This window comes from Glycine max, chromosome 6 (genome assembly GCF_000004515.6).
Source record: "Glycine max cultivar Williams 82 chromosome 6, Glycine_max_v4.0, whole genome shotgun sequence".
Lineage (NCBI taxonomy): Eukaryota > Viridiplantae > Streptophyta > Magnoliopsida > Fabales > Fabaceae > Glycine > Glycine max.
The window spans coordinates 29,807,158-29,879,246 of NC_038242.2; positions in this window are offsets into that span (position 1 = coordinate 29,807,158).

Here is a 72,089-nt window from a genome sequence, read left to right on the forward strand (position 1 = left end):
AGTCCAACCCTAATTTAATTTACTAAGCGAAAATCAACTTAGGGTTGTCAATATGTGATTAAGCAACACATACACCAATTAATCCGTCATTCATTAAGCACGAATGTAACTTAAGCACAGAGGCAATTAATCGAACATGAAGCGTGCATAGCTTAACAACAACGAATGTGGGTTGATTGGTGAAGGGAAAACGGATAAGAGAGCAACATAAAAAACAGAACCTCAAAGAGAGTTATGCTTCATCCTCAGAAGGAAACAACACTAGAAATTTAGCCTTCCATGAATTCAACGAAAGCAGAAAACGTAAATAAAGCTAAAAGCAGAAACGTAAATGAAGCTAAAGGAAGAAAACATAAATGAAGCTAAAGGTAGAAAATGTAAATGAAGCTAAAGGCAGAAGAAGGAACAAAAACGAAATTGCAATTAGAAGCAGAAAATGGAAAAAAATGCATTCACGTGAACAATAATACAAAGCTACAAACGTAAAACCCTAAAACTCCATGCACTCAGCTTAGGTATTCTCCTGAATAATAGAATAGCCCCCGACGAATCCCAAGGTTGTGCTATTTATAAGGGTCACTCAAAGTCACTAGGCCTGATTACATTATTTTGGCCTAAAACAAAATAAAAACTAAACTCAATAAAATGAAATTAGACGAAATCTAATAAAATTGTCTTCTCTCTTCAAGTCCAATATGGCTCATCCCAATTGCTTATAATTATCCTGAAATTGAATTAAAAACACCAAATTAGTCAAGTGGGCCCAATTGATAAAACTAAATAATAAATTTAACAATTAGAGTAAATCAGTAATTAAATTGGTGACAAAAAGGGTTAAGAAATAGGAGAAAATAATGACACATCAAAATCCCCCACACTTAGCTTTTTGCACTCCTGGGCAAAATTATAAACAGAGCAAAGAAAAAATCCAGAGACATTAAAGATAGATAAACAAACACCAAAGCAATTACATATTTCTCACTGACTCTCTGGGAATGAAAGGAATAGGTAATATCCAATGTGTAATGAGTTAAAGAATCAACACAGTCATGAAAATCATCCAAGCATCTCAAACATGGTCAGGTAGTCAATCAGCACAAATATAAGTGATATAGCCTCACAAGATATGCACTCTATCTCTCAAGTGTCTAGGCTACTGTTTACTCTCAAGGCACCCATGAAAACAAACACCACATAGACTTGGCAAAATTCTAAAATTGACAAACAACTTGACAAACACATGCACATGAGGATCAAAAAGTCTTTAAAGGTTGTAATGGGGCCAAGGACAAGGTAGAGAGAAGTATGGGTTAAGTAGCTAAAACCCTAAATGAATAGAGGAGCGATGGGGAATAAGTGGAAATTAAGCAAAATTAATAAACCAAAAACCTCTAATATCAATAAAATCAACCAAGGCTTCAAACCAAATCAAGTCCTCAGAACAAGACCTCATTTATTCAACTTCACTTCTCTTTTTTTTTTAGAGAAAGTACGAATTTGTAGCAGTTGAAAGTATTTTGAATTTTTGAAGATTAAAGCAAGAACTAGGCAATATATGTATACATCAAGCATGGCCAAAATAAAACATTAAGCATGGCCAAAAATCATATCTTCCAATGAACATACCCCCCCACACTTATTCCCAAAACAATTCCAAAGCTCCAAAATTCCTTAAGGGTACGGTGATATCATGGTTTTTCACTTAAGGCTTGTAGTGAGCTTCAAAACAAGGAAAGGGAAACATAGGCTCAAAAGGGCTATCGAAGGAATTAATTCAAGGTAGGCTCATTTGGCTAGAGGCTTATAAGAATAAAATGCCTAAATCATCTCCCAACATGCATGTGAAGCAAGAAGTATCAACAAGAGTCAAGCCAAGGCTATTGTGCAAGCAATCAATGGGGCAAAGCACACTGAATAAAATAAACAATGATGGCTCAAAATCTTACCAATGGTAAATTTATCACTTTCAATTCGACCTTTCATAACTAACTTGACATGTAGAGAAGGCAAGGATTTCAATTCACAAAATGCCAAGAAAATCCTATTTCAAAAACAATTACCCATTTCCTGTGCATAACCCAAAATTCAAAGAGAAACATGCAATGTTGTACACAAAACATAAAACCAACACAACAAATTTAACCTAGAAAAACCCAAACAAAGAACAGTCTCCCCCCCCACTTAAACAACACATTGTCCTCAATGTGGCACTATCACAAGATTCAAAGCAATCAAATCAGTCAATAAAATTGGACAAGTGCGTTAAAAGTAAAGAAGGAGACAGAAAAAGAAAACTCCCTAAGTCATGGCGGAAGAGAAGTCAGGTGGAGTAAGGAGGTCTCTTCCACTACGACATCCACTAAAGAAGGATTTGTGAGGAATGGTTTCAGCTGGTGTCCATTGACCTTGAAGCTCTTATATGTGGATTCACTTTTGATCTCAACTGTACCATAAGGAAAAACGTTAGTTACCACAAAAGGACCAATCCACTTTGACCTCAACTTACCACTCATGAGTCCGAGCCTAGAGTTATACAATAAAACCTTCTGCCCAACCATGAAGTCTCTCTTAGCTATCATGTTGTCATGGAACTTCTTGGTCTTTTCCTTGTAGAACTTGGAATTCTCGTAGGCTTCTAAGCAGATCTCATCTAGCTCACTTAGTTGCAACTTTCTTTCCTACCAGCCTGATCAAAAGAGAAGTTGCATGTCTTCACAGCCCAATAGGCTTTGTGCTCTATCTCTACGGGAAGATGACATGCCTTGCCAAAGACAACCCGATAAGGGGACATCCCTATGGGTGCCTTGTAGGCAGTCCTATGCGCCCAAAGAGCATCATCCAGCCTGGTGCTCCAATCCTTTCTGTTAGGCTGCACTATCTTCTCCAAGATCCTTTTTATCTCCCTGTTTGAAATGTCAGCCTGCCCATTGGTTTGAGGGTGGTAAGGTGTGGAAATTCTATGAACGATCCCATACTTTTTGAGCAAGGCATACATTGATCTGTTGCAAAAGTGTGTGCCTTGATCACTAAGAATGGCTTTAGGGATTCCAAACCTGTAAAACAGATTAGATCTAACAAAATCCATAACAACCTTAGCATCGCTTGTTCTGGTGGCTTTGGCTTCCACCCATTTTGAAACATAATCAACAACAAGGAGAATATAAACAAAACCAAATGAGACAAGGAAAGGTCCCATAAAATCTATACCCCATACATCAAACACCTCACAGAACAACATAGGTTGTTGAGGGATTTGCTTTTTCCAAGAAAGTGAACCACCTGCTCTCTGACAAGGCTCACAAGTACTACAAATTCTCCATGCATCCTTGAAAATGGTGGGCCAATAGAAACCACAGTCAAGCACCCTGTGAGCTATCCTCTGTATACCAAGATGGGCGCCTGGTGCGGAAGAATGACAAAAATTCAGGACCGAGTCAATCTTATGGTCTGGAATGCATCTCCTAATAACTTGGTCGCTGCACATCTTCCACAAATACAGGTCATCCCAAATGTAATGCTTAGCATCGCTTTTAATCTTATCAGTTTGAGCTTTAGATGCTGAAGGAGGAAAAATAGAAGCAACCAAATAATTCACTATATTAGCAAACCAAGGAGTGGGGAAGGAATCAGAAATACTATACAAAATGTACAAATGGTCATCCGGAAAATCATCTCGAATGGGTGAGTCCTCTAGCGCATGCTTAATCCTACTCAGGTGGTCAGCCACTAAGTTCTGTGCACCGCTCCGATCACGGATCTCTAAATCAAACTCTTGGAGCCAAAGCATCCACCTGATCAATCGAGGCTTTGATTCAGCCTTTTTCAACAAGTACTTTAGAGCTGCATGGTCAGTGTAAACAATAACATGAGAACCAAGCAAATATGAACGAAATTATTCAAGAGCAAAAACTATCGCTAGTAGCTCTTTTTCTGTGGTAGTGTAATTTGCTTGGGCAACATCCAAAGTTCTGGAAGCGTAGCAAATCACCCGAGGCAGCTTGTCAATCTTTTGGGCAAGGACAACCCCCAATGTATAATTTGATGCATCACACATCAGCTCGAACGGGGCTGCCCAATCTGGTGCTTGAATGATAGGGGTGGTAGTCAACGCACGCTTGAGGCGATCAAAGGCCTCTTCGCACTTGTCATCAAAATCGAACTCCACCTCCTTTTGCAGCAAATTGGAAAGTGGAAGGGCCACCTTGCTAAAATCCCTGATAAAATGTCCATAAAACCCTGCATGACCAAGAAAAGAACGAACCTCTCACACATAAGAGGGGTAAGGCAATTGTGAAATAACAGCTATTTTTGCATGGTCTACCTCTATGCCTTTATTTGAAATGATATGCCCTAAAACTATACCTTGTTCTACCATGAAGTGACATTTTTCAAAATTCAGCACAAGATTAGTTTCAATGCATCTGTTAAGAACTCTATCCAGACTATTCAAACAAGCATCAAAAGAGGATCCATAAACGGTAAAATCATCCATAAACACCTCTATGCAACTCTCTAGAAAATCACTGAAAATGCTAAGCATACGCCGCTAGAAAGTACTAGGGGCGTTGCATAGGCCAAATGGCATTCTCCTATAGGCAAAAGTACCAAAGGGGCAGGTGAATATGGTTTTTTCTTGATCCTTAGGAGCAATATGAATTTGCAAATACCCAGAAAAACCATTAAGGAAGCAATAATGGGACATACCTGCCAAGCGCTCAAGCATCTGGTCAATGAATGGCAGGGGAAAATGATCTTTCCTAGTTGCATGGTTCAGCCTCCTATAGTCAATGTAGACTCTCCAGCTGTTCTGCACTCTTGTGGGAATAAGCTCACCCCTCTCATTTTTTATTACTATGAGGCCTGTCTCCTTAGGAACCACTTGAACTGGACTCACCCACAGGCTGTCAAAAATGGGATAAATGATTTTGGCTTGTAAGAGCTTGGTCACTTCCTTTTTTACCACGTCTAGGATGATGGGGTTGAGTCACCGCTGTGGTTGCCTTACTGGCTTAACTCCATCCTCTGAAAGTATTCATGCATGCAGGTAGAGGGGCTAATACCAGGAATGCCGGCTAAAGTCCATCCAATGGCTTTCTTGTGCTTCTTGAGCATTAGCAGCAACTTGTCCTCTTGCTCAGCAGTAAGGGAAGTAGAGATGATTACTAGAAATTTTTCGTTGTCTTCTAAATAGGCATACTTGAGGTTTTTTGGTAAGGGCTTAAGCTCTGGTGTGGGTGATGGCTGAATAGTGGGAGGAGAAGAGGAAGTTTCTTCAGCCTGCATCTCATAAAGCAAATCAAAAGCATGTGTATTTCCTGCAACAGGGTTAGTGCATCTTGATTCTACAAAATCAACATCAAAAGGTACAACACCCAACAAATCAGAACCAGGCTCAAATTTAACATTACTGTCAGCATAAAGATCAGATTCAGGATCCAATTCAACCTCAGATTCAACGCATGAAAGATGACAATTATGTAGATCAGACTCAAATGGATGTTTGTTACCATGCATAGAAAGAACATCAAACATATATTCATCAACAAGTTGATCAAGTATCTCAGCATGGTGATGTGCCATTATTTTCTCCTATTTCTTAATCCTTTTTGCACCATTTTAAGTACTGGTTAATTTTAATTGTCAAATTAATTAGGTAGCTTTATTATTTGGGCCCATTCAGCTAATTTGATGTTTTTAATCTAATTTAAGAAATTAATGAAGCATTGGGCTTGAATCCAGAATTGGGCTTGGATTTGAAGAGGACAAACTAATTTATTCTACAAAATTAGATCTTATCTTCTCTAGATATTATTTAGATTTGATCTCATCTAGATATTATTTCATCTAGATCTTATCTTATCTTATCTAGATTTGATTTGATTTTATTTATGGGCTTGGATTTAAAACAGATTTGTAAGCTTTGGGGCTGGAAAACTATATAGTAGCACCAAGGTTCTAGTTTAGGCCCTCTCTCCTCTCTCTTCTCTCTCCCCTATTTTTGTTTTTTAGTTTTAGGCTTTTCTTTGAGACATTTTTTTTCGTTTTGCAATTCCAGTAGCAATAAAATTTTGTTCTTCAATTTATAAGTTCGTTCTCTATTGATTAATGGAAGGCTAAGTTTCCAGCGTTGTTTTCTCTTGAGGATCAAGCACAGTTCTCTTTGAGGTTCTATTATTACTGTTAAATTTTGTTCAATTTTTCCTCTTTACTAATTAATCTGAATTTGTTGCTATTGATTCATGCATGCTTAGTGCTTGATTAATTGTCTCTGTACTTAATTTACGTTCATGCTTAATGATCGTTTGTGAGTAATTGGTGCATGTGATACTTAATCACATAATGAATGCCTTATGTTGAATTTCGCTTAGTAATTTAATTTAGGGTTGGATTAAGTGGTTGAACTGAATAAGGATAAATTCTCGCAACCTAGGATAAGAGACTGCTTGTGAATCATGGGGAAGCAACGTATTTTAATTCTGATATTTTCTAATTAAATTTTACTCGCTGTTTAATTTACAAAAGCAAACAACCCCCCCCCCCCAATTTGTTACTATTTCCTACTATCTGTTATGAACATTTGGTTTATCATTGCTCGTTGGGAAACGACCTAGGATCACTTCCTAGTTACTACATTTTAATATTTATTTGATTCGGGTACAGCCTCGATCAAATTTGATGCCGTTGCCGGGGAGTAATGTCCAAAGGTTCATTATAACTAGTGTCGTGTTAGTGTTTAATTCTTGTGTTCGTGTTTAATTCTTGTGTTAGTGTTAGTGTCGTGTTAGTGTGTGTGTTAGTTAGTGTTGTTTAGTATCTTGGTATTTTGTTTAGTGTGTGTTCTGTTTTAGTTTTTCTGTTAAGCGCTTCCCCTATTTCAGTTTTGGGTGTTTTGCTGTGAATAGTGTTTTGCGACGGATTTTGCGACCACTTTTGCTTGTGGCAAAACAGAATAGTAGTGGAAATGAGGTAGCGACGGATTTTAGCGACCACCCTTGCTGAATTAATTAGGAGTTTTTGTTTTGGTAGCTAGAGTTGTTATTTTTGGCTGAATTTTTTTGTGGTGACTTCTTTTGATCCATATTTTGTGGGAAAAATAGCTGGAGCCCTTAGTTTGGTCAGATTTGAAAGTTCCAAAAAAGTAGCAAATTTGATTTATGTCAAAACTTCAAATGGCCATAACTTTTGCTCCGGGTATCAGAATGACTATTATTATATATGTATTTGGGGTATAAAAAATTTCCCATGCTGTGGCAGCCTGCTGTAGGCTGGCTGAGGTCTCCTTCTTCCAAAAATTTCGATTCTGTCAAAAGTTTTTTATTTTCCAAGTATTATTCTCTTATTTTTCTTAACTTATCATTTTTAGCTTATATAGTTAGACTTTGAATTCTCATTTGAAATTTTTTGTGCTATCTTATCATCATTTTATAAGGTTGCTCACAAAATTTCAAGTCATTTGGATATCATTTAATGGTAGCTGTAGTTCAAATCTACATTGTTACTTGCATAAGAAGGCAACTAATTGTGCATGCTGAATTTAGTGTATGACTAGAGACAATCCATCTGACTTACAACCCTTTGATCCTGAGATAGATAGGACATTTCATAGATTAGTTAGACATCATTTAGTACCTTTCGAGCATCCTGAGCATTCTGTTATTGGTGGTTTTGAGCATTATAGTTTTGAACATTCTGATTTTGTACATTCTAAGAACATGGCACAACCTCCACCTCGTGAGAGGACTCTAAGGGAAATGGCTGCACCTGATTTCACCTACGAAAGCTTATGCATCCAATACCCTGATGAGGATGTCCCATATGTTCTTAAAACTGGACTGATACACTTGTTGCCCAAGTTTCATGGTCTTGCAGGTGAAGACCCTCATAAACATCTGAAAGAATTCCATATTGTCTGCTCCACCATGGAACCACCAGATGTCCAAGAAGACCACATCTTTCTGAAGGCCTTTCCTCATTCTTTTGGGGTCTTCAGCTTTATTTTTCCCCCTGGAGAAGCATCTAGTAGTTGCTTGGTTTGTGGTCTCAACCCATCTATGAACATATTCAATTGGATTGGCTCTGAAAACCCATGGGTGGGAGTTCTTCTCAATAAACCTCTGAACCTCTCCAATGCTTCACTCAGAGATTCATCAGGGAACTGATGAAATGAAGAGATTGTAGCTTTCCCTTCCGCAGTCTTAGACTCTGGGAAGTATTTCTTTAGGAACTTTTCAACAACCTCTTCCCAGGTTTTCAGACTGTTACCCTTAAACGAGTGAAGCCACCTCTTGGCCTCTCCTGCCAATGAGAATGAGAATAGCCTGAGTCTAATAGCTTCATCTGGCACACCGGCAATCTTAATAGTGTTGCATATTTCAATGAACGTTGCCAAATGTGCATAGGGGTCTTCATTAGGTAATCCTTGGAATAAATTCCCCTGTATTAAATGAACTAAAGAATGCGGGTAGTTGATGTTGTGAGCTTGCACTTTAGGACATGCAATGCTAGTAAAGAATAGCGGTACTGAGCTACTTGAATAATCCTCAAGGGTGATCCTCTGGTGTTGCTCGTCTGCCATGATAGCGGCTTCAGGCAATTGAGTAGCGGATTCCCTTGATGATGGTGAATCAAGTGATAATGAATCAGAAAAGTGAGTTTCTTTCTCAAGAATGGATGCAATTGTTCTGTATTGCAGAAGTTTCCTTCCCCTCTCGGCCCTGTTCCTTCTCAATGTAGCTTCAATTTCTAAGTCCAGAGGAACTAAATTGCCTATGGGAGATCTATGCATATAAAATACTAACATACACAGCGGTTATCCAAATCAATAAGAGAAGACAAAAATGAATTGAGAACAAATATTCACAGATAATAAAAGAATAACGAATAAAGAATCGACACCTAAAAATGATCTAACTTTCCAAATAAAAAGAAGTTCCCCAACAACGGCGCCAAACCCTTGTTCGCTTCTGGCAAGTGCACCGGATCGTGCAAGTAGTATAAAACGGTAAGAACCGAGTATCGAACTCTCAGGGAACTTGTGTTACATGGTAAAGCTATTTCAGTAAACACGTGTCTAGTGTGAAAAGAGATGTATTTATATGAACAGATGTGTAAACAAACTATTAAAAAGGAAAAATCACGTGAGAAATGATGCGTGAAGACAAGAAGGTGACATGTTGGTCTTCCTAGTAGGTGCTTGATGCTCAAAGGATATTCTCTATTTAACAATGCTTATGTGTTCTATGGAGTCTCCTAAAATGCTAAACCCCGATTCCTCATGATAGTCTAGCCTAATCCTGATCAAGCATCGTCCGCAGATTCCTATTGTTGGACTAAACTCAACCATGACTACATTAAGACAAACATACAACAACTAGATTACTGTACCCCGATTCCTCGTGAAAATACAACAATCTTGCCCTGTCCTATCAAGTTCTAAGAATCAAACCAGTTTCCACTGTTGAATGATCCTAAAAACACATGCCTCTATGTGATCAAGGCAAAAGCATGGTAGAATGAAGTTCTGATAGCATAGTGAACACACAAAACATCATTAAACAGATAAAAGGATATTTACATCAAGTACCTACAAGGAAGATCCAACAGAGGATTTAGCTTTCCATATCTGGGAAGCTTCCTTTACAACGAAGAGAAGAGAAAGATTAAAGATTGCAGAAATACAAGTAGTAGGGATGTCTCCTCCACCTCTAGGACCTCACAATCACTCACAAACTCATCTCAAGCTCTCAGGACGGCTTCCTCTTCAAGCTCTGGTCTCTGCAAATCTTCACACAACAAAATCTCTCAAACTCTTTGGAACTTGGACCTTTCTCTCTCTAGAACTAAAGACATGCAAGAGCTCCTCAAGAAAAATGGCCAAACTCCATCTCTAAATCTGATTTTAGGCTTAAATAGGTGGCTTTGATTGTGCTCATGCGCTTAGTGCAACTCTGATCCACTCAGCACACATTAGTGAATATTGGCTTAGCGCGTGCTTTTCTCGCTCAACAGATGGACTAAAGTGGTGCGCTTAGTGGGATGACCCTTTGCTCAGCGAACATGCATAGCTCATCCATCTTCCAGATTCTTCCTCGCGCTTAGCCGAAGAATGTTGCGCTCAGCGGATGACTCGCTAAGCCAGCAGATTGGCTTAGCAAGCGTGTGAAAATCAGCACTTCACCAACTTGCCTAATTAACCTGAAGTTGAGAGAAAATGATTATTAAACATAGAAAACAGAATTACTAAGTATTTATTACCTATCTTTAACTAAAAGAACTTATAACACTACAAAATAACCATAAATTGGAGGAGTTTGATACAATTAACACAAGTTTTATACACAAAAGTTAGTCATATTTATCGACTAACAGTATCCTCAATTGTGATGAGTAACTCAGGCCTACGTTGTTCTTTAGAAAGCAAGAAAGTTATGCGGGGTGTTGATTTTAGACTTTTAAATGGTTTGCTTTAACCGATAAAAGTAAAAAGGGGACCGTCAAGGCGTTGGACCTTGAAACAGTTTCAAATGACCTTTTTGCGGGCAAAAGCTTGATTTGTGAGTTGATTTTAGCCTTAGTCTCACTTGGTTATTTCTTAACTCAATTAAAGAGAACTTTCAAAGTAAATATTTGGTTAAAACTTTCCCTTTTGATGATTAACCGAGGTTACAACATATACGATCGGTTGAATTTTATTTTAAATGTTATTATATGAGATTACAACGCAAACAATTGGTTGAAATTCATTTTCACATTGATTAAGTGAAGTTACGGCTTAAACGATCGGTCGAAACTCATTTAAAATGAAGAAAAAGAATACCAAAAGTAGACGAGATGAAGATGAAAATGTACAAAGCGAGAATGAACCCCTAAGGGTGTATAGAATGAATTGAAAGCTTTGAAATCGAAAACTAACCGGTCAAAGATCGACAAACGATGAAGAACGAACGAAGAACGGCGAAGAACGTTAGCGGAATTGATCATGAAAACATCATGGAAGTGTTACAGAAGCGCCTCGATTTGGATTTTCTCCTTCTTTCTTCTTCTCCTCACTAATTTTAAGTGAAATCTGGTTGTCAAAGGGGCTGAACCCTTTCCCCTCAACCTCCAATGCCATTTTATAGGAAAAATAGAGGAGGAGCTTGTTGCCCAGCTCGCCCAGGCGAACTAGTGGCTTAAGCTTGAAGCAACATGCTCGCCCAGGCGAGCTGGTTGCTTCCTCCAAAAGATTCCTGATGGGCCCAGATAGGCCCAGGGCTGAAGAACACTCCCCAAATTGATCAGTTCACCCCTATTTTGAGTTTTTTTTGGCTTATTTCCTTCCAAAACATTGCGAAACCTTACAGATCGCACGACAATTGGCTTTAAGCAGCTCAATGTTACCGGAAAAAATCTGCATGTCGACAAATAATTATACCCGGATGAAGTTAGGGTATGACAGTTGTGTAACACCCTGATATATATCTATATATTATTAGTAATTATGTTTGATGTTTGATTATATTTGTTGCGTTATTTTTATCCATAATTATTTTCAAGGAGGTTAATTTAGTTAATAAAGGGGTGTGGGTAGATAAGGATCTAGCTTCTCAAAGAAGCCTCTTGAGAAAACTTCTCAAAGAAGCCACGAGGAAGCTTCTTGAGGAAGCCTCTTAATGAAGCTTCTTGAGGAAGCTACATGATCTGCCTCGGTAAAAGTGCTTCCCAGCCTTCGTTAACCGTTGGATCTTCTCGAAATTTGGTCTTCAACTTCCCAAGGAACCTGTCCACGGTCTGACCATTGGGATCTTTGAGATGATGTCTAGAGTGTGCACGACGTTTCCGTGTCCGAGACTATTTCTCACTTGAGCGTTTTCAGCCTTTGCTTTCGTGTAGCTTACGAAAAACACCATTTCTTCTTCTTTCTTTCTTCCAAAACCATTTTTAACGTCCCAAACACTTTCTCCATCACCCACAGCCACCATTAGACACCACAAACCGCCATTGTTCTCCGTTGAAACCCCACACCGAGAGGAACCCTTCAACCGAAGCGAAATTTTCAAACTTGCCTTGCGGTTTTGGTAGAGAACGAAATCCTAATCTGACCCTTCGTTTTGGCATGGTAGAGGCTTGCGTGGAATCGATATGCATGCTGGTTTTTCTGGAGAAATTATGTTTTGACGAATGGGATGCGATATATATATATATATATATATATATATATATATATATATATATCTGTGTGTGTGTGTGTGTGTGTGTGTGTGCGTGTGTGTGTGTGTGTGCGAAATGTGATTTGTTGTTGATGTTGCTATTGAGGATTTTAATTGATATGTGATGATAATGATAATTATGATGATATTGATTTGAGATGACATTGTTAATAAAGACCATGTCAACATGAATTGTTATTATTGATAAATATGTGAATATAAAATGAGGTTACTGTTGTTGTTGATAACGTCATTGAGATGAGATGATATTTATGTTGAGAATGACATGGAAAGGGAATGTTGATTGATGTTGGAAATGCATTGGCATGTGCATGTTGTGTATGTTCGTGGGGGGCACTATGCACTGACCTTCTAGGGTCTTTGGCACTAGCTCTTGGCCACGATCATACGTCGTATGGAGTGTATGTCATGGGGGGTACAGTGCACTGACCTTGTCGGATGGCCCAGACATGGGTAACTAGCGTGGTTAGAGAATCTAAGCATTTATGAGGGGATGCTTAGGCGCTTTAATTGGTCCATGGTCTTTGGCACTTACTTTTGGCCGTGATCATAGCTCATACGACACAGGAAATAGAGTAATTGTGGCCAAGTGTACTTTGTACTAGGGGGCTTGTCACCTGGTAGGGAACACCTTTGGGCTCCCAGGCTGATCACCTATGGGAGGGGGGCTGTTACGTGTGTCATACCCTAATTTCGTCCGGGGACTATTGCTTGATGGCATGCAACCTTTGATTGACCGCTTCGAAGTACTTAGCACCCTTTGTTGCACAATATGTGAAGTCCCGAGACGCGCCGAAAATCAAAAGGAAGCATGGTTACGCGATACGTGAAATTCCGTAATTTGACGGAAACCAAAAGGAAGTATTGTTACGCAATCCGTGAGGTTCCGTAACCTTACAGAAATAAAATAAGTATCGTTACGAAATTCGTAAAGTTTCGTAACGTTACGGAAAAAGAATCACCAAAAAAAAGCAAAAGGGGTGTATTTAGTTAAAAAAGGGGTGCAAATAGTAATCAGGCCTGCTTGGGCCTTCCAGATTCTTCCTCCAGAAGGCGGTTGCTTCTGGAGGAAGCAACCTGGCTCGCTTGGGCGAGCTAGGTGGCAAGCTCCTCCCCTATTTTGCTATAAATAGGGGGAGGAATGAAGAAGGAAGAGGTTCTGCCTTCTTGGCACTTTGTATTCTCTTGAAATTGCTGAGGAAAATTGTTTCCGTGAAGAAAATCCAAGCCGAGGCGCTTCCGTAACGTTTTCGTAACGTTTCCATGGGTAATTACGCGAAGATTTTCAACCGTTCTTCGACATTCATCGTTCATTCTTTGTTTTTCTTCGGTCTTCAACCGGTAAGTACCCCAAACCGAGCTTTTCAATTCATTCTATGTACCCGTGGTGGTCCCCATTTGTTTTGTGTACTTTTATTCTCGTTTTCATTTACTTTCCGTACCCCCTTTTGACGTGCTTCAGTCATTTATTTTAGTCATTTCTCACCTAATCCAAAAATAAAATAAATTTCCACCGTTCATTTGATTTGTAATACCCGTTAATTTCTGTTAAAATGAAATTCGACCGTTGGGTCATGCCGTAACCACGTTGGAAATAAAAAAAAAGAGGTAAAATAATAAAAAAATACCTTTTAGTAAAATAAAGCGGAAAAATCAATCGGACGTTTCTCTTTGGGATTTCTCGTTCTTAATTGAATTGACTAAATAACTAAAGTGAAATTAAGGCTAAAATCAACCCGCAAAGTCAAAGCTCGTCCACAAAAAAGTCATTAAAAAAGGATTTGAAAAGTTCAATATCTCAGTTTTTTACCAAGTAAATGGATCATTTTTAAGGTCTAACGCCTTAAAATGACCACCTTCCAAGTAAAAAGAATCGCTTGATTCACCCTTAAATAGAACTACGTAGGTTTGATTTCCTCTTCGATGGAGGGTACGTAGGAGCAAGAACCCCGCTTTTGTCGACCTCAAAAATAAAAAAGAAATAAAAGTTAGGGTAACACAATTTCACACAATTCTAAAAATAAGGCTGTTGTCCTTTGAGACAAACGTGAGAGGTGCTAATACCTTCCTCATACGTAAATACAACTCCCGAACTTGGAATATTCTTTTTGACCGGTTTTTGGACCAGACAATATATGAACAATACAGAATTGTCACCAAGTAAACAAGAAAAAGGAAACCACGACCTAAAGTGGTCCTCTCGCTTTGATTGCCGACAAAATCCAATGCGCTAGCGAGTTTCTCGCCACGCACTAAACAAAAACAGAAGAGGAAAAGGCACTCAAAGCCAAATTCCCCACCTAAAAACCATTCCCAAAATAAGTCCTATTGATCCATGATCATGCATGTAATCTTTGATTTGATAGGAAATGATTTGCAAAATCAAGTCATGACATATCTATGGTTCGGAATTAGGATAAAACACTTACCTGTGTGAGATTGATACACTTTGAGTGATTTTCTCCTATTTTTGTTGGACCCAGTGTTTCCTCTAAATGGTCGTTTAGAAACGAAATGCTAAATCTCATTTATGGTTATGAGAAAATTTCATCAGCATACTCTCCTTCCCCGATAGACACATCAACTTTCATAAAAAAAAAAAGCATATGCTGCTCTGATCAGTTGGAAGTTTTGTCTCTTTACTAAAGCATGTTCGCATTTTAGTGAAGAAAACACCAAGACTATTTTTAGTCTCACAGTTATCAAAAACTATGTAGGTCTGAGTTCCTCATCACAAATTGAGGATACGTAGGAGCAAAAGCTCTGCTTTTGTCGACCACCCCACTTTTTGTTACCGTGACCCAAGAGTCCGGTGGCATGCGGAGCCACATGATCGTGGGATCCCCAGATTCATGTTCTTTTTATGTTTCATCCTTTATTATTTACATGTTATTTTATTTATATGACTTGAGGGACTAACATTTGTTTTTTGTTGCTGCGATTGTGATTTGTTTTGTGCATATACTTTGTTTGGACTATTGTGTTAGTGCTTACTTCATTGTTGTCAATAGTGTTTGTTGAAATTCTGAAACCGTGTAGAGTTTTTCATTTAGGAACGTCGTCCTAAAAATAAAATGAACAAAAAGTCATGATAGCGCCAAAAATAAAGCGTTGTGAATGAATGTCGTGTCTATGTATACAAAGAAAAGAAAAGAGTTTTTTTTATATATAAAAGAAAATGTGTATAGAAGGATTTTGTGTGTGTAAATAATGTGTGAAAAGAAATTCTTGTGTGTGTGAGCGACGAGTGTATATAAAGAAACTTTTGTGATCCGTGATCATACGTTGATCTTTGATTTGATAGGAAATCGTGTGCAAAATAAAGTCATGGTGCAGTTATGGTTTGGGGTTAGGGTAAAACACTTGCCTGTGTGAGTTTTTATACACTATGAGTGATTTATTCCCAGTTTCAGCTTAACCCGATGTTTCCCCTGAATGTTCATTTACAAGCTAAATGTTGACGTCCTGCCCTTCATTTTCGGTTACAAGGAAGATTACCCTTGGCATGGGTATATTGCTTCTCTAAGATATGGTGCTCTCGCGAATGATTTATTTTTCTTTGCAAAAAGCATGTTTTCCTTTTTTAGGTGGAAAAAAAAACCGGTGGACCATTCGGTCCTGCCAACAAATCTTGTTCGGAGACCCATGAATTGATTGCCTAGCACTGTTCATGTGTCCTCCACCAATGAGTCTGGAGCCCCGCGAATTGATTGCCTAGCGCTGTTCGCCAATTCTCCATTCTCCACTTTTATTCGGAGCCCCATGAATTGATTGTCATTCATGCATCCTCCACCAACGAGTCTGGAGCCCCGCGAATTGATTGCCAAGCGCTGTTCGTCAATTCTCCATTCTCCACTTTTATTCGGAGCCCCATGAATTGATTGTCATTCATGCATCCTCCACCAACGAGTCTGGAGCCCCTTCAATTGATTGCCTATCGCTGTTTACTTATCCTCCACCCTCGAAATCTTGTTTGGAGACCCATGATGTCCTGCCCTTCATTTTCGGTTACAAGGAAGATTACCCTTGGCATCGGTATATTGCTTCTCTAAGATAAGGTGCTCTCGCGAATGATTTATTTTTCTTTGCAAAAAGCATGTTTGCCTTGTTTAGGTGGGAAAAAAAAACCGGTGGACCATTCAGTCCTGCCAACAAATCATGTTCGGAGACCCATGAATTGATTGCCTAGCGTTGTTCATGTGTCCTCCACCAACGAGTCTGGAGCCCCGCGAATTGATCCCTTATCGTTGTTCGCCAATTCTCCATTCTCCACTTTTATTCGAAGCCCCATGAATTGATTGTCATTCATGCATCCTCCACCAACGAGTCTAGAGCCCCGCGAATTGATTGACTAGCGCTGTTCGCCAATTCTTCAGTCTCCACTTTTATTTAGAGCCCCATGAATTGATTGTCATTCATGCATCCTCCACCAACGAGTCTGGAGCCCCGCGAATTGATTGCCGAGCGCTGTTCGCCAATTCTCAATTCTCCACTTTTATTCGGAGCCCCATGAATTGATTGTCATTCATGCATCCTCCACCAACGAGTCTGGAGCAACGCGAATTGATTGCCTAGCGCTGTTCGCCAATTCTCCATTCTCCACTTTTATTCGGAGCCCCATGAATTGATTGTCATTCATACATCCTCCACCAACGAGTCTAGAGCCCCGCGAATTGATTGCCTAGCACTGTTCGCCAATTCTCCATTCTCCACTTTTATTCGGAGCCCCATGAATTGATTGTTATTCATGCATCCTCCACCAACGAGTCTGGAGCCCCGCGAATTGATTGCCTAGCGCTTTTCGCCAATTCTTCATTCTCCACTTTTATTCGGAGCCCCATGAATTGATTGTCATGCATGCATCCTCCACCAATGAGTCTGGAGCCCTGTGAATTGATTGCCTAGCGTTGTTCGCCAACTCTCAATTCTCCACTTTTATTCGGAGCCCCATGAATTGATTGTCAATCATGCATCCTCCACCAACGAGTCTGGAGCCCCGTGAATTGATTGCCTAGCGCTGTTCGCCAACTCTCCATTCTCCACTTTTATTCGGAGCCCCATGAATTGATTGTTATTCATGCATCCTCCACCAATGAGTTTGGAGCCTCGCGAATTGATTGCCTAGCGCTGTTCGCCAATTCTCCATTCTCCTCTTTTATTCGGAGCCCCATAAATTGATTGTCATTCATGCATCCTCCACCAACGAGTCTGGAGCCCCGCGAATTGATTGCCTAGCGCTGTTCGCCTATCCTCCATTCTCCACTTTTATTCGGAGCCCCATGAATTGATTGTCATTCATGCATCCTCCACCATCGAGTATGAAGCCCCTCAAATTGATTGCCTAGCGCTGTTTACTTATCCTCCACCCTCGAAATCTTGTTCGGAGACCCATGAATTGATTGCCTAGCCCTGTTCATGCGTCCTCCACCATCAGGTGCGGAGCCTCCGGTGACTGGAAAATGTGGTTTTTGTTATTTTCCCGATCGGTTCCTTCGCCAAACATGTGTATATATGTATATTATGTTATCAGTGTTTTTGTTGTTTGTGTTTTGTTTTGTGTTGTGCAGAAAAAAGAAGAAGGAGAGACGGGAGTTGTCATAGACTAATCACGGAAAGGGTAAAGACGGACGAAATCAGTGTTTTTATCTTTGCTTTCCTCTTATCTCTGATAAAAGGTAAGTAAAAAGGGGCAACTGTCATACCCTAATTTCGTTCGGGGACTATTGCTTGATGGCATGCAACCTTTGATTGACCGCTTCGATGTACTTAGCACCCTTTGTTGCACAATATGTGAAGTCCCAAGACGCGCCGGAAATCAAAAGGAAGCATGGTTACGCGATCCGTGAAATTCCGTAATGTGACGGAAACCAAAAGAAAGTATTGTTACGCAATCCGTGAGTTTCCGTAACTTCTTCGAAAGCTAAAAAAGAGTAAATACATGATCTGTAAGGTTCTGTAACCTTACAGAAAGAAAATAAGTATCGTTACGAAATTCATAAAGTTTCGTAACGTTACGGAAAAAGAATCACCAAAAAAAGCAAAGGGGGTGTATTTAGTAAAAAAAAAGGGTGTGCAAATAGCAATCAGACCCACTTGGGCCTTCCAGATTCTTCCTCCAGAAGGCGGTTGCTTTTGGAGGAAGCAACCTGGCTCGCCTGGGCGAGCTGGGTGGCATGCTCCTCCTCTATTTTGCTATAAATAGGGGGAGGAATGAAGAAGGAAGGGGTTCAGCCTTCTAGGCACTTCGTATTCTCTTGAAATTGCTGTGGAAAATTGTTTCCGTGAAGAAAATCCTACCTGAGGCACTTCCGTAACGTTTTCGTAATGTTTCCCTGGGTAATTACGCGAAGATTTTCAACCGTTCTTCGACATTCATTGTTCGTTCTTCATTTTTCTTCGGTCTTCAACCGGTAAGTACCCTAAACTGAGCTTTTCAATTCATTCTATGTACCCGTGGTGGTCCCCGTTTGTTTCGTGTACTTTTATTCTCGTTTTCATTTACTTTCTATACCCCCTTTTGACGTGCTTCAGTCATTTATATAAGTCATTTCTCGCCTAATCAAAAAATAAAATAAATTTCCACTATTCATTTGATTTGTAATACCCGTTAATTTCTGTTAAAATGAAATCCGACCGTTCGGTCGTGCCGTAATCACGTTGGAAATCAAAAAAGAGGTAAAATAATAATATAATAATCAAAAAATACCTTTTAGTAAAATAAAGCGGAAAAATCAATCGGACGTTTCTCTTTGGGATTTCTCGTTCTTAATTGAATTGACTAAATAACTAAAGTGAAATTAAGGCTAAAATCAACCCGCAAAGTCAAAGCTCGTCCACAAAAAAGTCACTAAAAAAGGATTTGAAAAGTTCAATATCTCAGTTTTTTACCAAGTAAATGGATCATTTTTAAGGTCCAACGCCTTAAAATGACCACCTTCCAAGTAAAAAGAATCGCTTGATTCACCCTTAAAAAAGTTTACGTAGGTCTGATTTCCTCTTCGATGGAGGGTACGTAGGAGCAAGAACCCCTCTTTTGTCGACCTCAAAAATAAAAAAGAAATAAAAGTTAGGGTAACAAAATTTCACACAATTCTAAAAATAAGGTTGTTGTCCTTTGAGACAAACGTGGGAGGTGCTAATACCTTCCTCAAACGTAAATACAACTCCCGAACTTGGAATATTCTTTTTGACCGGTTTCCTTCGGTTTTTCCGACGTTTTCCACAAATAAACGTTGGTGGCGACTTCGCGCATCTTTCCTCCTTTGGAAAGCGCACCCGTGAGCCTCGCCTCACGCTCCCGCAAAAGGGCATTTTGTGACAACGTGCACACCCGGGTGGTCTCGACAAACTCTGCACAATTCCCTAAGTGAGAGTGTCGTGTGGACACGCTTAGGCTATTTCCTGAGATTTGGTTGTTGTTGGTACGTACCACATTGCATTTGAGTGTTGAGTCAGGTGCATGCATCATTCTATGTAGTCTTGATTGGGTCCATGGATGGATGATGAATGTTTGTTGGATATGAGTGTTGATTAATGATTATTGTGTATGCTCATCATGTTTGCCTATGTTCCTTGCTAATTGTGGTTATTTGGAATTGGTATTGGTTCTTTTTATAATGAACTCACCCTTGCAATTTTGTATCATGTGGTTGATACCTGTGATGATCACGAACCTTGTTCGTGGGAGCAGAATGACAGTGGCAGGGTGCAAGGAGTAAGATTCTGGTGAGGAGCCGTCGAGCCGACTTGATGCGTTGGCGTTATTTTGGGAGAGAGTTGTGTTTTGTAATCAACTCCTCCGCAGTTGGTTTTGAAGTTTTATTTTATTGAATCAAAGATGTAAAACTTGGATTTTAATTATACTTATGAACAAATTTAATTTTCATTTTTAATTTTCATTTATCTGTATGACGTGTACCGAGTTACTATTTCTATATAATTATGTATATTCACTTAAGTAATGGCATGTTGTTGGATGAATGCATGTTGTGACAAAATTACTTTGGTTTTCATAAGAAAAATCAAGGGAGTTCTTTTTATAAAAATTGAAATTATCGAATATTAGAGTGTGGATACCGTAGCGACGAGGAGGGTCGTTACAAGTTGCCCCTCTTTACTTATCTTTTATTGGAGATAATAGGGAAGTAAAGATGAGACACTAATTTCCTTCGAGCTGAATTTCCACCCGACTGAAGATTTGCTCAATCATCGAAACCATGACGGTCTCCGCATGCCATCAAACTCGCTTGTCTCAGGATAACAAGGGAGACTTCAGTAGCTTTGGTTAACAGACATTGAGTCTCTTGACAAGGGAAGTAGATGACTATGTCTGTCTCTACATGCCATCGGACTTGACAGTCTCCGAATAGCAAAGGAAATTGCAACAATCTCAAAAAACAATTAGAAACAGATGACCATCATTGTCCCTGCATACCATCGAACCTGCTTGTCTCTGGATGATAAGGGAACTTTGATAGTCTTGGAGCATCGAAAGTGAGTGACCATCATGGTCTTCGCATGCCATTGGACTTGAATGTCTCTGGATGACATAATGGAGACTGTAATAGTCTCGGTCAAAAGACACTGAGGTCTCCGAAAAGGAGTAGGCGACTTTATTTGGTCTCTGCATGTCAATGGGCTCGCTTGCCTCTGGTTGACGAAGGGTAGACTAAAGTAGTCTTGGTCGATAGACATCGAGTCTTCAACAAAAAAAGAAAATGACTATGTTTGTCTCTACGTGTCAACGGGCTCACTTGCCTCTGGTTAACGAGGGGGAGACTTTAATAGTCTCGATCGAAAGACATTGAGTCTTCGATGAAAAGGGCAGATGACCATATTTGTCTCTACGTGTCATCGGACTTGATTGTCTCTGGATGATGAAGGGGAGACTTTAATAGTCTTGGTTGAAAGACATTGAGTCTTCCGCGAAAGGGGGCAGATGACCATATTTGTCTCTGCATGTCATCGGACTTAATTGTCTTTGGATGACAAAATGGAGACTGCAATAGTCACAATAGAAAGACATAGAGGTTTATGACAAAAGGGGTAGATGGCCATATTTGTCTCTGTGTGTCAACGAGCTCGCTTGCCTCTGGTTGACGGAGGGGAGACTTTAATAGTCTCGGAAAATCTTTCACTAAAATGCAAACTTGCTTAGCCAAGAAACAAACCTCCAGACCGGTCAGAGCAACATATATTTTTGAAGAAAAAACAATGTGACTAATGGGAAGAAAAACATGTTGATAGAATTTCCCATAACCATAAATGAGATTTGGGATATTATCATTTCATTTCTAAATAAGCATTTAGAAGAAACACTGGGTCGAATTGAAATAGAGGAAAATCACTCAAAGTGTATAAATCTCACACAGGCAAGTGTTTCATTCTAATTCTGAACCACAGATATGATATGTAAACTAGGTGAATCCTAAGAGTGTTTGGATGACCACATTCAAGGTTCCCAACAAAACACTCACTATCCTAAGCAAAAATTGCCTAAAATTATTACACACAAATGGAAGTTTGGTAACCTATTGGAGGCTCCCAACACACTTCCAATGAAAGGCCTTTTTGTTACAAAAACTTGAAAGCAATGAAAGTAAGTAACTTGCAAATTACAAAATTACAAAACGGTCCTCAATTTTGGTGGTTGTTCTCTCTTTGGTGATTCACTCAGTTTGGAGTGCTTCTCAGTCCAATAGCTCTTAAGGTGGTTGGCCCCTTGCTTCTGGACTCAAATTCTTCAAGGGATGGCACCAATCCTCCTTCCAATTCCCTATATGGCAACCCACAAACAAGGAAACAAAGAGACAAGCAATAACCAAAGACCAAAAAAAAATGAAATGAAAGCTAAACCAATGGAGTTTTAACAAGACAATTTTTCAAGGACTATTCAACAATTAAAGCAATGAAAAGGACATAGAAGCAAGCTAGGACTCAGAGAAACTTAGAATGGCTCTAGAGTAGAGTAAAAAAAAAACTGAAAAAAAAAGAGTCAACAAAAATCTAGCTTTGGCACTTGTCTTCACACTAATTTTGAATTGAAATTTCCAATTATAGAATAAATTTTGAGCCAAAACAACAAGCACACTTCGCTTTCACCTTTTTTTTTTCTGGATACTGATTTTCCTGCCAACTTGTGCGATTTTTCGTTTTTTTTCCTTTTATCCAAATCACTTTTTTCTTTTTTTATAACTTTTTTCCAGATGTCTAGAAAATTCAGTAAAAATTTCAGCTCAAAATTCGAAGTAGCCAATTCTCAGTAATTTTTACAAGTTTGTATGTCCAAGCTGCCAGCACCAGCGATTTGTTTCTTTAAGCATGGTATATTGATTGCCTTGGGCTTACTTTCAACCTTCCTATGTATGTTGAACTCACTAGGATTGTTTACCACAGTTTTAGGAGTTCAATATTCACTTAGGATCAACATTTCAGCCAGCAATTCAATCACCAAAACTCAAATTCACAATAGACACAATCATAAAGAAACCTAAAAGTTCAAGAAAAGGTTCATAATCAAAGACTCTCTAAGAATTTTGCATGAACATGTTAAGGACTAATTAACATGAAAGATTTGACTCAAATCAAATAATAGGCTAAAAGAATTTCATACACTCATGAACAAATGAGTTAGACAAAGAAACAAGAAAATAAAATTCAGCACAACATAAGAAATCTTATGTGACAAGTTTCATGACTAGACATGACTTCTATGACAAAACTACAATAGGTGAACAAGTCACTCTAGATTTTTGAGGTTTTCTTCTACTTTAATATTTTTGTAAGAATTTTATGGTTTAGGTTTCAGCCACAAAAAAAATAACAAGACAAAACTCAAAGGAACCTAAACTCAACACAATTCATGGTTCAAGAACAAGAACAAGAAATTTGAACCATAGAAAATCAAATCTAGCTTCTATAGCAAGTTTAATAGGTGGAAACTTTAAAGAATCATGTTAACAACATTTAGAACAAGACATGTGAGGAGATACATGGAGAAAAATGAAGAAACAACAATGGAAGAGAAGGTAAAGAAAAAAAATTAATGGAGGTTTAAGGAGCACCTACTTGAAGCTCTTGTGCTCTGATTACCACTTGATGGAAGCTTGCTTGTGGAGCTTCTATGGAGGTTGGATCTTTGAGCTTCAATGAGGTCCTTTAATGGTGGTTTTCCACCATGGAGATGCAGCGGAAGACAAAGGAGAAGAGGGGAGAGGAGGCGCCATCCACTAGGGAATAAGCCATGGAAGAAGGAGCTTCACCACCAAGATGAGCCTTGGATAAGAAGCTTGGAAGGATGCTTCAATGGAGGAAAAGAAAGAGGGAAGGGGGAGCACGAAATTGAAGGAATAAAAGAGGGAAAGAAGTGGAACTTTGAAGTGTATCTCATAAGACTTTCATTCATCAAAGTTACAACAAGTGTTACACATGCTTCTATTTATAGACTAGGTAGCTTCCTTGAGAAGCTTTCTTAAGAAAACTTCCTTGAGAAGTTTCTTTGAGAAAACTTCCTTGAGAAGCTAGAGTTTAGCTACACACACCCATCTAAAAACTAAGCTCACCTCCTTGAGAAGCTTCCTTGAGAAGCTAGAGCTTAGCTACACACACCCATCTAAAAACTAAGCTCACCTCCTTGAGAAGCTTTCTTGAGAAGCTAGAGCTTAGCTACACACCCCTATAATAGCTAAGCTCACCCCCATGACAAAAAAACATGAAAATACAAAAAAAATCCTACTACAAAGACTACTCAAAATGCCCTGAAATACAAGGCTAAAACCCTATACTACTAGAATGGCCAAAATACAAGGCCCAAAATAAGAAAACAACCTATTCTACTATTTACAAAGAAGAGTGGACCCAACCTTGGCCCATGGGCTCAAAAATCTACCCTAAGGTTCATGAGAACCCTAAGGCCTTCTTTATCAACTCTAGCCCAATCCTCTTGGAGCCTCTTGCTCATGGCTCTGGTAACTGGTCCTTTCCTAGGGAGGATTGCATCACATTTCCTATCAAATCAAACATAACATGCGTAATCATGGATTAATAGGATTTTTTAGGAAGTTGGATTTTGGTGGGGAATTTCGCTTTTGGGTGTTCTGGCCTTTCCCTTATCTGTTTTTTTTTCTTTTCTCTTTTGTTCGACGCAAACAAGCATGGGCACAAAGGTTTGGGTGGCAACCAGGGAGGTGACTGCTTCAGGCATCCCTCAGGTTTCAAACAACTTTTGTTGCTTTTTTCGTTTTCTTTTTTTTTTGACAATTCTGCACATTGTTCAGACATTTCCTGGTCCAAAGAACCTTTCTGTATTTTCCTTTTGCTTTCTTCCAATCTTTGATCGGGAATTTTCCTTTTTCTTTTGCTTTCCTCCAATCTTTGATTCGGGATTTTCTCTTTTTCTTTTGCTTTCTTTTGAAGCGCATTCACAAGTTGACAGTAAATGAAACTTCTTTTTTTGGGAGATCCTTCCGTTCTTTCTTCAGAGGGTAAGGGTAAAAATTCCTATCCTGGGTCAAGGTTTATGGCCGAAGGGTTGAGGTTTTGGCTCAAAAGGCTTGCGGAAGGCAAGACATGGCATATGTCAGGGTATTTGCTAGGCAAGCGGTTCAGGGACAAGGAAATGCCCCACATTATTTCCATGACACGCATATAACCATGATGATTTAGAAATTCATGCAAAACTGATCATGCATGCACCCATGTGGACACTCAAGTATCAAGTTTTATGGTCATGTAACACTAAGGCATGTGGTTCATTTTCCCCTATTTATAACCAACCCAGTGTTTCCAAAAGATGCTCTTTTATCAATTTATGCACACATTTGAGCCCATTTAGGCATTCGGGAAAAATTTCACAGCATTCACCCTTCTGGTGTACACACATATTTTTTCAAACAAACCACTTGCGTTCTGACCAGTGATTTTTTCCAAAGAAGAACTAGCATTTATTTCTTTCCAAAAGCGTGTTGGCCTTTCTTCTTCTTTTGGGTTAATTGATTAATTATTATTTTTTGTTTTTTCTTTTTAGCTATTTTTTCCAATCAATTTTCCTCAAGCAAAGAAGAGGAAAAGATTAAAAACAGCTTGTAATCTGGGCACGGTTGGTATCCGAGATTACAATTTATCATCAAAAGGGTGTTTCAGACAAACCATCGCAAAGTTCATACGACAATATGCTAGACACGGTAAAAATCACTCGTGATGAGTAACAGATAATTGAAAGTGACAATGGCATATTTAGTCCAAACATAACGGACATAATAACTGGAAGCAGATAATGTCAAATCACAATAGAAATAACGAAATAATCAAAAGCAATAATGTCAAATCACAATTCAAATAACAAAATAATTAAAAGCAATAATTTAAAATCACAATGGAAATAAAAAAATAACTAAAAGTAATGACGTCAAAAGAAGACAGATCACAAGTTTAGCGATCCGGCCGTACAGCCTTTTCTCCTCACAGGAGGAAGTCTATCAGGTCGGCCATATCCTCATCCTCCTGGGCTTTGTCCCCACCTCCAGAGGTCCCCGCGGGCCCCGCTTCCATCTAAAAATTGGGCCAATCTCTGGGCCATGCTACTGCAACCTCAAACTGCTCTAGAGTAGGCTATGTGTAAGGGCTAAGATCCTAGCGCTGCTGGCGGAGAGTGTACTGATAGAAACTCTCGTTCAACCGCACCTGACCCCTGTGGTTGGCTACCTTTTGGCTAGCCACATGTCGTATGCAATGCTCCAATCTTCGTAGGTGAGCCGATGTGGACTCCGGGGGTGACGGTGGTGCATCGGCTGCCTGCGACTGGCCATCTCCAGGCTGCTATGATGCTTCGCCCTACACCTGCCTGGGGGTGCAGTACTTCTCGATGAAGGCTCTGGTAATGGGTGGCCGGATCACCTTGCTGGGGGTGACAGGCACTCCATAGAACTGACAAAGGCCTGTAATCAGAGCGGGAAACCCCAGGGCGCTGTTGGACCTCTCCGGGTCCATAGGGTGTCTCGTAGGCACTGTCCCTGCAAACTGATAAATGGCATCAGAAATCAGCTGAGCCATGTGCACACTCACCTGCGTCAGAATGGCATAAACCAATTGACACTTTGGCAGGGGGAGGTTAGAGTTGTGGTCGTTGGGCAGAATATTGCTGAGTAACAACGTTGTCCATATCTGGGAAAGGGAGGTCATGTTGGTGCGCATGATTCGCACCCATCTCCCTGCAACGGTCTGGGTGAAATCTTGCCCCGGTATGCATAATAGCTAGGCAACGACCTCCTGATCAAAGCCAGAGACTTGTCTCCTCCTCTGGTTGTACTCACACTGCTAGCCCTCCGCCAAGACCAGTGGGTGGCCTAGGAACTGACTCAGAGCATCTGCATCGAAGGGAATCCACTGGATGCTTCGAACAAGGCCTTGATGTCTTCATCTGGAAACTCCAGATGCATTGGCTGGTAGTCATTGAGAGGCTACTAAGCCAAATAATCCGCCAAGGCGCTTCCCTTTATCACCTTTTGGGTGACATAGACAATGTCAAACTCAGATAGCAGAACCTGCCATCAAGCGATCCGCCCCGTAAGAGCAAGCTTCTCGAAAATGTATTTGACTGGGTCAATCTTGGATACCAACCAAGTAGTATGGCTCAACATATACTGCCTTAGACGATGGAATGCCCATACCAAAGCACAACACGTCCTTTCAGACAGAGAGTAGTTCATCTCATAGGCGGTGAACTTTTTACTCAAGTAATAAATAGCCCATTCTCTCCTTCCAGAATCATCGTGCTGCCCCAGCATGCACCCCATCTGTCATACCCTAATTTCGTCCGGGGACTATTGTTTGATGGCATGCAACCTTTGGTTGACCGCTTCGAGGTACTTGGCACCCCTTGTTGCACAATACGTGAAGTGCCGAGACATGTCGGAAATCAAAAGGAAGCATTGTTACGCAATCCATGAAATTCCATAACATGCCGGAAATCAAACGGAAGTATTGTTACGCAATCCGTGAGTTTCTGTAACATTTTGAAAGCTAAAACGGAGTAATTACATGACCCGTAAGGTTCCGTAACCTTACGGAAAGAAAACAAGTATCGTTATAAAATTCGTAATGTTATGGAAAAAGAATCACCAAAAAAGCAAAGGGGGTGTATTTAGTAAAAAACGGGGTGCAAATAACAACCAGGCCCACTTGGGCCTTCCAGGATGTTCCTCCAGATGGCGGTTGCTTCTGGAGGAAGCAACCTGGCTCGCCTGGGCGAGCGGGGTGGCAAGCTCCTCCCCTATTTTCCTATAAATAGGGGGAGGAGTGAAGGAGAAAGGGGTTCAGCCCTTCTGGTACTTCGTAATCACTTAAAATTAGTGAGGAAAATTGTTTCCGTGAAGAAAATCCAAGCCGAGGCACTTCCGTAATGTTTCCGTGGGTGATTTCGCGAAGATTTTCAACCGTTCTTCGTCGTTCTTCGGTCTTCAACCGGTAAGTTCCCGAAATCAAACTTTTCAATTCATTCTATGTACCCTCGGTGGTCCCCATTTGTTTCGCGTACTTTTATTTTCGTTTCATTTACTTTCTGTACCCTCCTTTGACATGCTTTAATCATTTACTTAAGTCATTTTCTCGCCTAATCCAAAAATAAAATAAATTTCCACCGTTAATATCTGTTAATTTCTGTTAAAATGAAATCCGACCGTTCGGTCATGCTGTAACCACGTTGGAAACCAAAAAGAGGTAAAAATAATTATATAATAATAAAAAAATATCTTTTAGTAAAATAAACCAAAAAAAGCAATCGGATGTTTCTCTTTGGGATTTCTCTTTCTTAATTGAATTGACTAATAACTAAAGTGAAACTAAGGCTAAAATCAACTCGCAAAGTCAAACTCGTCCGCAAAAAAATCACTAAAAAGGATTTTAAGGTTCGATACCTCAGTTCTTCTCACCAAGTAAAAATGGATCATTTTAAGGTCCAACGCCTTAAAAGGACCACCTTCCAAGTAAAAAGAATCGCTTGATTCGCCCTTTAGAAAGAACTACGTAGGTCTGATTTCCTCTTCGATGGAGGGTACGTAGGAGCAAGAGCCCCGCTTTTGTCGGCCTCAAAAATAAAAAAGAAATAAAAGGTTTAAATACATAATTTCACGCAATCCTAATCTAAGGCTGTTGTCCTTTGGGACAAACGTGAGAGGTGCTAATACCTTCCTCAAACGTAAATACAACTCCCGAATCTAGAATATTCTTCATGACCAGTTTCCTTCGGTTTTTCTGATGTTTTCCACAAATAAACGTTGGTGGTGACTCCGCGCATTTTCCTCCTTTGGAAGACGCACCCGTGAGCCTCGCCTTGCTCGCCCGCAAAAGGGTAGGTTGCGACAGTTGGCGACTCCACTGGGGACTGTTTTTGTGAGTTAGGCCTATTTTAGGAAAGTGTGGAATTATGAAACTTTGTGTGTGCGCTTTTTCTTGAACTGTGTAAAAATAATAAATGTTGTCTTTTCCACATTTTTTACACCGCATTCTAAGCACGCACGGGTTTGAGTAAAAAGGGGCCCTATACCCGGGTTGATGGAAATCTAAGGAGTGGAGGTGAATCTATGGTCATGCTAGGTCTCTGACTTGCTTGATAATAGTGAAACCTCATCTAGAGCTTTCTCTCTTTATAATGTGTTGTCGCTTGTATTCCATACTGCCGCAATATTATTATCTTGAGTGATGATACCTCTAGAAAACAACCATGTGAGATATGGATCGTTGGGAGTAGTTATTAGAGACCCCTAGATATTATCCTATTGGTCCTCAAATAGGGGCACGGAGCAAACACGCTGCGTGTCATTTTAAACACTGCCATGCATGTAGTCCTAAATGTCATGTACGCCTTTGCTTGTAATTATTTGTGGATATTGTCGTACTATGTGCATCCCCGTGTTATGCTTTTGCGTGTCTACATCATGACGTCATGCACGCCCTGTATGTTGGTCTCGTCTTTTGTCATGGGAAGCCAAAAGATCCATATCACCTTCTTAAACTACACACATGGGGCACTGCACCCCCAAGTGCGCAAGTAAGAAGAGATAATTTTCTGGGCCCTCGTGTCTGTAAATGCATTCATATCAGGCATCGCATAAGCATCTCTTCATGGCATCATAATGAACATATCGTTCCTACATTTGTCCGTTATCATATTCTAGCGTCACATTTTGCATGAGTCATTGCACCATCATGCATATGCATTCTACATACTTTTTCTGATGTCATCGAGTCAAGTTGAAGTATGGAAGTAACCATCTTGCAAAAATTTGGGGCAAAAGATGGATCGTGTAACATCGCTGCTTCGTCAACTGCCAAACACATTTAGGACTGTTGATGTCCCTGTTACTTCCAGTTTCACCTTGACAAAGATGTCATGGACCATGTTGAAAATCTAAATTGATTCAACCCGATATCCTGCGTAAAAATTCACAATACTTCAACTGTGCATCATTCGCATACATCCATGTTGTTCATTGGTTGCATTGCTCATTGCATTCTTTCCTTGAAGAAAAAAAAAAGAGAACTTAATCATTGTTATAAAAAAGAAAAGAACATGTTTTACGGTGCCCTTACCGAACCCGTGCTAGAGCTAGAGTAATGGGTAAAGTAGAGGAGGTGTAAGAGCAGATGAAGGCCAACATGGAGGCCATGAAAGAGCAAATGGCCACAATGATGGAGGCCATGAGGAGCATGAAGAAGAAAATGGAAGCCAATGCGGTTGCAGTTGCCGCTACCAGCGCTGTTGCTAAGGTGAACCCGACGTCCCCATCCGGCATCAACAAAATGAATCATCCAACCTCAGATATGGTAGGCAAAGATGTGGGAAATACGGGTGGCCCCCATGATGTGCAAATTCAAAATGAGCACGCCTTCCCGCCATATGGCTTGCCTCCCAACTATACACCACCCAATGTGGTGTACACTCCCAATAAGGATGTCAATAACTCCGCTCTCATACTCATTGAAATGTCTCTCAACCCATGGCGGAGGCACATGAAATTCCCTACCATAATCTAGCCGACTTCGAGCCTTGCCTCGGATATGCCACTGAAGGGCAAGCAGTTGGTGGTATACCCCTGCAAAACACTTTGGAGGGCCCTCAGTATCACCCACAACTACACCTCTTGCATTCCACAACAAGTAAAAACCCTCATGCTAAGGCAGAAATAGGAAAGTTGGATCATCTAGAGGAAAGGCTCAGGGCCATTGAAGGAGGTGAAGATTATGCCTTTGCTAACCTAGGAGAGTTGTTTCTAGTGCCCAATATCATGTCCCCTCCCGAGTTCAAGGTGTTGGACTTTGACAAGTACAAGGGGACTACTTGCCCCAAGAACCATCTAAAGATGTATTATCGGAAGATGGGGGCATACGTAAAAGATGAGGAATTGTTGATACATTCCTTCCAAGAAAGTCTTACTGGGGTAGTTGTTACCTGGTACACTAACTTGGAACCTTCCTGATGGAAGCTTGCTTGTGGAGCTTCTATGGAGGATGGATCTTTGAGCTTCAATGTGGTCCTTCAATGGTGATTTTTCACCATGGAGATGCAGCGGAAGGCAAAGGAGAATAGGAGAGGGGAGGCACCATCCACTAGGGAATAAGCCAAGGAAGAAGGAGCTTCACCACCAAGAATTGCCTTGGATAAGAAGCTTGAAGAGGATGCTTTAATGGAGGAAAAGAAAGAGAGAAGGGGGGAGCACGAAATTGAAGGAATAAAAGAGGGAGAGAAGTGGAACTTTGAAGTGTGTCTCATAAGACTCTCATTCATCAAAGTTACAACAAGTGTTACACATGCTTCTATTTATAGACTAGGTACCTTCCTTGAGAAGCTTTCTTGAGAAAACTTCCTTGAGAAGCTTTTTTGAGAAAACTTCCTTGAGAAGCTAGAGCTTAGCTACACACACCCCTCTCATAACTAAGCTCACCTCCTTGAGAAGCTTCCTTAAGAAGATTCGTAAAGAAGCTAGAGCTTAGCTACACATACCTCTCTAATAGCTAAGCTCATCTCCTTGAGATGAGAAGCTAGAGCTTAGCTACACACCCCCTATAATAGCTAAGCTCACCCCCATGACAAAAAACATGAAAATAAAAAAAAAAGTCCTTATTACAAAGACAACTCAAAATGCCCCGAAATACAAGGCTAAAACCCTATACTACTAGAATGGCCAAAATACAAGGCCTTGACGAAGGAAAAACCTATTCTAATATTTACAAAGATAAGCGGGCTCATACTTAGCCCATGGGCTCGAAATCTACCCTAAGGCTCATGAGAACCCTAGGGCCTTTCCTTGGATCTCTAGCCCAATCTACTTGGAGTCTTCTAACCAATGCCCTTGCGGGGTAGGATTGCATCATTCCCTCCACCTTGGAAAGGATTTGACCTCAAATCCCGAGGTTCTTCATACTCTGGGCTCCTTCCCTCAACACCTGTAAAAAGAACAAAAACACATGTATTAGTGGTGTTTGGTATGTTGAAGTAAGGTAAGGTCTGAAAACCCATTTCCTGGGCATCTTCCCATGAAGGAACATGGTTTTGCACCAACTCAATGAGTGGTGCTACAAGTATAGAAAAATATGGGACAAACCTTTTGTAAAAGTTTGTTAAGTCATGGAAGCCCCAAATTTTTCTTATACTTGGTGGAGTGGGCCACTCAGGAATGACCTTTATTCTCTTAGGGTTCATGGGAACCCCTTGATCACTATTTGAAAAATTAAGAAAAGTAACGCAATAAAACATACCTTTTTTTGTATTTTCATATTGATTATTCCTACCAAAAAGTATGACAAACCTCAGGTGTCCCATATGAGTACCTAAGTTTGTATTGAAACTAAAAATAAAAACAAACCTACCTAATGGGTCCCTATGTACACACACCATGAAGATGTTAGGTGTACGAGTGATTTTACAAAAGAGGGTTGCACCACTTAAAACATTCATCATACCACCTATTTTAGGGACTTGGTACCTAATAATACCTATTTTGGGCACCAACAAAGCACAAGGATTTAAGCTCTTGTGAACCAAACCCTCATCCAACAACTTCTTTACTTGAGGAATAAACTCAAGCCCAAGAGGTGTGGCAATGCTAGCAAGTGCCTTTTTACAAAAGAGAAAATGTGGAGGTTGTCTAAGAGGGAAAGTTTCTTTAATGTTTGTCTTTATTGTAAAATGAGTTTCCTTCTTACGTAAACTCTTGGAGGAGACACTTACCTCCTTACACTTCTCTTTAACCACTAATGGTTGTCCATCTTCTTGGGGGTAGATTTCTTCACTAGATTCTTCCCATTTTGCTTCTTCACTTTCACTAGAGGAAGGTGAAGTAGTAGCCTCATCTTGGCTACTATAAATGTCTTGGCCCCTCATAATCATGGTTTTTGTGGTGGGGCATTGAGAAGTAATGTGTCCTCTTCCAAGACATTTAAAGCACTTTATAGAGCTAGTTTTCTCTTGCATACTAGCCTTAGGGGCTTGCTTTTCTATTGCCTTCCCCTTATCATCTTTGGGCTTAGAAGGTGTCACCCCTAAGATGCCTTGACCTTGGTCTTTCTTTGGATAAGAGTGAGAGCCATAAGATTTTGAAGTAGACTTCTTTTTAAGTTGTTGCTCTACCCTTATTTCCCAATCTAAGTTAGCCTCTACATTGTCCTTCCCATGGAAGTATGAGAGGTTAATGTTAGCCTCTTGAGGCTTTCTTTCCTTTTCTCTTCTATGGGAGTGAGGTCTAAGATGTGACCTATGCCTTCCTTCGTAATAGTCACGAAGTTCTTCACTTAGGCTCTTGCAAGAGTTATGACTACTATAGGAGGCATGTTTTTCTCTTTTCATTTCTTTCATTATTTTTCTTCTTTCTTCCTCTCTTATTTTCTTTCTTTCATCTTGACTTATTTCTTCCACTCTTTTTTTTTCCTTTTTCTTTTCTCTCTTGTTTTTCTTTCCATAACTTGAGGGAACTCAACTCATCTAAGATTCTAGATAAAGGGTCTTTATGACTAGTACCCTCGCCATTAACACTAGATGAATGATGACTCATGTTGGTTCCTAATTTGTGGTTCTTTCTTGTTGGAGGTTTGAAAAGAAAAGGTAAAAGAAACTATGGTTGAAACTATCCAAATAAACACTAAAAGAGGTGTCAAAGATAAGGTAAAAAAACTAATTGGTAAAATGCAAGCTATCTAGGCGGTTTGACAATGAAAGGTAAAAGAAATAAGCTATGAAAGTAAGCAAGAAATGTAAACTAGGTGAATCCTAAGAGTGTTTGGATGACCACATTCAAGTTTCCCAACAAAACACTCACTATCCTAAGTAAAAATTGCCTAAAATTATTACACACAAATGGAAGTTTGGTAACCTATTGGAGGCTCCCAACACACTTCCAATGAAAGGCCTTTTTGTTACAAAAACTTGAAAGCAATGAAGGTAAGTAAATTGCAAATTACAAAATTACAAAACGGTCCTCAATTTTGGTGGTTGTTCTCTCTTTGTGATTCACTCAATTTGGAGTGCTTCTTAGTCCAATAGCTCTTAAGGTGGTTGGCCCCTTACTTCTGGACTCAAATTCTTCAAGGGATGGCACCAATCCTCCTTCCAATTCCTATATGGCAACCCACAAACAAGGAAACAAAGAGACAAGCAATAACCAAAGACCAAAAAAAATAAAATGAAAGCTAAACCAATGGAGTTTTAACAAGACAATTTTTCAAGGATTATTCAACAATTAAAGCAATGAAAAGGACATAGAAGCAAGCTAGGACTCAAAGAGAAACTTAGAATGGCTCTAGAGTAGAGTAAAAAAAACTGAAAAAAAAAAACTCAACAAAACTCTAGCTTTGGCACTTGTCTTCACACTAATTTTGAATTGAAATTTCCAATTATAGAATAAATTTTAAGCCAAAACAACAAGCACACTTCCCTTTCACCCATTTTTTTCTGGATACTGATTTTCCTGCCAACTAGTGTGATTTTTCGTATTTTTTCCTTTTATCCAAATCACTTGTTTCTTTTTTTATAACTTTTTTCCAGATGTCTAGAAAATTCAGTAAAAATTTCAGCTCAAAATTCGAAGTAACCAATTCTCAGTAATTTTTACAAGTTTGTATGTCCAAGCTGCCAGCACCAGCGATTTGTTTCTTTAAGCATGGTATATTGATTGCCTTGGGCTTACTTTCAACCTTCCTATGTATGTTGAACTCACTAGGATTGTTTACCACAGTTTTAGGAGTTCAATATTCACTTAGGATCAACATTTCAGCCAGCAATTCAATCACCAAAACTCAAATTCACAATAGACACAATCCTAAGGAAACCTAAAAGTTCAAGAAAAGGTTCACAATCAAAGACTCTCTATGAATTTTGCATGAACATGTTAAGGACTAATTAACATGAAAGATTTGACTCAAATCAAATAATAGGCTAAAAGAATTTCATACACTCATGAACAAATGAGTTAGACAAAGAAACAAGAAAATAAAATTCAGCACAACATAAGAAATCTTATGTGACAAGTTTCATGACTAGACATGATTTCTATGACAAAACTACAATAGGTGAACAAGTCACTCTAGATTTTTGAGGTTTTCTTCTACTTTAATATTTTTGTAAGAATTTTATGGTTTAGGTTTCAGCCACAAAAAATAACAAGACAAAACTCAAAGGATCCTAAACTCAACACAATTCATGGTTCAAGAACAAGAACAAGAAATTTGAACCATAGAAAATCAAATCTAACTTCTATAGCAAGTTTAATCGGTGCAAACTCTAAAGAATCATGTTAACAACATTTAGAACAAGACATGTGAGGAGATACATGGAGAAAAATGAAGAAAAAACAATGGAAGAGAAGGTAAAGCAAAAAATTAATGGAGGTTTAAGGAGCACCTACTTGAAGCTCTTGTGCTCTAATTACCACTTGATGGAAGCTTGCTTGTGGAGCTTCTATGGAGGATGGATCTTTGAGCTTCAATGTGGTCCTTCAATGGTGATTTTTCACCATGGAGATGCAGCGGAAGGCAAAGGAGAATAGGAGAGGGGAGGCACCATCCACTAGGGAATAAGCCAAGGAAGAAGGAGCTTCACCACCAAGAATTGCCTTGGATAAGAAGCTTGAAGAGGATGCTTTAATGGAGGAAAAGAAAGAGAGAAGGGGGGAGCACGAAATTGAAGGAATAAAAGAGGGAGAGAAGTGGAACTTTGAAGTGTGTCTCATAAGACTCTCATTCATCAAAGTTACAACAAGTGTTACACATGCTTCTATTTATAGACTAGGTACCTTCCTTGAGAAGCTTTCTTGAGAAAACTTCCTTGAGAAGCTTCTTTGAGAAAACTTCCTTGAGAAGCTAGAGCTTAGCTACACACACTCCTCTCATAACTAAGCTCACCTCCTTGAGAAGCTTCCTTAAGAAGATTCGTAAAGAAGCTAGAGCTTAGCTACACATACCTCTCTAATAGCTAAGCTCACCTCCTTGAGATGAGAAGCTAGAGCTTAGCTACACACCCCCTATAATAGCTAAGCTCACCCCCATGACAAAAAACATGAAAATAAAAAAAAAAAGTCCTTATTACAAAGACAACTCAAAATGCCCCGAAATACAAGGCTAAAACCCTATACTACTAGAATGGCCAAAATACAAGGCCTTGACGAAGGAAAAACCTATTCTAATATTTACAAAGATAAGCGGGCTCATACTTAGCCCATGGGCTCGAAATCTACCCTAAGGCTCATGAGAACCCTAGGGCCTTTCCTTGGATCTCTAGCCCAATCTACTTGGAGTCTTCTAACCAATGCCCTTGCGGGGTAGGATTGCATCACTTCCCGAATCCATTCTTGGAAGGACCTAATGGTTGCCTTCGTTAGGCAGTGTCAGTATAATGGCTTCGGATAGGATGCAACTACAGAACATGTGCAAAAAGGGGGCACGAATATTTCAAAGAATATGCCCAAAGGTGGAGGGATCTAGCAGCCCAAGTGTTTCCCTCAATGACGAAGAAAGAAATAATAACAATGATAGTAGACATTTTACTAGTGTTATATTATGGAAAATGGTGAGTTACACGCCTTCAAGCTTTGCGGATTTGGTCTTCGCTGGCGAAATGATCGAAGTGGGTCTAAAAAGAGGCAAATCTGATCATCATGCTTTGATAAATGCAAAAAAAACTGGGGCAAGTGAAGAGAGTGAGAATGAGGGAGAAACCCATGTTGTGACTGCCATTCCTATACAGCCAAGTTTCCCACCAACCCAACAATGTCATTACTCAGCCAATAACAAACTTTCTCCTTCCCCACCACCCAATTATCCATAAAGGCCATCCCTAAATCGACCACAAAGCCTGTCTACCACACAACCAATGCTAAACCCCACCTTTAGCACGAACCAAAACACCAACCAAAAAGGAATTTTGCAGCAAAAAGCCTGTAGGATTCACCCCAAATTCCGGTGTCATATGCTAAACTTGCTCTCATATCTACTCGATAATTCAATGGTAGCCATAACCCCTGCTAGGTTTCCTCAACCTCCATTTTCTGAGGATACGACTCAAACGCAACGTATGCTTGTCATGGAGAAGCCCCGGGGCATTTCATTGAGCACTGTATGACCTCGAAGCGCAAGGTGCAAAGTCTAATTGATGCGGCTGGCTGAAATTTGAGGAGAATCGCTTGTGAATCCTAACGTTGACAAGTGAAACCACACATGGGGCGATTTTGAAAGCTGTTGTTAGATGTCTCTAATGACTCATTGGGATTTTCAAGTTTATGCCATTATTATAAACCACAGTTACAATGCCAAATAAAATGGATAAATTTGACATTTTTGTCCCTCATCCTCTCACAAACACATCTTTGCTTATTCAACTTCCACCGGAATGTGAGTACAAGCCATTGGTATGTTTGCTCAAGCGACCTACGTTCCTGAGTGTTGACTTCCAAGACCGTTCAATCAGAGATTACTCGTCTTGCACGTTGGTGGGGGGTGCCGTAAAACAACGAGTAAAGTTCAAAACAAATAAGTTTCAAAATAAAAAAAAAAAGTTCAAAAAGAAAAAGAAAAAAAAGCATTTGATTGACTGTGTTTTCAAGATGTTCATGTGACCTCATTTTATCATTCCGAAAAGTTTTTCGTTTTAGAGAGAAATGAGTTATCAAGAATAGGATGTTGGACAAATGGCCTCAGTTATCTTAAGAAGAAGGGGGGGTTGAATTAAGATACAAAGACTATTCCCCAATTAAACTTTCACTCTCTCTTTTTGGATTAACAATGCACCCTTAACATGAATTACTCAAAAGACAATTCAAAATAAACTTCTTTAAAGCAAAAGATAAATAGCAATAAATAAAATAAATTTAAGGGAAGAGAGGAATGCAAACTTGATTTATACTAGTTCGGCCACTTCCCGTGCCTACGTCCAGTCCTCAAGTAACCCACTTGAGATTTTCCACTCTCTTTGTAAAATTCCTTTTACAAAGTCTGAACCACACAGGGTCAACCCTTCCCTTGTGTTCAGGAATCCTCTACAACAAGAGACCCACAGTCTCTTAATCCATTTTCAAAAATAAGAAGAAGAGAAGAAGAAATCTCTCTTAAAAGAGATAGATTGTACAATGAAGATCATTCAAAATTCCGTATTGAATATGCAAGTAGTTGACCAAGGAATCTTTTTGAGAGGATAAAGACATTTCAGTTCAGAAAAACTCTTAATCTTTTGAGAGGATAAAACTTTTTGGGCAGTGAAAACTCTCTTTAAATTTGTGTTTCCAAGTCACCTTTGATGGCCATTCATAAAACATTTGAATAGATGTGACTCTTGGAAATTATTTTCTGAAAATCTCCTCTGGTAATCGATTACAAGACTTGTGTAATTGATTACAGGCTTTAAAATTTGAATTAAAACGCTCAATAAACTGCTTGTAATCAATTACCATCCATGTGTAATCAATTACACATTATAAATTTTGAATTCAAATTTCTAGTGACTGTTATAAACATTTTCAGCTGCTGGTAATCAATTACCAGAGAGTAAATCTCAATTTAAAATGATTTAGATAGAATTCTTTGGCCAAACCTTTTGCTTTTTCAATTTGGAAACTTCTTCCTAAGATTCTAGAGATCAACTTGATCATATATCTTGATTTTCTAGGATTCTTGGATTCTTGTCTAAAACTTAGAAGCACTTGATCCTTTGGCATCATCAAAACATCAAAACATCTTGCTTCTACATAAGAGTCATTTAACTTAATCCATCAACTATTTCTCATCCTTGGAAAATTCTTTTTGCAAGAATCAAATGCTTCTATCATTCTTCCTCACTACGAGGTTATGAAAACAAGACAACAATGGTTACCTCAAAGCCTTACACTGGGGCAATGAGGGGCACCGTGCATGAACCTCAAGCGAACCTAGAGGCAAATTAGAAGTTCTCACCCAATAGGTTCCCTGCTACAAGGTCATGACGAAAGACAACGATTGATACCTCAAAACCTTACACTGGGGCAATAAGGGGCATCGTGCATGAGCCTCAAGTGAACATCAAACGGGGCATCGTGCATGAGCCTCAAGTTCTCACCCGTCGATGTTTATAAACACAAAAAAGGGGGGGGGGACTAACCTTGGAATTTCTATGGATTGATTAAACATCAAACGGCTCCATTGCCGTCACTCCAAAATGGTCAAGTGACTAAATCAAACAGAACAAACACTCTGAGGGAGTTCCCGGAGAGATTAGCAAAGATAGGATAAGGTTGGATGAATTATCGCCTCTTTCAAAAGGACAGTCAATCTATGTTTTCCAAAAAAATCAAATCAAAATCAAAATCACAAAATAGGGAAGGAATGTCATGAACATTGTACAACTTTCCATTACATTGCATTGTTTCATATGAAGTCCTCATTTACCAAATTTCAAAGGTTGCATACATCTGCATCCCTAAAAATCTTGTTAACTGCATAGATTTCCTACATCTAATGTCCAATCTTTTGAATTTGGGATGATCGACCCTCTCAATGAGTCAATTTCTTGCTTTCTCATAAGGGTGGACCCTTAGACACTAGTACCCTCACCTTTAGAGGGCTGCCCTCGCTTTCAGAGGGCTGCACGCCCTCGCCTTCAGAGGGCTGCATGTCCTCGCCATCAAAGGGTTGCACGCCCTCACCATCAGAGGACTGCACGCCCTCACCTTCAGAGGACTACACGTCCTCACCTTCAGAGGGCTACACGCCCTCTCCTTCAGAGGACTACACGTCCTCACTTTCAGAGGGCTGCACACCTTCTCCTTTAGTGGGCTAGACTTCCTCGCCTTCAAAGGGTTGCACGTCCTCGCCTTTAGAGGGCTACGCATCCTCACTTTCAGAAGGCTCCACATCTGCGCCTTAAGAGAATTTATGGTCCTCTGTCCTTAAATGCTTAACCGAGACTTGCGTTCTCGGTTATGGGGCTAGTAGTTTCCTTTTATCAGTTCCTGGGCCACCCCCAGATATTGAAGGGTGACCAACTGTGCGAGCACAACCAGAGAGGGAGGCTATCACGCAACTACTATGCATACCGGGGCAAGATTTCACCCGTACCGCTGCAAAGAGACGAGTGCGGGTCATGCGCACCAACATGACCACTCTTACACAAATATGGATGACGTTGCTACTTAGCAACATTCCACTCGGCGACCGCAATGCCGATCTCCCCCTGCGGAAACATCAGTTGGTCTGTGTCGTTCCGACATAGGTAAGTATACACATCGCTCAACTGATTTCTGATGTCATCTATTGTTTGCAAGGATCACACCCGCAAGACACCCAGTGGACCTGGAGAAGTCCAACAGGGCCCTGGGGTTTCCAGCTCTAGTTACGGGCCTCTGTCAGTCCTACAGGGTGCCCGTTCCCCCCAGCAAGGTCACGCCATCCTAGGTAAGTATGCACATTGCTCAACTGATTTATGATGTCATCTATTATTTGCAGGGGTAGCGCCTACAAGACACCTAGTGGACCCGAAGGAGCCCAACAGGGCCCTGGGGTTTCCAGCTCTGGTTACGGGTCTCTGCCAGACCTACAGGGCTCCTGTCCCCCCAGCAAGTTCATCCCATCGTGACATAGGTAAGTATGCATCTCCCCCAACTAATTTCTGATGTCACCTACTGTTTGCAGGGACCGCGCCTGCAAGACACCCTGTGGACCTGAAGAAGTCCAACAGGGTCCTAGGGTTTCTAGCTCTGATTACGGGCCTTTTTCAGTTCTACGAAGCGCCCGTCGCCCCCAACAAGGTCATTAGGCCCCCCATTAACCGAGCTTTCATCAAGAAGTACTGCGCCCCCAGGCAGGCGCAGGGCGAGACACCACAATAGCCTGGGGATGGCTAGCAGCGGGCAATAAACACACTGCCACCACCTCTAGATTTCACCTCAGCTCATCCACAAAAAGGTTAGAGCGTTGCCTACGACCCGTGGTCGACCAACAGGCGACCAAGCCCAAAGCCAAAGGTAAGCAGAGTACTAGGTCTGTGACCGACAAGTCATCACGCGTCCAGCTCTAGACGTTAAAGAAGCGCTACTAGGAGGCAACCTAGTACCCTTTAAATTTCTGCTTGTTATTTGATCACCCTTTGTTTCTCAAGTCATAGTAGGACACCCCTAGTTGCTCATGATCCTAGGAATTTAAATAAAACAAGCACAAACTCGAAAGGTAGTCATACCTCACAAAATATATATGTGTATGTTTAGGTAGCAAGATACCTTAGATACGCATGTATATAGAAAAAATACCTCACAAACTATATATGTATGTTTAGGTAGCAAGATACCTTAGATATGCATGTATATAGCAAAAATACCTCACAATATATATATATATATATATATATATATATATATATATATATATGCATGTTTAGGTAGCAAGATACCTGGGATATGCATCTATATAGCAAAAACGCCACACAAAAATATACATAAGTTTAGGTAGCAAAATACCTCATGAAAAAAAAAACAGAAAACAGAAAAGTAGAATATTGTCTAGCTGAAAAGCCAACATGCTTTTGAGAAGAGATAACTTCCAGCTTTTCTTTGAAAAAAATTTCACTGATCATAACCAGTTTTTGAAAGAAAATGTTTGTAATACACCTGAAGGGTGAATGCTGTGAAAATTTTCCCGAACACCCAAAATGGACTCGGATGAATGCATGAATTGATAAAAGAACATATTTTGGAAACACTGGGTTGACTTAAAATAGGGAAAATGAATCCTGAGCCCTAGTGTCACATGACCATAAAAACTTGATGCTTGAGTGTCCACATGGGTGCATGCATGACTAGTTTTGCATAAAATTTCCTAATCGTCATTGTTGCATGTGTGTCATGGAGATAATGTGGGGCATCCCCTTTATCCCCGAACCGCTGTCCAAACCCTGACATATATCATGTCCAGCCGTTCTACAAGCCTTGAGCCAAAAACCCAGCTTATCATAAACCTTGACCCAGGGTGAGAATGTCAATCCTTGCCCTCGGAAGAAAACAAGAAAAAGGAAAATTCCAATCAAAGAGTGGGAGAAAGAAAAAAAGAAAGAAAGTTCCCGATCAAAGATCAGAAGAAATATGCAGAAAGGTCTTTGGACCAGACAATATCTGAACAATACAGAATTGTCACCAAGTAAACAAGATAAAAGGAAACCACGACCTAAAGTGGTCCTCTCCCTTTGATTGCCAACCAAAATCCTGTGCACTAGCGACTTTCTCGCCCTGCACTAAACAAAAACAGAAAACGAAAAGGCAAAAATGCTCAAAGCCAAATTCCCCACCAAAAAAAAAACCCATTCCCAAGAAAAATTCCTATTGATCCATGATCACGCATGCAATCTTTTATTTGATAGGAAATTATTTGCAAAATAAAGTCATGACATGTCTATGGTTCAGAATTAGGATAAAACACTTACCGTGTGAGATTGATACACTTTGAGTGATTTTCTTCTATTTTTGTTGAACCCAGTGCTTCCTCTAAATGGTCATTTAGAAACGAAATGATAACATCCAAAATCTCATTTACGGTTATGAGAAAATTTCATCAGCATACTCTCCTTCCCCGATAGACACATTGTTTTTCATCCAAAAAGCATATGTTGCTCTGATCAGTTGGAAGTTTTGTCTCTTTACTAAAGCATGTTCGCATTTTAGTGAAGAAAACACCGAGACTATTTTTAGTCTCACAATTAGCAAGAACTACGTAGGTCTGAGTTCCTCATCACAAATTGAGGATACGTAGGAGCAAAAGCCCTGCTTTTGTCGACCACCCCACCTTTTGTTACCGTGACCCAAGAGTATGGTGGCATGCGGAGCCACATGACCGTGGGATCCCCAAATTCGTATGTTCCATCATTTATCATTTGTATGTTATCTTGTTTCTATGACTTGAGGGACTAACATTTGTTTTTTTTTTTCGATTGTCTTTTGTTTTGTGCATACATGTTGTTTGGACTGTTGCGTTAGTGCTTACTTCGTTATTGTCGATAATGTTTGTTGAAATTCCGGAACCTTGTAGAGTTTTCCTTTAGGAACGTCGTCCTAAAAATAAAACGAACAAAATCTTGATAACGCCAAGAATAGAAAAAAGAAAGAGACGTTGTGAACGAATGTCGTGTCTATATATATAAAGAAAATAAAAGAGTTTTTTATATGTAAAAAAAATGTATGGAAAGATTTTGTGTGTGTGTAAATAAGGTGTGAAAAGAAATTCTTGTGTGTGAATAATGAGTGTATATAAAGAAATTTTTGTATAAACCACGAGTGTATGTTGAAAAACAAAAAAGAAATCTTTGAACATGAATAGAGTTTTTATGTAGACCGTGTTGATATAAAGAGAAAGAGTTTTTAATGCGTGTGTATACAAAAAAAGTTTGTCGTGTATAGGAATGTAGGTGTACAAAGAAAAGCTTTTCTCATAGATGGCGATGGATGTATAGTTTTTGCAAACATAAAAAATGAAACAAAAAGAAAAAGAAAAAAAGACCTCGAAGGTCAGCATGTTATGGTCATAGGAAGCATAAATCATTCGTAGAAATAATATGGAATGGATGGATTCATAGACTGACGCTAAAAGTTTATTTTCCAGAATAACCGAGATGAGAATGGATGGATTCATTGAACCGATGAAAGAACATAATTTGGAAATATTGGGTCTACTTGTGTAAATCCCAAGCCTTAGTATCACAATGCCATAAACTGGATGCTTGAGTATCCACCTAGCTGTAGCCATGACTAATTTTGCATGTTGTTCCCAAATCACCAATGTTACGCGTGCCTCGTGGAAATAATATGGAAATTCAACCCGAGACCGACACCTTGACACACGAATTAGTTTTGCCCCAGATATCAAAATCGGGTTCGCACGATGAAAAGGCCATATTGAGACACAACCTTAAGCTACTTTGAACCTTGGCCCATGAAAAGAATCCTCATCCTTTCCCCCGAAGAAAAGGACAGCAGAATCTCCTCAAGGGAGAGCGAATAACGAATGCTAAAACCTTAATTCCCAATCAAAGATCGGAAAGGAGGAAATGAAAAGAAAGAAAAGAAAAGGAAAAGAAGGATTCCCGATCGAAGATTGGAAGAAAGTAAAAAGAAAAAGATCGAAGGAAAAAACAGAATAATTCCCGATCAATACAGGAAACCAGGAAAGAGAACAGAAGATCTTTTGACCAGCTAAATTTTTCGGCAGGGTAAATGACCGCCGGCAAAGGAAAACCCATTATTGAAGTAGTTCTTTCTTTGGGATTCCCGTTCAAAGTCGCTCTCGACTAGCGATATCCCGCCCCACATAAAAAAAGAGGAAAAGACCGACACACCCAGCTTCCTCTCCAAAAACACTACCCTCAAGAAAATCCTATTGATTCGTGATCGTGCGTGTGATCTTTTGGTTCGATAGGAAATCATATGCAAAATAAAGTCATGGTGCAACTATGGTTTGGGATTAGGGTAAAACACTTGCCTGTGGGAGTTTTTATACACTATGAGTGATTTTATTCCCAGTTTTAGTTTGACCCGACGTTTCCCCTGAATGTTCATTTAAAAGCTAAATGTTGACATCCTACCCTTCATTTTCTGTTACAAGGAAAATTACTTTTGGCATGGGTATATTGTTTCTCTAAGATATGGTGCTCTCGCGAATGATTTATTTTTCCTTGCTAAAGCATGTTCGCCATTTTAGGTGAAAAAACTCGGTGGACCATTCGGTCCTGCCAACAAATCTTATCCAGAACCCCATGAATTGATTGTCATTCATGCATCCTCCACCATCGAGTCTGGAGCCCCACGAATTGATTGCCTAGCGTTGTTCGTCTATCCTCCACCCTCAAATCTTATTTGGAGACCCATGAATCGATTGCCTAGCGTTGTTCATGCGTCCCCCGCCATCGAGTTTGGAGCCCCACGAATTGATTGTCTAGCGCTATTCGTCTATCCTCCACCCTCAAATCTTATTCGGAGACCCATGAATTGATTTCCTAGCGCTGTCCATGCATCCTGCACCATCGAGTCTGGAGCCCTACGAATTGATTGCCTAGCGTTGTTCGTCTATCCTCCACCCTCAAATCTTATTCGGAGACCCATGAATTGATTGCCTAGCATTGTTCATGCATCCTCCACCATCGAGTCTGGAGCCCCACGAATTGATTGCCTAGCGTTGTTCGTCTATCCTCCACCCTCAAATCTTATTCGGAGACCCATTAATTGATTGCCTAGCGTTGTTCATGCGTCCTCCACCATCGAGTCTGGAGCCCCACGAATTGATTGCCTAGCGCTATTCGTGTATCCTCCACCGTCCTATTCGGAGCCCCATGAATTGATTACCTAGCGTTGTTCATGCGTCCTCCGTTATCAAGCACGGAGGCTCTGGTGACTGGAAATGTGGTTTTTGTTATTTTCCCAATCGGTTCCTTCGCCAAACTTGTGTATACGTATATATTATGTTATTGGTGTCTTTTGTTTGTGTTTGTTTTGTGTTGTGCAGAGAAAGAAGAAAGAGAGACGGGAGTCGTCATAGACTAATCACGGAGAGAGCAAAGACGGACGAAATCAGTGTTTTATATTTGCTTTCCTCTTATCTTCGATAAAAGGTAAGTAAAGAGGGGCAACTGTCATACCCTAATTTCGTCCGGGAACTATTGTTTGATGGCATGCAACCTTTGGTTGACCGCTTCGAGGTACTTGGCACCCCTTGTTGCACAATACGTGAAGTTCCGAGACATGCCGGAAATCAAAAGGAAGCATTGTTACGCAATCCGTGAAATTCCGTAACATGCCGGAAATCAAAAGGAAGTATTGTTATGCAATTCGTGAGATTCCGTAACATTTCGAAAGCTAAAAAAGGAGTAATTACATGACCCGTAAGGTTTCGTAACCTTACAGAAAAAAAACAAGTATCATTACGAAATTCGTAAAGTTTCGTAACGTTACGGAAAAAGAATCACCAAAAAAGCAAAGGAGGTGTATTTAGTAAAAAAAAAAAGGTGCAAATAGCAACCAGACCCACTTGGGCCTTCCAGGATGTTCCTCCAGAAGGAGGTTGCTTCTGGAGGAAGCAACCTGGCTCGCCTGGGTGGCAAGCTCCTCCCCTATTTTCCTATAAATAGGGGGAGGAGTGAAGGAGAAAGGGGTTCAGCCCTTCTGGTACTTCGTAATCACTTAAAATTAGTGAGGAAAATTGTTTCCGTGAAGAAAATCTAAGCCGAGGCGCTTCCGTAACGTTTCTGTGTGTGATTTCGCGAAGATTTTCAACCGTTCTTCGTCGTTCGTCATTCGTTCTTCGTCGTTCTTCGGTCTACAACCGGTAAGTTCCCGAAATTGAACTTTTCAATTCATTCTATGTACCCTCGGTGGTCCCCATTTGTTTCGCGTACTTTTATTTTCGTTTCATTTACTTTCCGTACACCCTTTTGACATGCTTTAGTCATTTACTTAAGTCATTTTCTCGCCTAATCAAAAAATAAAATAAATTTCCACCCATCATTTGATTTGTAATATTCATTAATTTTTGTTAAAATGAAATCCGACCGTTCAGTCATGCCGTAACCACGTTGGAAACCAAAAAGAGGTAAAAATAATAATATAATAATAAAAAAATATCTTTTAGTAAAATAAACCAAAAAAAGCAATCGGACGTTTCTCTTTGGGATTTCTCTTTTTAATTGAATTGACTAATAACTAAAGTGAAACTAAGGCTAAAATCAACTCGCAAAGTCAAGCTCGTCCGCAAAAAAATCACTAAAAAGGATTTTAAGGTTTGATACCTCAGTTCTTCTCACCAAGTAAAAATGGATCATTTTAAGGTCCAACGCCTTAAAAGGACCACCTTCCAAGTAAAAAGAATTGCTTGATTCGCCCTTTAGAAAGAACTACGTAGGTCTGATTTCCTCTTCGATGGAGGGTACGTAGGAGCAAGAGCCCCGCTTTTGTCGACCTCAAAAATAAAAAAGAAATAAAAGGTTTAAATACATAATTTCATGCAATCCTAATCTAAGGCTGTTGTCCTTTGGGACAAACGTGAGAGGTGCTAATACCTTCCTCAAATGTAAATACAACTCCCGAATCTAGAATATTCTTCATGATCGGTTTCCTTCAGTTTTTCCGACGTTTTCAACAAATAAACGTTGGTGGCGACTCCGTGCATTTTCCTCCTTTGGACGACGCACCCGTGAGTCTCGCCTCGCTCGCCCGCAAAAGGGTAGGTTGCGACAGTCCCATCGATTCATCCAACACCATCATGTACAGGACAAGAAGTCTCCCGGGCACTGGCGGCATAAACACAGGAGGATTCATAAGGCATTGCTTGATTCTTCTGAATGCCTCTCGACAGTCGTCATTCCAACGGACAGACTAGTTCTTGCACAAGAGTTTGAAGAGTGGCTCGCAAGTAGCGGTGAGCTGGGATATGAACCTTGCTATGTAGTTCAAGTGCCCCAAGAAACCTCAGACCTGCTTCTTCGTTCGCTGCTTAGGCATAACTAGAATGGCTTTCACCTTGTTGGGATCCACTTCTATCCCCTTCTGACTCACGATGAAGCCGAGTAGCTTTCCTGACTTGACCCTGAAAGTGCACTTGGTGGGGTTCAATCTTAGTTGGTACTTACGTTGTCATTCAAACAACTTTCACAAGTTGATGTGGTGCTCCTCCTTGGTCCTAGATTTGGCTATCATATCATCCACATAGACTTTAATCTCCTTATGCATTATATCATGGAATAACGCCACCATAGCCCTTTGATAGGTTGCCCTGGCATTCTTGAGCCCAAAGGACGTCACCTTATAACAGAAAATTTCCCACAAGGTGATGAACATAGTTTTCTCCATGTCCTTCGGTGCCATCTTTATCTGATTGTAACCGGAGAACCCGTCCATGAAGGAAAACAAAGCGAAATTGGTTGTGTTATCAACAAGGACATCGATGTGTGGTAAAGGAAAGTTATCCTTTGGACTGGCTCAGTTTAGGTCCCGATAGTCCATACACATTTGTACCTTCCCATCCTTTTTAGGGACTGACACAATGTTGACCACCCATTCAGGATACCGAGCCATTGCTAGGAAGCCAGCGTCGAACTGCTTTTTCACCTCTTCTTTGATTTTTAAGGACATCTCGGGCTTCATCCTCCGCAGCTTTTGCTTGACTAGGGAACACTCAGGATTCAAAGGTAATCGATGTTGCACAATTTCGGGGTTCAAACCGGGCATATCTTGGTACGACCAAGCAAGGACGTCTTGGTAGTTTTGTAGGAAAACCACCAACTCATCTCGAACCGGCGTGGTCATACCCGTACCAACCTTTTGCTCTTTTCTTTCCTCGCCAACACCCAAGTTTACGATTTCCATCTCTTCTTGGTGCGGCTTCATTTATCGGTCTTCCTGAGCGACAATACTTTCTAGCTCCGAGGGAAACTACGTATCTTCATCTTCTTCATCCTCAGCTCGGTTTGCTACTCGTTCAAAATCAACGTTAGGGCCCTCGATATTAGTACCTTCGCAGGACTCGTCGTCGGATCTATATCGTTTAATCGCAATAGAAATAAACATGCAGATGAATGAGAATGGGTGAAGGCGCAAGAATAGATGAAGGGAAGATCTTATATTATATATCTTGATAGCAAAAACATAACGTCTTAACAGGGAGAAAAACTCTAAAGCCTAGGCCCAGCTATAGGGTTAAAGCTAAAGAATTACACTATGCCCGCCACAGAAACCTTGGGTCGTTCAACCACTCGCCAATTTCCTAATTGGAAATCAGGAAGGCACAATTGTACCAAGCTTGAACGCTCTTGGGGGGCTTCATCGTGTATCATGGCGACTTGCCTTTCACACCTCCAGCCCGTACTCATGAAACTTTCGTTGATGTGGCATGGAAGGGCTTCTTTCACTTGTAGCCTTTGTTGTTGGACCATGCCCCTACTTCTTCTTTCTAGGGTGCCTTTTCTTACATCGGCACACGTGGGCTTATAGCCTAGCCCAAACCTCCTTCGATTTTCCTTGAATTCGACCAAGCTGGCCACACCATCTTTGTTCTTCCCTAAGCCCATTACGGTCTCATATCTGTGCCCTAACATCACACAAGCTACCATCATTGCAGCATCAGACATGTGGGGCAGCATCGAGAAGGATTCCACAGAAACGTTGCTCACTACCTCAAAGGACTGAAAAGTCATCTCCAAAGCTTCTTCCGCAGCTTCAACTTATGGCATGGAAGAAGGGAAACTTACTAGAATACCCTATTCCCCCGAAATGATGACCAAGCGCCCCTCCACCACAAACTTCATCTTTTGATGGAGCGTCGAAGGGACCACCCCAACTGAGTGAATTCATGGCCAGCCCAACAAACAGTTGTAGGTCGGATTGATATCCATTACTTGGAATGTGACTCGGCAAGCGTGAGGTCCAATTTGGATTGGGAGGTCGATTTCCCCTATAACGTTTTGATGGGTGTCCTCAAAAGCCCGCACTATCATGGAGCTTGGCCTCAGGTGAGAGGCGTTGAATGGTAGTTTGCTCAACATGCTCTTAGGCATTAAGTTGAGTGATGAGCCATTGTCCATGAGCACCTTGGCCACAATGTAATCCATACACTTGATAGCCATGTGTAGGGCCCTATTGTGCCCCCGCCCTTCGACAAGGATCTCCTCCTCGACAAAGGTGAGGTAGTTATTAGCTGTAATATTGTTGACGATGCCCTCGAAGCCTTCATCGGAGATATCTTGCGCCACGTGGGCTTCATTCAAAACTTTAACCAGCAATGTCTGGTGAGGTTCGGAACTCATGAGTAACTCTAACAGAGAGACCCTAGCTGGAGTCTTGTTAACTTGTTTGATTATTTTGAACTCACTTTGTTGGATGATATGGAGGAACTCGTTGGCTTCTTCCATGGACACCTTCTTTCTGCTGAATTCCCCACCCTTCTCAGAGAATCTCCCGGTCGAAACGTCCTCCTTCAGAGAGGGGCCCACTTCGTTGGTCTCCTCCACGACCACCTTCGCTTTCCCTTTGGCATCCGTGGGTCGCACCGATGGGTTGGGTGTTGCGAAGACATGACCGCTACGGGTCACACCACTTAGGCCGGTGATGTTGGTAACTTTAATGAAAAGTAAGTCGATGATGGTGGCCTCTTCTTTCCTTTTGCTTGGCTTCTGAAGGGCATATTTCCACGGGACTGCCTTGTCGCTTCGGTAAGGGAAGGAGGCAGGTTCGCTACCCGAGATAGGTCGAGAACCTTAGGGTTTCTGGGAGGCCACATCCCTGGTGAAGTGTATCACCAAAGGCTTGGGTTTAGCAGGGCTTTCTTTGTCCGTCAACTGCATACACACATGTTGTTCTCCCTTGTTCCCTTCACTGATTTTGAATCGGCCTTGGTCCATCAGTTGTTGTAATAGCTTCTCTGCCATTAAACATGTTTCCATGTCGTGTGATGCACCCAGATGAACCAAACAGGAGTCCCCTTTGTGCCCATCGAGGGAAACCATGCCCGCCTCTTGCAGGGCTTCAAGGATAAACCTCCTAGAGGTTGCTACGTCCTTCATTTGCTTGGGCCTTTGCAGTTCGCCTGCCTCTATCACATTCACGATTGATCCTCCATCATTGGCAAGTGGTTTGTCTTCACATTCGAGCCATCTTCTTGGAAAGTTAGCCACCCCATGTCAATCAAGCTTTGCACTTTGTGCTTGAGGGCTACGCACTGCTCGACCGAATTCCCCAGAGTACCCCCATGATACGCGCAGGTTGCATTGGGGTTGTACCACTTTGGGAAGGGAGACTGGTAAATCCTCCCAGGAGTCACCACTGCCAATTGGTTGGCAATTAAGGATGGCAATAAGTCTCCGTATGACATCGGAATTGGGGCAAACTCCGAAAGATTCTTTACTGGGGGGTTTCTCCTCGCATTGGAATTCATGCCAGGATTAGCCTCGCTGGCGGGGCAAGGGTGCATCGGAGTCGAGGTCTAAGCAGGGGCTCTTTGTGATGGGTTGGACGCCCTTTGCTGGACGGGCGTCGAGTTGGATGAGCTTTCGGCGCGGGCCAGAAAAATCGGATGGTGTTGAGCATACTAGTGAGTATTATGAGGGGTTTGCAGGAATTTTGGCGAAGCAGGAGCCGAGGTCACGGCATGAGCATCCCCTTCTTTCCTTTTTGCCCTAGTTGGCCCAGATCTTCTGCTGTTTGTGTTGGCAAGGGAGACATAGTCAAACCTCCCCCTTTTTAGGCCTACCTCTATCCTTTCACCCGTGAATACTAGATCCGCAAAGCTAGAGGGCATGTAGCCTACCAACTTCTCGTAGTAGAACACTGGTAGAGTGTCTACTATCATGGTGATCATTTCCCTTTCCACCAAAGGGTGTGCCACTTGAGCCGCCAAATCCCTCCATCTTTGGGCGTACTCCTTAAACGATCTGTGTTCCCGTTTGCTCATGTTCTGTAGTTGGGCCCTATCGGGAGCCACGTCAGTGTTATATTGATATTGCCTTATGAAGGCAGTAATCAAGTGTTTCCACGAGCAGACAAGAGATGCTTTGGTGTACCAAATGACTACGGGTCCGGCCAAGCTGTCTTGGAAAAAGTGCATGAGCAATTTCTCATCCCTCGAGTATGCCCCCATCTTCCGGTAATACATCTTCAAAGTATTTTTGGGGCAAGTCGTCCCCTTGTACCTGTCAAAATCAGGTACCTTGAATTTGGGAAGGATAACGACATCTGACACCAAACATAAGTCGGTCATATCGGCAAAGGGGTAGTCACCGAACCCTTCAACCGCTCTTAATTTCTCTTCCATGAGATCAAGCTTTTCTCTTCCCTCCACTACCGGAGGCGGTCCCCCAACGGAGAAGTGAAGTGGTTGCATCGGGCGGGGTTGAGAGACTTTCGTGGTATTAGGCTGAGGCAAGGCATTGGGTGCTGGTCTCTCAGCAGTGAATAGAGGGTATGAGTCGATGTCCGCTTGGGCATTGTCATACCCTAATTTCGTCCGGGGACTATTGCTTGATGGCATGCAACCTTTAATTGAACGCTTTGAGGTACTTGGCACCCTTTATTGCACAATATGTGAAGTCCCGAGACGTGCCGGAAATCAAAAGGAAGCATGGTTACGCAATACGTGGAATTCCGTAATGTAACGGAAACCAAAAGGAAGTATTGTTACGCAATCCGTGAGTTTCCGTAACTTTTTCAAAAGCTAAAAAAAGAGTAATTACATGATCCGTAAGGTTTCGCAACCTCACGGAAAGAAAATAAGTATCGTTACAAAATTAGTAAAGTTTTGTAACGTTACGGAAAAAGAATCACCAAAAAAGCAGAGGGGTGTATTTAGTAAAAAAAGGGTGTAAATAGAAACCAGGCCCACTTGGGCCTTCCAGATTCTTCCTCCAGAAGGTGGTTGCTTCTGGAGGAAGCAACCTGGCTCGCCTGGGTGAGCTGGGTGGCAAGCTTCTCCCCTATTTTGCTATAAATAGGGGGAGGAGTGAAGAGGAAAGGGGTTCAGCCTTCTTGGCACTTCGTACTCACTTGAAATTACTGAGGAAAATTGTTTCCGTGAAGAAAATCCAAGCCGAGGCGCTTCCGTAACGTTTCCGTGAGTAATTACGCGAAGATTTTCAACCGTTCTTCGACATTCATCGTTCGTTCTTCATCATTCGTCGATCTTCAACCGGTAAGTACCCCTAATCAAGCTTTTGAATTCATTCTATGTACCCGTGGTGGTCCCCATTTGTTTCGTGTACTTTTATTCTCGTTTCATTTACTTTTCGTACTCCCTTTTGACGTGCTTTAGTCATTTATTTAAGTCATTTCTCGCCTAATCAAAAAATATAATAAATTTCCACCGATCATTTGATTTGTAATATCCGTTAATTTCAGTTAAAATGAAATCTGACCGTTCGGTCATATCGTAACCATGTTGGAAATCAAAAAAGAGGTAAAATAATAATATAATAATAAAAAAATACCTTTTAGTAAAATAAAGCGGAAAAATCAAAAAATAATAATTGAATTGACTAATAACTAAAGTGAAACTAAGGCTAAAATCAACCCGCAAAGTCAAGCTCGTCCACAAAAATCACTAAAAAAGGATTTGAAAAGTTCAATATCTCAGTTTTTCTTACCAAGTAAATGGATCATTTTTAAGGTCCAACGCCTTAAAATGATCACCTTCCAAGTAAAAAGAATCGCTTGATTCACCCTTAAAAAAGAACTACGTAGGTCTGATTTCCTCTTCGATATAGGGTACGTAGGAGCAAGAGCCCCGCTTTTGTCGACCTCAAAAAATAAAAAAAAATAAAAGTTAAAGTAACACAATTTCCACAATTCTAAAAAATGAGGTTGTTGTCCTTTGAGACAAACGTGAGAGGTGCTAATACCTTCCTCAAACGTAAATACAACTCCCGAACTAGGAATATTCTTTTTGACCGGTTTCCTTTGGTTTTTTCGACGTTTTCCACAAATAAACGTTGGTGGTGACTCGACGTATCTTTTCCTCCTTTGGAAAGCGCACCTGTGAGCCTCACCTCGCTCGCCCGCCAAAGGGCATGTCGCGACAGTTGGCGACTCCACTGGGGACTGTTTTTTTTGAGTTAGGCCTATTTTTAGGAATTGTGGAATTTTGAAACTTTGTGTGTTCATTTGTTGAACTGTGTAAAATGTAATAATTGTTGTCTTTTCCACATTTTTACACTGCATTCTAAGCACCCACGAGTTTGAGTAAAAAAGAGGCCCTATACCCGGGTTCATGGGAATCTAAGGAGTGGAGGTGAATCTATAATCATGCTAGGTCTCCGACTTGCTTGATAATAGTGAAACCTCGTCTAGAGCTTTCTCTCTTTATAATATGTTGTCGCTGGTATTCCATACCGCCACAATATTATTATCTTGAGTGATGATACCTCTAGAAAACAGCCATGTGAGTTATGAATGGTTGGGAGTAGTTATTAGAGACCCCTAGATATTGTCCTATAGGTTCCCAAATTAGGGCATAGAGCAAGCACGCTCCGTGCCATTTGTTCTCATGCATTTTTCTAGTTTTTCTAGTGATATTTTGTGTCTCTAGAGTAATATGTCACTTTTTAATACTTACGTTGAGGCGCCATGATGCCTAAAACGTAGTATTAAAAGATGGATCTTTTTGGTCTCGTATATGTAAATTACCCCTCTGTTTTGTTTCTTTCCGTTTCATGCATACGCATTGCATTATTCATATTGGAGTCTTGATCCACCCCTTTTTTAGGTAAATGATGGGGACAAATCAAAACGGAAAAAGATTTTATCAAGTCAAGATTAAGAGTCTAGATGTCACCAGCCTCAAGGAGTTGGGACGATTGATGGGACCCCTCCAAAGGCAAGCCTTCCGCAAAGTGTACGGAAAGATCTTGGATTTGACCGCAGCAGAGGTATTTACGGAAGTTGTTGTATCCCTCGCCCAATACTATGACCAGCCGTTGAGATGCTTCACGTTTGGGGACTTCCAAATGGTACCGACCGTTGAAGAGTTTGAGGAGATATTAGGATGCCCTCTTGGGGGAAGAAAACCGTATCTTTTCTCCGGGATTCTTCCTTCCTTGAGTAAGATTGCAGCCGTGGTCGGAGATTCGGCAAGAGAGTTGGATCGCATGAAGCAAACTCCAAACAGCGTACTAGGCCTACCGCAGAAATACTTAGAAGGCAAGGCAAGGGATATGGCAAGTCAAGAAAAGTGGGTCCCGTTTGCGGATATACTAGCTTTGCTAATCTTCGGGGTTGTCCTCTTTTCGAACGTGGACGGTTTGGTGGACCTAGCCACTATTGATGCTTTCCTTGCATATCACCATAGCAAGGAGAGCCCAGTGGTGGCTATCTTGGCGGACTTATTTGACACATTTGATCGAAGGTGCGAGAAGAACAGCGCATGGATCATCTGCTGCTTACCCACTCTCTGTGTGTGGTTGGTTTCACACCTATTCCAACAAGACGTAAGACACCCGTGTCCGCTTCAAAGTTATCGCTCGTGCGTTGAAAAGAGAATAGTCGATTGGGACCAACACTTGGCTAGGATAGGAGGCAGCACAATCAATTGGTTTCCTCGATGGAATGAAGGAAAGAAGGGAGTTCTTTTCTCATGTGGGAACTACCCTAACGTTCCGTTGATGGGGACGAGGGGTTGTATTAACTATAATCTCGCACTTGCCATAAGACAGCTAGGGTACCCCATGAGGGGAGCGCCAACGGAAGAGAGCCTCTCACCTTTTCTTGTGAGAGATTTCGGCGCGCAAAGTCTTAAGGTTGTACAAAGAGTCCACAAGGCGTGGAGAAGCCCGTTGAGGAAAGATAAAGAACTTAGGGGCATCCGTAATGGCATCATCGGTGGCTATCACGAATGGCTAAGAGTTCATACGCGAGGGTTAGATTGGCTCTCCAAATTGAAAGTTGTCAACGAGGAGAACTTCAAAGCTCCGGAAGAGGATGAAGAAATCCAAGCTCTAAAATTAGAGCTAGGGAAGGCAAGACTCGCCAAAGAAAAATTCAAGTCAGCCGCTACAAACATCCGAAAAGAGTGCACCAAGTTACGAGAGGAAAACGGGGCCACTGCAAGAGCCCTTGAACAAGAAACCAAGAGGGCCCGCAAGGAAGAACATGGTCGAGATAAATTCCGAGGAGCGTTGTGGGGTAGCAACAATGAGCTCAAGCTCCGGAGAGAGGAAAGAGACCAGTCACGGGTACATGGCATTATCTTAAAGGAATAATTAGCTGCTTCCTCAAGATCTAAGAGGAGTTTGGCTCAACACTTGGAAGCCACGGAGCGAAGCATGCTAGCCATCATAGGGCAGTACAAGGAAGAGTTAAACCAGTCTATGACCCATGAACAACAGCTAGTAGAAGATTTTGCCCAAGTGTACACCGAAAAGGAAGCAAGAAGGAGGGTGATTGATGCATTGCATCAAGAAACGACTATGTGGATGGATAGGTTCGCCTTGACCTTAAATGGAAGTGAAGACCTCCCGTGACTACTAGCCAAAGTAAAAGCCATCGCTGAAGTGTGTTCAGCCCCTGAGGAAATTCACGGGCTAATCAATTACTGTCAACACATGATAGATTTGATGGCCCATATAATTAGAAACCGTTAGGTTTTGTTGTTGTAACACTTTTGTATGATCTTGGCTAGATAAAAGCTTTGTTCTTTTTTATAAAATGAGAAGTTCTAAAACTCATCACGTTATCTAAAAAAGGCCTTGAGGTGGATCCAAGTACTCTGATCATTCATTAGCATATTCATGTTTTGGTGGCATACTCACCGTTGTTTGTTTCTTTAGGGAACTCACCATAACTAAGAAAGCGCAAAGGCACCCCTATAACACTCGATCCAGAATAATGGATAATGAAGAGGGCGTGCAAGAACAGATGAAGGCCGACCTATCGGCCTTAAAAGATCAAATGGCTTCTATCACGGAGGCCATGCTAAAACTTCAGAAAACTATAGAAGATAATGCCATGGCGGCCGCCTCCAATACAGCTAGGGAAGCGGAACCAGTGCTACAGCTTGGAATAAACTTGGGCCGAGACAGAAACACGACGGTGTTAGGTCGGAGGTATAGTCCTCAAGCCTACCCTTATGGTTTGCCTCTGGACTTCACTCCCCGTACCACTCCGAAAGATTTGAGCCAAGCCCCTACCTTTGAGGGGCAACTCCCTCCTTATGCCGACTATCCCCTGCAAGAAGATGATGAAGAAGATGCCCATTTAGGCCCTCTACTTCCCCTCAAAGATCCGCCCCCCCATGAATAGCCCCAACCAAACATAGTCTGCCATGTCCCGTCTCCACCCACATCCGTTAAAGAATCTGTTCCCTTTGCAAAGGATAAGGGAAAGATTGATTTACTTGAAGAGAGGCTAAGAGAGGTAGAAGGCCTCGACAACTACCCGTTCTCGGATTTAGCGGATCTGTGTCTGGCACCTGACATCGTCATCCCTCCCAAGTTTAAAGTACCAAATTTTGATAAATACAAAGGGACGACATGTCCAAAAGGTCATCTTCGAGTATATTGCCGAAAGATAGGGGCATATTCTGTGGACGAAAAGCTGTTGGTGCATTTCTTTCAAGACAGCTTGGCTAGAGCAGCAGTGGCATGGTATACCAATCTGGAAGCTTCTCAGATTCGGTCATGGAAAGATTTGGCGACTGCCTTCATTAGGCAGTACCAATACAACACGGATATGGCTCCTGATCAGAACCAACTTCAGAGTATGACCAAGCGAGAACATGAGTCCATTAAAGAATATGCCCAAAGGTGAAGAGATCTCGCAGCCCAAGTCGTCCCGCCCATGACCGAGAGGGAGATGATCACAATTATGGTAGATATGTTGCCTACGTTCTACTATGAAAAGCTGATAGGATACATGCTAGCTAACTTTGCGGACCTTGTCTTCGCCGGAGAAAGAATCGAGTCCAGGCTGAGAAAAGGCAAGTTTGAATATGCCTCCAACATGGCCCCCAACAACAACAGAAGAGCCCCAGTGGTGGGCACCAGGAAAAAAGAAGGAGATACCCACGCGGTCACCACCGCCCCGACATGGATGAAAGCACCCCAAAATGTCCAAAACTCATACCAGCACAACCCCCCGAACTTTTCAATCCGAGCCGGGAGCTCCCTCCCAACTCAAGTTAAAGGGCCTCCCGCAACAGAAAGAACACCTGCCCAACATGCAGCTCCAGCCACTCCCCGACCAACCAATAATACAACTTCTGGCACGAGCTATAATAATGCACGGCGCCCACCCCCGAGAGATGATTTCTCTCTTATTCCCATGGCATACTCCGAGTTGTGGCCTTCATTATTGGAAATTCATTTGGTGGTAGCCATACCCGGGAAGGTCTTCCAGCCACCATACCCCAAGTGGTACAACTCGGATGCCAAGTGTGCATACCATAGTGGAGCTCCCGAACACAACATTGACTCCTGCCTGCCGTTCAAATATAAGGTGCAACACCTAATAAATGTCGGCTGGCTATCATTCCAAGAGGAGGGCCCCAACGTTAAAACCAACCCACTAGCTAGTCATGGAGGGGCTAGCATAAACGCCATCGAAGAGCATGGGCCATCAGGGGCAAAGAGATTAGAAGATGTGGCTACGTCTAGACGCTTCATCTACCAGTCGCTGCAAGCGGCATGCATGGTCTCCCGTGGCGGGGACGAAAGGGATGAATGTTTGTTTCATCTCGGAGAGTCACATGGCATGGAAACTTGTCCCGCAGTGGAAGAATTGCTTCAACGACTCATGGACTGGGGGCAACTCGAAGTATCCAAAGGAGGTAGGGGAAGAACCACAGATTTGCATGCAGTCGGAAGAAAAGAAGGTTCCCCTAACCCCCAAAGCCCTAGTGATATGTTTCACTAGGAAAGGGACCGGCTCCATGCCCATGTACCCCCGCATAGCGCCCAAGCCGACGCCGTTTGCATATCAAAGCAATAAGGCCGTTCCATGGAAGTATACCCCTCCCGCTTTTGGAGAAAGAGTTGCAACCAAAGTTGACTCTTTGTCAGCCAAGGTGACCAACATCACCGGCCTCAGTGGCATAACACGCAGTGGCCGGGTGTTTGCTCCCCCTCACTCGACGGAAATTCCCTCCAAGGGGAAAGCGCCCATGGTCCAAGAGCCCACAGACGTAGCCACCCCCTCGAAAGAAGTGGATTCTCCGGTGGTAAAAGGAGCTAAAATGAAAGGAGATCTTCAAAGAAAGACGGTGACTTTGGAAGAGGCTCATGAGTTCCTTCGTCTCATCCAACAAAGCGAGTTTAAAGTAGTTGAGCAATTGAATAAAACTCCGGCAAGAATCTCTTTGCTCGAACTGCTCATAAACTTCGAGCCTCATCGTGCACTGTTGATAAAAGTCTTCAACGAAGCCCACGTAGCACACGACATCTCAGTTGAGGGTTTTAAAGGCATTGTTAATCATATAACCACCAATAACTATATCGCGTTTGCGGAAGAAGAGATTCCCGTTGAGGGGAGAAGGCACAACAAGGCTCTACATGTGTTTGTAAGATGTATGCACCATGTCGTCACAAAGGTACTTATCGACAATGGTTCAAGTTTAAACGTGATGCCAAAGACCACCTTGGAGAAGCTTCCTTTTAGTGTGTCACGTTTAAAACCTAGTTCGATGGTGGTACGAGCCTTTGACGGTAGTCGGCGGGAAGTGATGGGGGAAATCGACATCCCCATTCAGATAGGCCCCCACACTTGTAATGTGGTTTTTCAAGTGATGGACATAAATCCCGCCTACAGCTGCCTCTTGGGAAGACCTTGGATTCATGCGCTAGGAGTGGTCCCTTCGACGCTTCACCAGAAATTGAAGTTCGCGGTTGGTGGACTTTTGGTGATAGTGTCAGGCGAAGAGGATATGTTGGTGAGCTGCCCCTCCTCCGCACCATATGTAGAAGCAGCAGAAGAATCTTTGGAAACAGCTTTCCAATCCTTCGAGGTGGTGAGTTGTGCCTCTGTGGAAACGAGCCCGCTGCTACCTTCTCTCTCTAATGCGGCCATAATGGTGGCACGGGTGATGCTCAAGCACAGATATGAGCCCGGAATGGGTCTGGGCAAGGACGGCCTCGGGAATGCCGACGTGGCCGATATTAGGGAAATTCGTACAAATATGGATTGGAGTATGAACCCGGGATGCCGGGAAGAAGGAATGCACCGTCAAGACTTTGGGCGGATAGGGCATGGCCAGGCCATGTTAGCTAGTGTTTCACCAGTGCCAGAATAATGTTTGAGGGAGAGGTGGCAGCAATAGGAGAGGAGTGCCCTCAAGACCCGCCTCGTGCGGCCATGCCATCCCAATTCCCAAGTGGGGAACTGGCGCGTGATAAGCCAGTCAGAGGTCTATACCGCTGATTCAATGTAATTAGAGGTTATAGATTCCTTTCTCTTTTGTTTTGTGAAACCTACCTTATTAAATAAACAAGGAGATCTTGTTTCATCTGTTCTTGCAGTTCCACCTTTTCTCATATCATTTTGCATGTTTTTGTTTCTTTTGTCTTGATTGGTATAGATATGAAGGTCGATTCTTTGAGGATCCTAACAAAGAGGGTTTGACAATCGATTTTGACCGAGATGTAAGCCAAACGATGAACGAAGAAGAGGAAGAGGACATCCTTTCACCAGAGTTGGAGAGGTTGATCGCTCAGGAAGAACGCGAAATGAAGCCTCACTAAGAGGAAACCAAACTGGTAAACTTAGGGACCGGAGAGGGAAAGAAAGAAGTAAAAGTAGGAACCGGTATGACAGCACCTATCCACCAAGGCCACATCTTCGGGTGCAATTTTCCCCTGCCACACATTGATATACTGGTAGATAATACAGCCAAGTTCGCCCTTTTCTCGTTTATGGATGGTTTCTCGGGGTATAATCAGATAAAGATGGCACCCGAAGATGTGGAGAAGACTACTTTCGTCACCTTATGGGGAACATTCTGCTACAAAGTAATGGCCTTCGGGCTGAAAAATGCTGGGGCAACCTATCAGCGTGCCATGGTAGCGTTGCTCCATGACATGATGCATAAGGAGATAGAGGTCTACGTAGATGACATGATTGCCAAATCTCGGACTGAGGACGAACACCTTGTCAATCTGCGTAAGCTGTTTGGAAGGTTGCGGAAATACCAACTGAAGCTAAACCCAACCAAGTGCACCTTCGGGGTAAAGTCGGGGAAGTTGTTGGGATTCATCGTAAGTCAGAAAGGGATAGAGATAGATCCCGAGAAAGTGAAGGCCATTCTTGAAATGCCGGAACCACACACGGAGAAGCAGGTTCGAGGTTTCTTAGGCAGGTTGAATTACATCGCGAGATTTATCTCGCAACTCACCCCTACATGTGAGCCCATTTTTAAGCTATTACGTAAGAACCAGGCGGTCCTGTGGAACAGCGACTGCCAAGAGGCCTTCGAGAAGATCAAACAGAGCCTCGCAAACCCCCCGGTGCTCATGCCACCTGTAACAGGAAGACCTCTCTTTTCCTGTACATGACTGTGTTAGACGAGTCTATGGGGTGCGTGTTGGGTCAGCACGATGATTTTGGGAAAAAGGAACAAGCCATTTACTATCTAAGCAAGAGGTTTACCGCATGTGAGATGAATTACTCAATGCTGGAAAGGACGTGCTGCGCCCTGGTATGGGCATCACATCAGCTTAGGCAGTACATGCTCAGTCATACCACGTGGCTTATTTCCAAAATGGATCTCGTGAAATACATCTTTGAGAAACCGGCCCTCACGGGACAAATCGCTAGGTGGCAGGTACTACTATCTGAATTCGATATTGTCTACGTCACCCAAAAGGCGGTAAAGGGAAGCGCCTTGGTAGATTATTTGGCCCAGCAACCCCTCCAGGATTATCGGCCGATACACCCTGAGTTCCAAGATGAAGATATCATGGCCCTGTTCGAAGAGAAGTGGACGCACGAGGACATAGACAAATGTATTGTTTGCTTCGATGGGGCATCTAATCCTTTGGGCCATGGAGTAGGGGCAGTCCTTGTATCCCGGATGATCAGTGTATTCCTTTCACGGCCAGACTAGGTTTCGATTGTACCAACAATATGGCCGAATATGAAGCGTGCGCCCTTGGGATTCAAGCGGCCATTGATTTTGAGGTAAAACTACTCAAAGTGTATGGAGACTTGGCTTTGGTAATATGCTAATTTAGAGGAGAATGGGAAACTAGGGATCCGAAGTTGATACTCTATCAAACTCACATCTTGAAGTTAGTCGAATGCTTTGACGACATTTCTTTCCACCACATACCTCGGGAAGAGAACCAAGTGGCCGATGCATTGGCCACCCTGGCATCCATGTTTCAACTTGCCCCTCACGGAGATCTGTCGTACATCGAGTTCAGATCTCAGGGCAAGCCAGCACATTGTTGTGCGATAGAGGAAGAGTGGGATAGGAAACCGTGGTACTTTGACATCAAACAATATGTTGAGAACAAAGAATATCCACCAGGGATTTCCAACAATGACAAAAGAACGTTAAGGAGATTGGCTACTGGTTTCTTTATGAGTGGTACCATCCTGTACAAACGAAACCACGACATGACCCTCCTACGATACGTAGATGCCAAAGATGCGAACTTCATGATTGAGGAAATCCATGGGGGTTCATTTAGGACACATGCCAATGGGCATGCTATGGCCAGGAAGATCCTTAGGGCCGGTTATTACTGGCTCACTATGGAGAGCAATTGCTGCGCCCATGTGAGGAAATGTCATAAATGTCAAGCATACGCGAACAATGTCAATGTTCCGCCACATTTTCTGAATGTTATGTCCGCCCCTTGGCCTTTTTCCATGTGGGGGATAGACGTCATTGGGGCCATTGAACCCAAAGCTTCGAATGGTTATCGTTTCATTCTTGTGGCGATAGATTACTTCACCAAATGGGTCGAAGCGGCCTTTTATACCAATGTCACGAGAAGTGTGGTGGTTAGATTCATAAAGAGGGAACTGATTTGTCGATATGGACTCCCTAGGAAGATCATTACCGACAATGGCACCAATCTGAACAACAAAATGATGCAGGAAATGTGCGAGGATTCCAAGGTCCAGCATCATAACTCCACCCCTTATCGACCAAAGATGAATGGGGCTGTAGAGGCTGCAAATAAGAATATTAAGAAGATTGTCCAGAAGATGATAGTGTCATACAAAGATTGGCATGAGATGCTGCCTTTTGCCCTGCACGAATATAGAACCTCGGTACAAACTTCTACTGGGGTACCACCGTATTCCTTGGTTTATGGGATGGAAGCGGTACTCCCATTTGAGGTGGAGGTCCCTTCCCAGAAGATAATAGCGGAATCAGGCCTAGAAGAGTTAGAATGGGCTCAAGCACGCTACGACCAACTCAACCTTATTGAAGGTAAGCGTTTGACGGCAATGAGCCATGGGCGCCTATATCAACAAAGGATAAAGAACGCGTTCGACAAGAAGGTACGCCCGCACAAGTTCAACGAGGGGGACCTTGTGCTGAAAAAGATATCCCACGCTGTTAAGGATAATCGAGGAAAGTGGGCCCCGAATTACGAAGGGCCTTTCGTTGTGAAAAGAGCTTTTTATGGGGGTGCTCTAGTACTCACTAACATGGATGGAGAGGAACTACCCTCGTCCGTGAACTCCGATGTCGTTAAATGATATTACGCTTGATGTTTGGGGCAATTGAGGGAACCGCTGCATGTTCTTTTATTTCTGAGTTTTTTGTTCTTCTTGGTTTCCTCCAGGGATTCCCATCCGCTGTAATTGTCTCGTCATGTTTCTTTAAAAGAAGAGAACATTGGTTGAGGCTTCATCCCTCACTTTGGTTTTAAACCTTGTGTTAGTTTGTAATAACCTGAGCCCTTTTTGCTCAGTTCATGGGGTGCCCCAAGCGCTTAATTAAAAATGAACCTAACCAGTTTTCACTAAGAAGATCATTGCATTGAAAACATTCGTGCATACACATACACATGCATATTTTGTGATAACAGGGGCAGAATCGCCTTAGGCCACGGTCAGAAGTCGAGACAAAGTTAAACGGCAGAAATCAACCAAGGTAAGACGATGACTCGATCACGATTTGCCACGCATTGTTGCTTCCCATTTTCAGGTACTTAGGGACGAATGCAAATGGAGGATAGGGTCACGACCGACAGATCTTCGTCCCTTCTCAGCTCTGGACAAGTGGAAAACGTCGTTGCAAGGCAGCCCTGTATCCTTTAAATTCACAGTAATTACTACTATCGTTTGTTTAAAATAAGTAATGGATGCCCGATCTAACTTAAGTGAGTTCAAGTAGGCGAACGCTAACCTTTAGGGGGGGGGCATGGTTATGTCTCCCCTAAAAAAAATTTGGCAGGTTAGCTCCCCTGGGCGAGCAACCCCTGCACCAGATTATAAAAAATGAGGGTGGGGAACGTTTTCTACACCCAAAAAACTTCCCCCCTCATTCAAAAAGAGAGAACTCACGAGGCTTGCGGTTTTTGCTCCCCTAAGCCACCTTTGGTTGCATTTTGCTTTCATTTTTGGTATTCCTACTCACTCCAACAAGTAAGTATTTAATCCTTGAGTTTTTAGCTTTTCATTGGTGCATTTTGTTCATCTTTTGGTGCTCTAAATTGTGAGAATGTGCTCAAATTTGTGGGGCAGTTTTGGGTTGCTTTCATGCTTGATTTGTTTGAGTTGAGGGGTTGTAGGGGATGGCCTTAGGCCTATGTTGTATTCTGAAGCAATAGGGCATGCCACATTGCCCCCATTCTCTTGCTATTTATGCCTAAACATGCGCCCACCGAGTGCTCGGTGAAATGCCCCAATGACATATGAATATGATTTTGTAAGATTGGGATTGTGGGACTGTTTTATATACATAGGGACTGCATAGAGGATTCAAAATAGGTGCCCAAATGCAATTCCAAGTTTAGAAACTTAAGCTCTTAACTTCAATGCAAGGAAGCATGACTTATGCCTAAAAATCTAAATTTTGGTAGAAAGGCATGAGAATTAGGACATGGTTGAGAGGGTTTTTACTAGAATTTGGCTACCCCATAAGGGATACTTTGCACCTAGGTAGCATGGAAAATACCTTTCAATGGTATGTATATATGTGTGTAAATATAGGTAGCATGGAAAACACCTTTCAATGGTGTGTATATATGTGAATATGTGGCATAAAATTCCTTGCAAAGTGTGAATGAGTAGCAGAAAAATGTCTTTCATCACATGCGTATTTGAGGATAAGTAGCATTAGGAGCCTTTTAGAAAATGTACCCATATCAAAAAGAATGGCCTAGGACGCTTCCTAAATGAATATGTGATGGCAGGGAATTTCCTTTTCAAATGCAAGTCTGTGCATGACGTAATTAGCTTTCCAACGTGCATATAAATAATAAATGTGAGTAAAACAACAAAAATTTTGTATGTTAAATACTTCAAAAATGTGTAGGTAGTTTGTGATAAATATTTAGGATGTGAATAGGTGTAAATTTTGACACAATGCCTTGGGCACGAGAATGTGTGTTCTTTTCAAAGATGTGTATATGTGTGGTAACTAGAATGTGTTGGATGTCCTTGTGTGTTGACATAAATAGTAGGATATTTTACACATACGCATGTTCATAAATGTGTTACATTAAATGTGTGCATGAGTTCATTCTAAATTGGAAAGATTAGCATGTCATTTTTGTGTTAAAATAAGCATTTTTGTAGACTAACTTTCCAAACTGTCTGTCTTCACAGGAAATGGCTCCGAGGAAGCTTTCCTCAAAGAGATCTAGGAAGGAAGCCGCGGCCGCAGGGACTAGTGCCGCTCCGGAGTTCGATAGCCATCGTTTCAGGAGCGCTGAGCACCAGCAGCGTTTCAAAGCCATCAAGGGATGGTCCTTCCACCGAGAGAGACGCGTCCAGCTCAGGGATGACGAGTACACAGATTTCCAAGTTCGATCTAGATATAGTTCTCGAGTTTTACGCCAATGCTTGGCCTGCAGAGGAGGGCGTACGGGACCTCCGGTCATGGGTGAGGGGCCAGTGGATTCCTTTCGATGCAAACACCCTAAGTCAATTCCTGGGATATCCGCTAGTATTGGAGCAGGGCCAGGAGTGTGAATACGGCCAGAGGAGGAACTGGGCCGATGGATTTGATGAGAAGGCCATCGCTCAACTGCTATGCATACCAGGTCAAGATTTTGCCTGGACCGCTGCTTGGAGACGGGTGCGAATCATGCGCACCAACATGACTACCTTGACCCAGACATGGATGACGTTGTTGCTCAGCAACATCCTACCCAGCGATCATAATTCCGACCTCCCTCTACCGAAGTGTCAACTGGTGTATGCCATCCTGACACAGATGAGCATTCATGTGGCTTAGTTGATCGCTGATGCCATTTATTTATTTGCAGGTATGCCACCTATCAGGCACCCTCTAGACCCAGATAAGTCTAACAGGGCCCTGGGTTTTCCGGCATTGATCACGAGTCTCTGCCAGTCGTTCAGGGTTCCTATCACACCTAGTAAGGTGATTCGACCGCCGATCACCCGGGCTTTCATAGAGAAGTATTGCACGCTCAGACAGGTGCAGGGTGGCGACCCGTAGGCCCCAGACGCACCGCCGCCACCTCCTCAGGCTGACCCAGTTGGGTCATTTGACACGGAGCGATATTTACGGCATTTGGTTCGCCAGCAGGCGGCCAACCACAGGGCGCACGTGCAGACCCATGACTGCCTCTACCAGCTCAGCCTTAGCCTGCAGAGCCAGGGTTTCCCTCCTTTTCCATGCCCTACTCCAGATCAGTTCAGGGCAGAGGTCGCATGGCCCGGGGATTGGCCTGAGGCCCAGGCAAGGGAGGCACCCGCAGAGGCTCCCGGCGATGCAGATAAGGCCCGCATGGACGAGGAGATTACCGATTTGCTCGATTTCTTGGGAGGGAGCGGAGCCACATGACCGGGAGGTACCTAGATCCCTATTCTCTTTTTATGTTTCCTCTTTTATCTGTTACGTATCATTTTGTTTTTTGTATAAACTGAGGGACTAACGTTTGTTTCGTTTTGATTGACTCTTGTTTTGTGCATACATATCATTTGAATTGTTACGTTAGTGCTTACTTCGTTGTTGTCAAATAGTGTTTGTTGAAATTCCGGAACCGTGTAGAGTTTTTCATTTAGGAACGTCGTCCTAAAAATAAAATGAACCAACAATCCTGATAAAAAGAAAGAAGCGTTGTGAATAGATGTCATGTTCATAAAGAAAAGAAAAAGGTTTTTATATGTAAAAGGAAAATGTGTATAAAAGGATTTTGTGTGTGTAAATAATGTGTGAAAAGAAATTATTGTGTGTGTGAGTAACGAGTGTATATAAAGAAACTTTTGTATAAACTACGAGTGTGTGTTGGAAAAAACGAAAAAAAGAAATCTTTGAACATGAATAGGTTTTGTATATAGACCGTGTTGACGTAAAGAGAAAGAGTTCTAATGCGTGTACAGAAAAAGTTCCTCATGTATAGGAATGTAGGTGTACAAAGAAAGTTTTTCTCATAGATGGCAATGGATGTATAGTTTTGTGAATCTAAAAAAAGGAAAAAAAACAAAAAGGAAAAAAGAAAGAAAGACCTCGAAGGTCGGCATGTTATGGTTAGGAAGCATAAATCATTCGTAGAGAGCAAACATATCTTTTGGAAACAAGGGACTGACTCTAAGAGTTTATTTTCCTGAATAACCGAGATAAGAATGGATGGATTCATTGAACCGATGAAAGAACATAATTTGGAAACGTTGGGTCTGTTTGTGTAAATCCCCAATCGTAGTATCACAAGGCCATAAACTGGATGCTTGAGTGCCCACCTAGCTGTGGTCATGACTAATTTTGCACGTTGTTTCCCAATCATCATTGTTACGCGTGCCTTGTGGAAATGATATCGAAGTTCAGCCCGAGACCGACACCTTAACACACGAATTTGTTTTGCCCCAGATATCAAGATCGAGATCCCACGATAAAAGACCCCATTGAGACACAACCTTAGACTACTTTGAACCTTGGCCTATAAAAGAATCCACATCCTTTCCCCCGAAGCAAAGGACAGCGGAATCTCTTCAAGGGAGAGCAAATAGAATGCTAAAACCCGATTTCCCAATGAAAAGAAAGAAAAGGAAGAAATGAAAAGAAAGAAAAGGAAAAAATGAAAAGAAAGGAAAAGAAGAATTCCCGATCAAAGATTCGAAGAAAGTGAAAAGGAAAAGATCGGAGGAAAACAGAGTGATTCCCGATCAATAAAGGAAAGAGAACAGAAGATCTTCAGACCAGATAAATTTTCGGCAAGGTAAATGATTGCCGGCAAAGGAAAACCCATTTTGTTGTGGTTCTTCCTTTGGGATTGCCATTCAAATTCATTCTCGATTGGTGATATCCCGTCCCACTTAAACAATGAGAAAAGACTGAAACACCCAGTTTCCTCTCCAAAAACACTACCCTCGAGAAAATCCTATTGATCCGTGATCGTGCGTGTGATCTTTTGATTCTATAGGAAATCGCGTGCAAAATAAAGTCATGGTGCAATTATGGTTTGGGATTAGGGTAAAACACTTGCCTGTGTGAGTTTTTATACACTATGAGTGATTTATTCCCAGTTTCAGCTTAACTCGATGTTTCCCCTGAATGTTCATTTAAAAGCTAAATGTTGACATCATGCCCTTCATTTTCGGTTACATGGAAAATTACCTTTGGCATGGGTATTTTGTTTCTCTAAGATATGGTGCTCTCGCGAATGATTTATTTTTCTTTGCAAAAAGCATGTTTCCCCTTTGTAGATAGAAAGACCCGGTGGATCATTCGGTCCTGCCAACAAATCTTTTTCGGAGACCCATGAATTGATTGCCTAGCACTGTTCATGTGTCCTCCACCATCGAGTCTGGAGCCTCGCGAATTGATTGCCTAGCGTTGTTCGCCTATCCTCCATTCTCCACTTTTATCCGGAGCCCTATGAATTGATTGTCATTCATGCATCCTCCACCAACGAGTTTGGATCCCCGCGAATTGATTGCCTAGCGTTGTTCGCCTATACTCCATTCTCCACTTTTATTCGAAGCCCCATGAATTGATTGTCATTCATGCATCCTCCACTAATGAGTCTGGAGCCCCGCGAATTGATTGCCTAGTGTTGTTCTCCTATCCTCCATTCTCCACTTTTATTCGGAGCCCCATGAATTGATTGTCATTCATGCATCCTCCACCAACGAGTTTGGAGCCCCGCGAATTGATTGCCTAGCACTGTTCACCTATCCTCCATTCTCCACTTTTATTCGGAGCCCTATGAATTGATTGTCATTCAAGCATCCTCCACCAACGAGTCTGGAGCCCTGCAAATTGATGGCCTAGCGTTGTTCGCCTATCCTCCATTCTCCACTTTTATTCGGAGCCCCATGAATTGATTGTCATTCATGCATCCTCCACCAACGAGTCTGGAGCCCCGCGAATTGATTGCCTAGCACTGTTCGCCTATCCTCCATTCTCCACTTTTATTCGGAGCCCCATGAATTGATTGTCATTCATGCATCCTCCACCAATGAGTCTGGAGCCCCACAAATTGATTGCCTAGCGTTGTTCGCCTATCCTCCATTCTCCACTTTTATTCGAAGCCCCATGAATTGATTGTCATTCATGCATCCTCCACCATCGAGTCTGGAGCCCCGCGAATTGATTTCCTAGCGTTGTTCGCTTATCCTCCACCCTCGAAATCTTATTCGGAGACCCATGAATTGATTGCCTAGCACTGTTCATGCGTCCTCCACCATCAAGTGCGGAGCCTCCGGTGACTGGGAAATGTGGTTTTTGTTATTTTCCCGATCGGTTCCTTCACCTAACATGTGTATATATATGTATATTATGTTATTGGTGTTTTTGTTGTTTGTGTTTTGTTTTGTGTTGTGCAGAAAAAAAGAGAAGGAGAGACGGGAGTCGTCATAGACTAATCACGGAAAGGGCGAAGATGGACGAAATCAGTGTTTTATCTTTACTTTCCTCTTATCTCCGATAAAAGGTAAGTAAAGAGGGGCAATTGTCATACCCTAATTTCGTCCGGGGACTATTGCTTGATGGCATGCAACCTTTAATTAACCGCTTCGAGGTACTTGGCACCCTTTATTGCACAATATGTGAAGTCCCGAGACGTGCCAGAAATCAAAAGGAAGCATGGTTACGCAATACGTGGAATTCCGTAATGTGATGGAAACCAAAAGGAAGTATTGTTACGCAATCCGTGAGTTTCTGTAGCTTTTTCAAAAGCTACAAAAAGAGTAATTACATGATCCGTAAGGTTCCGTAACCTTACGGAAAGAAAATAAGTAACGTTACGAAATTCATAAAGTTTCGTAACGTTACGGAAAAAGAATCACCTAAAAAAGCAGAGGGGAGGTGTATTTAGTAAAAAAAGGGATGTAAATAGCAACCAGGCCCACTTGGGCCTTCTAGATTCTTCCTCCAGAAGGCGGTTGCTTCTGGAGGAAGCAACCTGGCTCGCTTGGGCGAGCTGAGCTCACCTGGGCGAGCTGGGTGGCAAGCTCCTCCCCTATTTTGCTATAAACAGGGGGAGGAGTGAAGAGGAAAGAGGTTCAGCCTTCTTGGCACTTCGTATTCACTTGAAATTACTGAGAAAAATTGTTTCCGTGAAGAAAATCCAAGCCGAGGCGCTTCCGTAATGTTTCCGTGAGTAATTACGCGAAGATTTTCAACTGTTCTTCGACATTCATCATTCGTTCTTCATCGTTTGTCGATCTTCAACCGGTAAGTACCCCTAATCGAGCTTTTCAATTCATTCTATGTACCCATGGTGGTTCCCATTTGTTTCGTGTACTTTTATTCTCGTTTCATTTACTTTTCGTGCCCCCTTTTGACATGCTTCAATCATTTATTTAAGTCATTTCTCGCCTAATCAAAAAAAAAAAAAAATTTCCACCGATCATTTGATTTGTAATATCCGTTAATTTCTGTTAAAATGAAATATGACCATTCGGTCGTGTCGTAACCACGTTGGAAATAAAAAAAGAGGTAAAATAATAATATAATAATCAAAAAATACCTTTTAGTAAAATAAAGCGGAAAAATCAATCGGACGTTTCTCTTTGGGATTTATTGTTCTTAATTGAATTGACTAATAACTAAAGTGAAACTAAGGCTAAAATCAACCCGCAAAGTCAAGGTCGTCCACAAAAATCACTAAAAAGGGATTTGAAAAGTTCAATATCTCAGTTTTTCTTACCAAGTAAATGGATCATTTTTAAGGTCCAACGCCTTAAAATGATCACCTTCCAAGTAAAAAGAATCGCTTGATTCACCCTTAAAAAAGAACTACGTAGGTCTGATTTCCTCTTCGATGGAGGGTACGTAGGAGCAAGAGCCCCGCTTTTGTCGACCTCAAAAAATAAAAAGAAATAAAAGTTAAGGTAACACAATTTCCACAATTCTAAAAAATGAGGTTGTTGTCCTTTGAGACAAACGTGAGAGGTGCTAATACCTTCCTCAAACGTAAATACAACTCCCGAACTTGGAATATCTTTTTGACTGGTTTCCTTCAGCTTTTCCGACGTTTTCCACAAATAAACGTTGGTGGCGACTACGCGCATCTTTTCCTCCTTTGGAAAGCGCACCCGTGAGCCTCGCCTCGCTAGCCCGCAAAAGGGCATGTTGCAACAGGCATGCTCCCGAGGCTCTTCATGGGCGCCCCCTATAGGCTGGGGAGGCTTCCCTTTGAAGGTAAAGGGAACGACAGGATCCATGTTCTCGTGCATGGTAGGTGGTGTGAAATTTGGGGGTAGGCCATAGGGGTAAGCATTCCTGCTATACCCCCGATGCGAGCCGCTGGTATTCCCCAATATGTCTCCTCCTCGTCCCACCATATCTGGGGGGAGTTGATGTACTAGATTTGTTGCAGACAGAAAAATCGGATCTGCCTTAACGACGGTGCTGGCGGCGGTAGCAGTTGCTGCGTTACTTTCTATTAATCTTCCCATGCTTAGCATGGCTTCCATCATGGAAACCATTTGATTTTTCAGAGCTGACATGTTGGCCTTCATCTATTCCTGCACGTCCTCTACTTCACCCATGGCTCTAGATTTAGAACGAGTTTGATACGAGTGCTTTATGGTGCACTTAGTTATGGTGTTACTCCCTAAAGGAACAAAATGAATGCGGTAAGTAATGCGACAAAGAATTTAAACATGAATGCATGCTAAAGATAAGTTGTTGAAGCATTAGATTCCCACAGAATTTTTAAGGAAACACATAGGATTAAATCAACCTCATTTTATTAGAGAACAAAAAGGGTTTATCTAGCCAAAATCAAAGTGACAAAACAAGTGTCTTAGCAGCTCCTAATTATGTGGGCCATCAGATCAGTCATGTGTTGGCAATAACAAAGGAGCTCGTGAATTTCTTCGGAGGTCGAGTACACGTCTGCCATTGCTATGGCCTTAGCTAGCAGTCAGGGAAGCTCTTGACTCCCATTCAAAGTAAAGGCGAATCTATCCATCCACATTATTGCCTCTCTATGTAACGAATCGATTACCCTTTCCCTTGCTTCCCTTTTCGCTTGTAAGACTGATACTTTGGTATCACTACTAGAAAACCTATGTTCTACGACTATAGTACGAAATTGGTGCTTGGGTCACCGTTTTTGAATATAACACGGTGGAATTTTTGTAAATACCACAAGATGAACGACAACGTTTTTAGCCAAAAGCAAAGTGGTATTTGAGGCTGTTCATTAACAACCACGTTTTAGTACAAAACGTCGTTGTATTTAACTACAAGCATTCAATACAACCTCGTTTTCTAATACATCGCCGTGGTTGTTGCATTTTTAAAATTAATTTTTCATTAATGAAAAAATCATGT